This window comes from Lagenorhynchus albirostris, chromosome 6 (genome assembly GCF_949774975.1).
Source record: "Lagenorhynchus albirostris chromosome 6, mLagAlb1.1, whole genome shotgun sequence".
NCBI lineage: Eukaryota > Metazoa > Chordata > Mammalia > Artiodactyla > Delphinidae > Lagenorhynchus > Lagenorhynchus albirostris.
In genome coordinates this window covers 11,950,693-12,022,781 of record NC_083100.1, presented here as the reverse complement: position 1 = coordinate 12,022,781, position 72,089 = coordinate 11,950,693, and the positions used below count along the sequence as shown (strand labels likewise).

The 72,089-nt window shown below is 41.5% G+C and overlaps 1 protein-coding gene and 1 non-coding gene across 2 annotated transcripts; both read right to left on the bottom strand.

The window, feature by feature from the left end:
* Positions 1–47,054: 47,054 nt before the first annotated feature.
* On the bottom strand, positions 47,055–47,808 carry LOC132521621 (large ribosomal subunit protein uL22-like). Its single transcript, XM_060151255.1, has one exon. It carries the CDS (start codon positions 47,538–47,540, stop codon positions 47,100–47,102), a length of 441 nt encoding a protein of 146 aa, XP_060007238.1. The 5' UTR covers positions 47,541–47,808; the 3' UTR covers positions 47,055–47,099.
* LOC132522490 (small nucleolar RNA SNORD58) lies at positions 47,643–47,708 on the bottom strand. Its single transcript, XR_009541233.1, has one exon. It is a non-coding gene; the product is annotated as a small nucleolar RNA SNORD58 (small nucleolar RNA).
* Positions 47,809–72,089: the final 24,281 nt, after the last annotated feature.

Below are 72,089 nucleotides of genomic sequence, written 5' to 3'. Positions count from 1 at the left end.
GAGGGAAATGAAATATGCCATTGACTCTCCAGAGGTTAATCGATCATATTTCTGGTGCTACTTGGTTTGACATAACCAAATCTGCACTGAAAATCAAGTCATCTATCTTTGTTCTGGTCAACTGAAAAAATTAATTCTATTTGACCTTTCCTGAGGTGCAAAGAAAAACAGATTCCTTTTTGAGCTGGACAACCCACTTTTATCTCTATTACAGACACCTGAGCAGTCCCAGCTCTGCTCTAATTCAAGAGCACTGAATGGCCCATGACAAATCTACTCACTTGCTGTTGGGCCCCCAAAGGCAGGAAGACTGGGGAATTTTATTTGTTTTACTTTGAGATGATAAAGGAAAAACTTTTTAAGGAAGATTAAAGAGAGAGAAGACAAGAGAGAAAGAGTGATATGATACCCTGATTCACCACATATCGAGGCAGAAATAAATCTAAAGAAATCATTAGATTCCCACAATCAACCCATTTTTCTCACAGAAAAGGTTGCCAGAGTCCGATTCTCACAGTGGCCTCCAGAAAGCAGACTTGGCCCTCTGCTTCTATTTGTTTTTATTAACTTAATTTAGAACTTACTGGAGGGATGCTACTTTTTTTACATAGAGGCTTTCTTCCCAGAAACACAGTGTATTTGAAGTTGTATTTCAATGGCTGTTTACAAAGGGATTTTTCTTTCTCTTTCTCTCCCTTTCTTGCTCTCATTCTCTCTCTCACCAGTGCTCTGAACATCCTTTGTTGGATGTTTCAAACCTCTAATTTTTCACATTGTCCTGGAGTGTCCCATGTTATAGGAGAACTTCTTCCCAGGGAAGAAAACGGGCCTGCTTCTCTGAGGACAATGGGTGAATCTGATACACTGAAAGTGGGAATAAATTTTTGCAGCCACTATTCAAGAGGAAAGTAAGTCAACTTGACATCAAAGAGCATGTGTATCCACTCATTTTGGTGACCAAAATGCTAACCAAGCAGAGAATGAGTACCTGGAACGAAAAGGATTAGTCTATGGGGTAAAAAAGCCATTTGAATATGATACTATAATGTATATTTCACATACAGTCTTTGGGAATCTCAGGCTTATCACACATGTGATGTGTACTCATGGATAGCGTCAAAAAAAAGAAAAAAAATGTTTTTTTAATATTTGGCTCTCACACTTGGTTCTTCCTCTGTATGTGTGTGCAGAAACTAAATCAAGCTCTTGGTTGTGTTGACAGAGATAGAAAAAGGTGGGTAGGTGGGGTTAGAATTTTCTTCCTTTTGCCATTGTACTTTACAGGATTTTTCTTTTCCTTAAATAAAAAACGGTCTTTATTTGTGTCATTACTAATGGGAACTTTCCTAAGTTTTTACTGAGAGATAATTCAAAATGTCAGGTCAATGTTTAAAAAATAATAATAAAGCTTTAAGAAGACATGCAATTCATTCAAACCTCTGTTTTTTTAATGTGTAGAGACTTGGGTGGATGGTGATATCCCTCACATCAATATAATTGTTGTAATTATCTGAGGAAGGGAGTGACATAAATGCTGATGATTTTAAATTTAAGCAATGGTCCACTTTAGAAAGGTTGGTCCAATATGCGTTCTATTATACTTAGGGGACCATTTTCACCTTTTAAATAAGTGTTAGCAAATCTATGCTGGAACTTTAAGAATTTCTGAAACATCATCATTTTCTTGAACCTCTCAAGAACACCACAGTATAACACAGATTATAATAATAGTAATTTAATATATATTCTATAAGTAATATATTATGTATGTTACATAATGTAATATGAAAATCTTGTATTAAACGTTTATACTAGGTAAGAGTCTTCTAGAGCAGAAACAAACACTGATCAAACACTAGTAAAAATAAAGTTGATATTTGTTTACATACTTTGAGTGCTTACCATGTGCCAGGCACTGTCTGAAGCACTTTATATGTTTTAACTCATTAACCTCAGTGACAACCCTGAGAGGTAGCTACTGTTATTTCCCCATTTTCCAGATGAGGAAATGAAGGTACAGAGAGTTTCAATAAATTTTACAAAGTGTTCTGTGACGAGACACTGTTATAATAATAGCTGACATTTACTGAGTGTATATCACATGGCAAACACTATGCTAAATAGTTTAACATACATTAAGTTTCTTAGACATCACAAAAATCCTCTGGGATAGACACAGCTCTTGACCCTAATTTACACGAATATAAAGATCAAGTAGACTAAATGATCCCAACTATTAAGTTGTATGACAACGCTCAAGTTCAAAGAGGCCTACTGTGGAAACAAAACCTTGTCCTGACCTTTCCTACAGAGTCCTCTATTATTAGAAAAAGAAGAGGGAAAAGAGTGTCCATCTGCTGTGGTCCTTTCTCTAGGGCCAGAATTGGGACAGGTTCCCCTTTGTGTATGTTATCTGGCCGAATGCTCCCGACAACCTGGTATGCAGGGATTACTAGCCCCATTTTACAGATGAGGAAACAGTTTCAGAGTAATATTATTCAAGATCCACAGCTACTGAGAAGCAGAACCAGGATTCACACCAAGTCCTTCAGTACCAAACTCCCCATGTAGCCACTCCATGGTTACCTCTCTCGGCTCTTGATCTAGAAGAACATTGAAGATCCTGAAGCACTTCCTATGAGCACAGTTTCCCTTGGTGTACCTCAAAGTTGGGGGGATAGAAATTGAGGAGAGTGAAGGAGGCAGAGGGGGATTATCCACTCTTTATTTCCATCTGTATTTTAGTGGTGATGACATGAACTAAAGCTATTTCAGTACATTGTGATGAACTCTAGCAAACCAAAATAAATAAGCTTTTATATGCATTTAATATGTGACAGATAGGACAGCACTTCTGTGGGGGACAATCTTTTAAGTGCCTCCCAATATTTCTTTCTTCCTTATATTCATGCCCTTGTGCACTCCCCTCCCCTTGAGAATGGACTTCCTTCTAATCACAATGAATAAGGAACATGGCAAAAGTGATGGGAGGTCATTTCTGAGATTATGTAATAGAGGACTGTTACCTGTGTTTTGCTAGAATTCTCTCTTTCTCTTGCCTTCTTAGCTTTCTGCCCTTCCTGAAGAGAACTGTCATGTTGAAGAGACCCATGTGTCAAGGAACTGAGAGCTGCCTCCAGCCAACGGCCGGTGAGGACCTACAGCCCTCAGTCTAACAGCCCACAAAGTACTAAGTCCTCCAACAACCATGTGAGCCAACTTAGAAGTAGATCCTTCCCCAGTCGAGCCTTTGGCTGAAACCACAGTCCTGGCCAATGCCCTGATTGTGAGATACCCCAAAAGCAGAGAACCCAGCTTAGTTCTCTTAGATTCTCAACCCACCATACAAACTGTGAGATAATAAGTGTGGTTCGTTTAAAGTTATTAAGATTTAGGGTAATTAAGTCCACAATGATAGATAACATATAACCTCCTTCTCCCATAAAAAGTTCTTCCAGAGAAATATTTGCATTCATTGTTAATCTGACATGACTCATTTCCATCTACAAGGAATGAAGAATAAGGATTTCAGAAATCTCAAAGGGCAAAGATAGCCATCCTGTTTTTCTCACCTCACTATTGCTGGAAAAGTCTATAAGCAGCAGACTTAGGGCCAAAATACCTGGCTCTTCCAGGGGATCTAAATCAGTTATTCTCTCTGGAACTTGCACTGCTCTTTGATAAAGTGGGGTGAAGGTGCTTGTTAGAGATTAGAGGTGAAATTCCTTCCAGCATGAAAGGGAAATGTGGGAGGATCTGCAAGTGCACTGAGGACTGTTAAAGGTGTGACTGTTCACTAATAAACAGCAGTTAGGAATGTTGCCACCTAATCAGTATACAAGACTTGCCTTTCTCCCTTAGAGTAGATAAAAACACAAAATGTGGCCCAATGAGCCATATCATTGAGTCAACACCTTGCTAGGACCCTACTTCAGACCAGCCAGTTCCAACAGTGACCCAGTGGGCTGGCCACAAGTCGGCATTGTCTCCACCCCGTGTCTGGAGACAACCATGCCCTCATCAGGGAGTTTGTTCAATCCTCTGAGACACAACGGTACGCATATCAGATGTCCTCTGTTCATAAGTTATACGCTGTGTGACAAAATCATATCCCCAAGCTAAGTCAAGGCCACTGGAAAAGGAGCTAACTCACTAGAAAACCAGGTATGGCCTGGAAGTAAAATATCTAAACAGCCATCAAGTTTGAACAGTTTTACGCCTACAGACACAGAAGAGAGTTTTGTGAGTCCCTGGCATTGGAATGATTTCAAGAAGTCTAACTCTGAAGTTCTGAGTGACAGAAAACCCTGCCGTGAAATAGTAGCCTTCAATAAAAACATTCTTTTCAAGGTAGAGAATGATTTGGGAGAGATGTAGGAAGATCGTAAACTATTTCTAATCTGTCTAGGGAAAAATCTAATAAAAAGCTAAAATTACTTCTTATGATCTTCACAGTTTCACAGTTGGATGGACATCCAGAGATTCACTGTAAGCGAGTGGTGATCTGCCTTCGTTTCTATGTATGAACATATGCCTTTTCGATCACGAAACAGCCTGGTATATGATTTTGAGACTCAATAACTGTTAAGCATTTCATTTGTGTTATTTTGGCAGGAGTTGCTTCGATTGTCTTATTAAATCAGATTAGTTTTATAGTGTAAATGAAAGCAACACAGACACACAGGCAACTCAGGTCTCCATTGTTTCCTAAGTGAACAACATCCCTCCATCTTTCAACTGTTCAGCAATTATACAGTGAAGCCAATCACTATAGCCAACACAAATAAGTCAGACATAACTGATTTCGTATGAATTAATAAATATGTAATGGGCCTTTACCGCTTCTTAGCATGAATTCTGCAGACAATTGACTCCATCCTCCTTTTTTCCCTCTTGTGTCTGGAAGCAGCTGAAAACAGTAGCCAAAAGAAAAACGTACGGCGAGTAAGCCTTAGTTGGTGAACATTTATTTTGGAGACCATCAGAGAAATAATTTTGTCTGTGGTATTTTCCTAGCTACTGTTCAACAGCTCTATCATGCATGTCACTTCTAGTGTACAGGATACATCTCTGATATTTAAAACCTTGGAATCAATTGTTCCTGGTTCTGAAATCTTTGAGTATTCATTTGTCAGTCTTTCCTTTCTTGATGTGTGAGGGTTTCTTCTATGTAATCACTCTGTCAGACACGAGCAAGTGGTTACAGTATTAGGACAAATTCATGAGATCAAAACTGCCTGGAAATATACGGAAGTGTCTGATCTTGTTCTAGGAACTAACGCTTTGTTGAAATTCAATACAGTGTAGTTTACTAGCATATATTTAATGAACATTAACGGAAAGGGTTTGAAACAACAAATGTTAATGCTAATTTATAAGGTGCTATTTCCAGACACGGCTTACAGGATCCTCTTTAAACAATACTAAACTCCTACTACCATGAACACTACCAGAAATAGTAGCAACATCCCTTACAACACTTTTGAATTTACAAAGCACTTTTATATGAGACTTAAAAGCCCTGTGAGAGAGATAGTACAAAACATTTTTCCAATTAGCAGATGAGGGAATTGAGACCAGGAAGGGTAAAATCACTGGCTTATAGTTAGCAAAAGGCAGAAATGTAATTAGAATCCAGGCTGTATAGCAAGAAAATCCAGCATGCTTTATAACATGAGAGGACCAAACTTAATCTAAAATAGAAAAGCAAAATAGCAACAATAATAATGTTGACATTTTTCTCATAACTGGGCAAGACTAAAATAGCACATGGGTAACATTTGAATGTAGCAATTGGGAAGAGATGAGGTTCATTTGGCAATATGAGTAGAGATTTTCTATCTAAAAAAAGCACTGAGACTCATCTATGGACTTCTTGGTCCTCTCAGTTTCCATTAGCTGCAAAGGAGCCAGCTACCTGAAAAGTTACCAATAAGCATCTCTTAGTGGGACAGAGAAGGTCGATGCCTTCACTTAACTGTCTTCAGCTTTTGTGATCATAACCCCTGAAACATGTTCAGCTCCTTACAATTGACCAAGCACTGCCCTATACATGATCGCCTTCAGTTCCCACAGGAACCTTATGAACAGGCCAGAGCAGATTCCATCCTCCGCATTTATTCCTCCTCATTTATTCTATGTCACTCATCCGTGCACTCAGTTAGTAAATCACAGGTGGTGGGATTAGAATTTGAGATTGCCAATGCCCTGTCTGAAGCTGATCTGCCTATAACAGAGTCTTATTAACCACTCTATCAGTCAGGGTCTGATCAGGAGATAGTTTGCCAAGGTTACGTGAGCAGTAAGAGCTTAATTATAAAAATGAAGTAGGTAAGCAGTGACACCAGCCAAAATAAGACATCAACCAAATCTGTCTTTGCTAAGAGATGCTTATTGGGAACATTACAGGTAGCTGGCTCCTTTGCAACTGTGGAAACTGAGAGGAACAAAAGATCTATATTTGAGTCTCAGTTCTTTTCTTTTTTTTATTTTTTTTATTGGAGTATAGCTGCTTTACAGTGTTTTGTTAGTTTCTGCTGTACCGCAAGGTGAATCAGCCACACGTATACATCTATCCCCTCTTCCTTGGATTTCCTTCCCATTTAGGTCACCATGCGTTCTTTTCTTACATAGAAAATCTCTACTCATATTTCCAAAGGATCTTTATCTCCTATATACTCTTCATCTACCTATGTAACTGAAAAGCCAGAAAAAGAACAGTAAAGTATCACAGAGGTAACAACTGCAGGAAGCAGCCACCACCCCTAGGACTGGGAGAACAAAGGTTGGAATTCTGAAATAAAATTATTAAACTTCTAGAATCGTGGCAAGGAGCCCTATAGAAGGGGCATAGAACTCTGAGGAAAAGTCACCGTCCAGCAGGTACTCTTGTCCTTAAGGGGTAAATGAGGATGGTTCTAGCAAGGCTGCAAAGTTTGGAAAAGCTGCAAATTGGACTCACCAGCTGCCACAGGAAAACCTTGTCACTACTGAATTAAGAAGTATTGCTAGGGTCACCCTCACAGAAACTAGAAGCATAAAGGAAGAAGCATTCTCTTCTTTCTCCTCCAGACTTGCAGCCGGTCCCTAGTGTCCCTTGTTAGCACAGCATAACAAAGAACCAGCTGGCAAAACAAATATGGTTTGTATGGTCCCAGCTCCAGCACCACCTAACAGAGGATAAAAATGTGGGTTGAGGGCTTAGAGACAGTAGCTACAATCTGACACCATCCACACCTCTGGTTCTCTGCCACCATACATGACCTCTACAGTTATTTGAACTTCCATACAACAATAAAAACAAGTCTATGTTTCAGTCTGCCAAGATAGGATCATTTTCCTGCAAAGACACTCTCATCCCTTTCCCCAAATGAGGAGACAGAAAGTCCTGAGAGTCTTTGCATCCATTTCTGTGCTATGTCAGTTACCCGTCAATTTCAGTCAAGGTCTTTTCTGGATATACTTTTACCTAATCTCTAATTTGTAAAGTTAACCTCCAACAAACCTCGTGTAAAATAGTAAGAGGCAGGGGAGAGAGAGAAGATGAAAGTAGATAATACACATGTAACAAGTAAAAAAGAAAATACCTGTATTTTCTATGACTGTTACTGATCACGAGGTCATAACGGATATTCCTAACTGCAGCTGGGATACACCCTTTGATCAACACCATCCTGATTTTTTGTCCACATTCCCAGGTTAGCACTACTGGAGAGAGAACATTTCCAAAGGCTGCCAGAGGCTGATATCATCTGCATCTGTGGTCTAGAAGTTTTGTGGTTAATTTTTATATTTAGATATTTATTCTCTGGAATTTGCAGAGAAGCATTGAACCTCATTCTCTGATCCCCAGTTCAAATCCCAGGTCCCTATAATTCTGCAGAGAGAGAGAGTCTGGGAACAAAATATTCAGAGAAAATTATAGGGTCTTATTAGAGAGGGGGCATAGTGAGGTGGAGAGGTTTGTAGAAGCTTCTGTTCCCTCTGGGCTTCAGAGGAGAAGCTCTGGGTTCAGAATCTCCACTTCCATCCAGTGCTGGCTGCCAGAGACCAAAGGCCTCACCATTACCCACAATCTGACTTCCGGCAGCCAGCTTGCTCCTACGTGCGGAGAGCCAGCTTGCACAGCTGTGGAAGCGCCATGCCTGGCATTTGAGAAAAACATCGAAGGGAAGATATCAGAAGGATGATCCCATTCCCTGCTGCCACCTTCCTAACTCACTCTCCGTGTCTCACGCTCTTTTACCTCGGTTATCGCAATTGATTTCTGCAATGCCTGGCAAAGAGTAGATACTGATTAAATTTTTGTTGAACTGGTAGATAACTGGATGGATAAATCATTGTAATATGTCTCCTCACCTGCAATCCTTTCCTTTCTAATCCATCCTTCATGATAGCAGAGAAATTATCTTAAATACACATCATATCATATTTCATCCACCTACACACTCCACCCCACAAACAAGAGACCTTCAATGGCTCCCCTTACTTCCAGAATATTAAACTAAACTCCTTAGCACAGAATGAAAGTGTGACCCTTATACCACTGCCCACTACATGCCTTCACTCACCTTAATCTCCAGCCACACCAGTCACTAGCTAGGTTACCTTGGGAGGTTATTTCATTTCACGAGTCTCCGTTTTCTAATGCTTCAAATATAGGACCAAAAATATCAACCACACATTTCCTCTTGCCCTTCTGCTTCCTCCACACCTAAGCACTACTTCACTTCCATGATTTTTACCATTTAGAAATAGCCATTTCTTTTTTTTGGGGGGGGGGCGTGAAGGGGTTAGTTCCCTTATAGTACTTTCTATATATTTTTACCTATGATTAATTCAGCCTTACTTTATTGTTATCCATTGTCAATTCTTATCTCTTTTACTAGACTGTGAGCTCCTTGAGGCCAAGGACTCTTTTTAACCATTATATCCTCTATAGCACTTAGCCTTGTGCTTGAACATAGCAGACTTCTTTCAATAACTCCTTGAATGGATTGGCTATGAGAGGCACAGGCAGACTCTTAACAAGATGTGATTATAGAGATATTGAGGAGGCAGTGTGTTCTCTTCCCTCCCCCGCAGTTCCAAATGCTTTCACCCTGAATTTCTCACTTTTTAAAAATTCCACCATCACAGAATCATTCCTTTAGCTTAAATCCTTGTCTTCTAAGAAGTAAACTAGACATAGTGGTTAAACAATCCCTCCTGAAGAGTGGCAACACCCCTCTTTCTGGGGTCATACTTCTAAGTAAGAACATGTGTATCTGACCCTTTCTGGGAAGCAGATTTTCATAGAGATGAGAGCCTGGTGCTACTGAGACACCAGATTTGAAGACACAGAGATGGGAGGCCGGGAACACCAAGATAAACTCCAACCATATCATAATCTTGCCCAGACCAGTCCTGACTGGTGGTCCCCAAGAGCCTCCTAGGTGGTCTATAGATGGATTTCTTGAGGAATTAATGTTTATAGTATGACTGTGTCTTTGTTTTGTTTCTGGAATGAATTAATCATTTAGCTAGGATAGTGAATGAGGATCAGAGGATGACTTTCAACAAAAGCGGTTCTTTTTGTCTCATTAGTACTTGAGAAAACATTTGGCTCTGTAGAATGTAAGTAGGTGAAATGCATCAATTACAGGGTCTTTTCCCCTGACAAAATGATACAAAAGAAGGAAAAGTGTGAGATCACTGTCATCATTCCTCCTAATGTTACACAGAGCTGCTATCTAGAGTAAACCCTTGTCAGCATTAGGTTATCTGCTCCCTTGAGGATGTCCTGTTATTTTAGGCCTCCAAGTCATCTTTCAGGCAACCTGTTTCATCTAAAAGACTGTTTCTTGCTCCTCTGCCCAGAAACTCTGATTCACTCTTCAAAATTCAAGTCAAGCACCATTTCTCCTCGGAAGCCTTTTCTGACTTCTCCAGATAAGTGTTGATATCGACTTATGTTCTATTGATTATTTCTTTTAGAGCCAATATTATTGGAATTGAAATTATACATTGACTTGTCTTTCTATTTCAGTTGTTTATTATTGTGTAACACACAACCTCAAAATTAACTCGCTTAAAATAACATTTTTTAAAAATTTCTCATAATTGCATGGGTCAACTGGGTTTAGCAGGGCAGTTCTGCTGTTCCATGAGCGTGGCAGTAGCTGAGGTCACTCAGGTAGCAGCATTCAGCAGGGGCACACTTGGAACAGGAACATCTAAGGTTGGCTCTCCTTCTCCAAGGTCTCTGTCCACATGGTGGTCAGTCACTCCATAGCCTTGCTTGGGCTCCTTACAGCATGGCAGCTGTACTCCAGGAGAGGAGAAGTAGAAGCTGCTATACTTCTTAAGGGCTAAGCCTAGAACAGCATCACTTCCTTCCCTTTCATTGATGAAAGCAGATCACAAGTCTATCTCAAATTTAAAAGGAAAAAGACTCTTTCCAGGCTAGAATCATGCAACAAGTTAAAGATCTGCTTAGGGGATAGTAATCTTTCAGAAATTAGGAAGAATGTGTAGAGATGTGCTAGAAGGAATTTAAAATAAAAGGTAAGAAAAGACATTCCATAACCCACATTCTGAAGTTTCAAAAAGTTCTGGCTTTAACATGGCTCAAAAAGAACAATGAGGGGGTAGAGAGAAGCTACCCAGCAAAAGTCCAACAGATATGGGCTTCACCTAAAGTCAGGACTCAGGGCACTTGATACGTTTAACATACTTAGATACACTTTTTAAAATAGTTTTATCTAATACATGATTTCGCATGGTCCAGTAGGATCTAACAACCAGAATGTCAGGTTATTTGGTCTAAATATGAAAAAGATTTTTTTCATTTGCTGCAGGCAGAATACATGCAACTCAAGGAAAAATACACGATTTAACAATACAAGGTCAGTCATTTTCTGGTTCAGTGTTGTCAGTCTTGATATTTTAATTCTTGATTTAGTACCTTCATGTCTTCTGATCCTCTCACTGAGGTGTTTGTCTAAAGAGAAGAGAAAAAAATGGGTCTTCCTGGACCCAGGTCTCCAACTCTTGGTGAGATGTTTAGCCAATCCTCTGAAACCTCACCTTTCCCTGTCTAGCGGGCCTTCTGGATCACACGTGGATTTCGTGTGAATTAATTTTGGACATTTGCAGAGGGTACTTGTGGTGCATTCTGTGGCGTTTGCCGAGATCCCCCTGAGGGACTGAAGCACTCGGTTCAGAACATACATTTGGCGGTATATCCTAAATGTCCATGCCTACAATATCTCTGCTTTTCTCCTTTGCGTTTTTCAAGATCATCTAGGCCTGGCCTTCCAAACAATTTATCTTGCTCCCATCTAAGACTCAACCAAAAAGTCTTTACTAATAAATATCTAAAATTTCAGTACGTACCTAGTGGATGTTCAAGAGAGGACTAATGATTAATTCTTGACTTTCCTTCTGGTGTTTTAAGATTCTTCCAAGTCTGCTCTTTTGCTGCTACGTAACTCCCTAGATGGGCCGTTTCTCCTCTTTCTCCTTTTTCTTCACATTAAAATCTTTAGTAAAAACAACTCACTGAGCCACCCAGTTGGATTACTGGATCCCCTACACCCCCCAACGTACACAGCAATGCAGCTGTCTGGTCTCTCTCATGACAATACAACAATCAATCTTCCTTAAGAGGACATTTATGAAATAACTGTGTTCAGGGCTTTTCGCTTTTGTTTTTGCTTTTATAAATTCCATCCATTAGCCATCCCATAGCAACCTGAATACATAAGAAATAGTAACAGGGGCTTCCCTGGTGGCGCAGTGGTTGAGAGTCCGCCTGCCGATGCAGGGGACGCGGGTTCGTGCCCCGGTCCGGGAAGATCCCACATGCCGCGGAGCGGCTGGGCCCGTGAGCCATGGCCGCTGAGCCTGCGCGTCCGGAGCCTGTGCTCCACAACAGGAGAGGCCACAACAGTGAGAGGCCCGCGTACCGCAAAAAAAAAAAAAAAAAAAAGAAATAGTAACAAAAATTTGAAATATCATATGAACTCAGACAAAACTATTAATACCTCACCAATAATTTGCATTAAGGTTGATGACATTCAAATGTAGAGCAGAAAGTTCTTACCTAACTGGTTTAGAGCCGCCAACGTGAGTACAATAGAAATGTTATACAGTTTCCAAAGTCACAAGTCAGAGATTTTACTTGCTATTTCAGGAAGTAGCCAATATACTATATTATAGTTTCACCTGTCTTGACCCTAAGACACGGAACGATGACTGGCTGGTAAACACTCCCATCAACACAAACACACAGATGATTTTTCAACTGCAGTTACAGAAACTTTGTGCCCAGATTAACAAGGTAATTATTCCACAGTTCTTCATGCTTCTCTGATTTATCTGGATTATCAGTTAGAATTCACTTTGAGGTTCTTTGTCTTGAGAAAGATATTTATTGGTCCACGTGAGTGAAAACTCCATGGCTGTGCTGAATCGGACATGACGGGACATAGGGTCCACATTATGCTATCAAGGTCTCTTTTTTTCTATTTCTGGGCTCAGCCTTTCATCCATTCTGATAAACTCACTGAAGAGGTAGGATGGCAGCAGCATCTCCAGCCCCCCAATTCTCTCATGCTTGAGGCTCAGCAGAAAAGCTCAAACACAAGTCCCACAGTTGGATCACATTCATCCTGATAAGCATGACTGGTTGTACCCATAACAAAGCAATCTTTCGAGCAAGTGGGATGGAATGTGCTGATTGGTTTTGGCTGTGTGTGCACAGGCTTCACGATGGGAGTCCAAGGTAGCTTCTGCTCCTTGAAAATATGTGGGTAGAGAAAGGTTGGGGATTTCTCAGAAAAAAATCAGGATAGGTACCAGAAGTTGTATGAATGGCAACTCAACTGACAGAGAAGTTCCTGCCCTCATGGAGCTCACATTCTAAAAAGGAAAGGAGACAATAAACAGAACACTTATAAAAGATAATGTCAAACACTGTTAAGTGCTCTAAAGAAAATAAATAGTGTAATAAATCAGATGAGATGGTCAGGAAAAGCTTATTCCTGGAGGTAACTTCTCCATGTAGGATTATATTCCAGCCAGTGTGGCTTGGATTTATGTAATTCTTTAGTAAGTATGAATAATTTCTTAGGTTATTTAGCCCAAGTGTTTCTTAAGCATTGTTCAGTTTACTGGAGACATTTCATACAGATTTTCAACAGATGCTGGCAAATCTAAATATTTGTTCAGTTCTTACGGTTGTTTGCTGAGGGCAGTATTTTGTATTTTTAGATAATTGCGTTTGTTTGCATGTGACCTTGGTTGGTTGCAACCAATTGTTTGATGATCTCAAATTTGTCTGAGATCAGTACAGTGAGAACCTTTCTGTTGTCTTTTCCATTTTAATTCGTTCCTTCATCTGATAATTACCATTGTCTAAAGAATTACAAAAAGGGCCAAAGTAAGAAAAGACACACACGGAGATCTATTTTAATAACTAATTTGGGCAACTGATTTAATTATCCCATCAAATAAGCGTTCTCCCTGAGCTGGAGGCATCGTCTCTCCAAACCCCATCTGCGGGCACAGGGGCGCAGCTGCATCTTGGGAGAAGGCCAGCATTTCAGCGTCAGGAGGACGCCGAGTTTTCACAGGTCACCCAAGGACCATATGGAAAACGGCTCACAGTGTTTACACCTCAGTTCCAGAGAAGAGCCCTGTGCAATGATGACTGTCCGACAGCTGTAGAGACTGAGGCACAAACTAGCAAGCAAGTGGCTTCGGGCACAACTGATAAACAGGATTGAAAAAGAAATGGCCTCTACTGCTCTCTGGACCTGGGTGAACCTGTTTCCCAGTCAGCAATATGGGCAGCTCGCAGCTCGATTCCCGGGACCCAGCAGAGTTCCTGGGACAACGTAAATCCTTATATTAGTTTCCTTTGACAGGAGAACATATTCCCACAAAGTTAGCAGTGTAAAACATTCAAAGTTCTGTGGGTCCAAGGTCCAGAAACATCATGGCTCAACTGGAGCCCTGGACTTAGAGACTCCCAGGCTTAAGTAAGGGTGCCAGCAGCCTTCCTCTCAGGATGCTGAGGGGATGAAGCCGCTTCCAAGGCCGCTCAGGTTGTTGGCCAAATTCAGTGCCTTGAGATTACAAGACTGAAGCCCTGTGTGTTTGCTGGCTGTGAGCTGAGGGCCCTCCCCACCTTCCAGAAGCCATCTGCATTCCCTGCATCAGAACCCCTTTCATCTTCAAAGCCAGTAGCCGTGGGTCAGGTCCCTCTCATGCTTTGAATCTCTCCTGCCTCTTCTGCCACGTTTCTCCCTCCTTTGCCTTCTTCTTCCAGCTTTAAGGGTCCATGTGATTATATTAGGCCACCCAGGATAATCCACAACAATCTCCCTGCTTAAGGTCAGCTGATTAGCAAGCTTTCTTCCATCTATTAAATCCCTTTTGCCATGTAATGCTAATAAATTCACAGGTTCTGGCGGTTACATCGAGGACATCTTTGGGGGGCCATTATTGTACAAGCCACAACACTCAATAAGCATCTTTAAATAAATGAGGGATTCACCTAAGAGCAGACACTGATAATATTGTCTCCACCATGCAGCAATATACCTGAGGACAGACTCTGATGGATGAGGGCTCATGTGGATATATTTAGGAGGGAAGAAGGAAGCAGCATCACACACTCATTCTGTGCCAGGCCTAGAGCCAGGTGCCTTCCCACGAAAGTCTTCTTTGAACACAAGGCTTTGGGAAGCAGGCACGTTATCTCTATGCTCTAACGAGGCCATTGAGACACTCAGATTAGTTAAATGATTGTCCAGCAGCACAGCCCTATGAATCCAAGTCCACCTGGTTTTCCTATCATGCAGAGTGCACTCTTGCTTAGAATGGTGAACGCTGTGCCCCTATGAAGTCCTGATTACATACACAGACTCTGAAGCAAGACTACGTGGGCTCAAATCCAGGTCTGGGACTTACCATTCGTGTGACTAAATGGGTAACATCTCTGTGCCTTGGTTTCCTCATCTGTTAAAAATGAAGATAGTCATAGGGCTTCCCTGGTGACGCAGTGGTTAAGAATCTGCCTGCCAATGCAGGGGACACAGGTTCGAGCCCTGGTCTGGGAAGATCCCACATGCAGTGGAGCAACTAAGCCCGTGCACCCCAACTACTGAGCCTGCGCTCTAGAGCCCGCGAGTGACAACTACTGAAACCCACGCACCACAACTACTGAAGCCTGCGTGCCTAGAGCCCGTGCTCCGCAACAAGAGAAGCCACTACAATGAGAAGCCCACGCACTGCAACAAAGAGTAACCCCCGCTGGCCACAACTAGAGAAAGCCTGCACGCAGCAACAAAGACCCCTCGCAGTCAAAAATAAATAAATAAAGTAAATAAATTTATTTTAAAAAGCGAAGATAGTTATTGTATCAAGTTCATCGAATTTTTGTAGGATTAAATGATTAATGTAAGCAAAGCCCTCAAAACAGTGCCTAGCATTGCTTTATGACTGTAGCTATTATTATCATTAAGTGTTTGAGTAATTGGATTTCAACTATATTTGTTACCTTTCAATTTGCATTTTTAAAAAAATATCTTACCTCTATACCACCTCACACCGGTCAGAATGGCCATCATTAAAAAGGCTACAAATAACAAATGCTGGTGAGGATATGGAGAAAAGGGAACCCTCCTACACTGTTGGTGGGAATGTAAATTGGTACAGCCACTATGGAGAACAGTACAGAGGTTCCTCAAAAAACTGAAAATGGAGTTGCCATACGATCCTGGAATCCCACTTCTGGGCATATATATGCAGAAGACTCTAATTCGAAATAATACATGCACCCCAATGTTCATTGCAGCCAAGACATAGAAACAACTTAAATGTCCATCGACAGATGAATGGATAAAGAAAATGTGGTACACATATACAATGGAATACTACTCAGCCATAAAAAAGAATGAAATTATGACATTTGCAGCAACATGGATGGACCTAGAGATTATCACACTAAGAGAAGTAAGTCAGAAAGAGAAAGACAAATACCATATGATATCACTTACATGTGATATCTAAATATGACACAAATGAATTTATCTACGAAACAGAAACAGACTCAGACACAGACAACAGACTTCTGGTTGCCAAGGGGGAAGAGGGGTGGGGGAGGGATGGAGTGGGAGTTTGGGATTAACAGATGCAAACTATTATATATAGAATAGATAAACATGGTCCTACTGTACAGCACAGAGAACTGTATTCAACACCCTGTGATAAGCTATAATGGAAAAGAATGTAGATATAAATATATATATATAATATATATATGTATAGCTGAATCACTTTGCTGTACAATAGAAATTAACACATTGTATAAAATAGCTAGCTAGTGGGAAGCTGCCGCATAGCACAGGGAGATCATCTCGGTGCTTTGTGACCACCTAGAGGGGTGGGATAGAGAGGGTGGGAGGGAGACACAAGAGGGAGGTTATATGGGGATATATGTATGCATATAGCTGATTCACTTTGTTATAAAGCAGAAACTAACACAACATTGTAAAGCAATTACACTCCAATAAAGATGTTAAAAAAAGAAATTAACACATTGTAAATCAACTATACTTCAATAAAATAAATTATATATGTGTATGTATGTGTGTATATATATATATATATATATACATACACACATATATATATATATCTTACCTCTAACTGGGTTTATCATCTCTGAACAGACTTGCATTTGCACTGACACTTTCATTCTTATTCTTCTCCTATAAGCCGTATAGGATAATAAAGAAAAGTGATATTGGTAAGATAATACTTTTGAAATGATGATTGAAATGAAATGATTAGGAAGAGTATGTGTGTGTTTGTTGAGCAGGTGGGTGGAGAGAAAAACATTTCTACCAGAAGCCAAAAAATCTCTCTGGGCTTGGCAGAGTGAGGCACAAAGCACAGAGAGGTCAGTGGAACCCAGGCAAGGTGACTGGATACGGGAGGACCACAGACAAAAGTGTCGGTGCCCAGACACTGGCCAGCTTCCGTCCCCCAGCACACCTTTCACAGAAGCTCAGGCTGCCCTGGCTCCACTGGAACAGCAGTGTGCATGGCCTGCACTCAGGAGCCATGGTGCCATGTCCAGCGACAACCTCCTTTCAACCACAGCAGACAGTGCCCACGGATGATGGAGCGAAGTATTCTCATCCATTACACAGTCTTGGATCCTTGTTACCCAATTTCTTTCCTTTCGCTCCCTCTCTTTCCATTCTTGTGACCCACTGCTTTCTTTTCAGCACCAAGGTCCCAAGAGCAGGAAAGACCACCGTCAAGCTTATTCGGCCCAGGTGAGCATCCTGGCACTGCCTCAGCTCACCACTGTCCTCCATCATTTCACAAGTGGCACCAGACACGCATTCTTTCTTGTCTTTGGACATCAGAGAGGAAGAAATCATTACCAATCTGATCTGAATGCCAAGTAATCACCTTCAACACAAAGCAGAAACACAAACCCCAGGGGAAATACATTCCTGATTGCTATAACCTAGTGAACACCAGAACTGAATCCACACGAAGAGTTTATTCTTTCACTCACAATGAGTGAGATTTTGCTATATTGAAGGAGCACTGAGAATAGCGTTTAAAGAAGGAGATATGCAGGGAAAGGGAAATACTTCCATGTTGTCAGTAGTGCGCGAACATTCATTTGATCATTCCATTCTGTGATCTGTTCAGAGAAACTGTTGGATCATATAGCTGTCCAGCCCACAAGTCTCTCCCATGAATTCTACTCCCCTCTTGGGCCAGTTGCCAAGAATAACAGATTGAACTCTAACTCCAGGTCTGAAAAGTTTCCCTTCACTGACTAGAGTTCGACCCTAGCCTATTATCCTAAACTAACTGATAAAACAATCCTTTGATGCTATCCTTTGAACAAGCTGTGTAAGCGAAAACTTAGCGAGGAAGAAAAAAGTGGCATCTGAAGGAAGTTTTGGAGCTAGCGGCTATCCTAATCCTTAATTTCAGACACAGTGCAAACATTTCACACCTTAGGGTCGCAACAACAAGACCTACAAAACTTCAAAAGCACAGGCGGCTATTTCTGAGTTCGTTCCATCACCGCACACGAAAACCTAAACGGCCATATGTTACCTTCCTTTCTGTGAGAGCTATGATTTATATTCATACATTCCATTTTTCCCTGAATCTGGAAATAATTTCCCCTGAATATGATTGTGAAGGCAAAAAAGGAAGGGCAGGGTGGGAAGTGCTATGTTCACACAGAGCTGTGTTTATATCCCTGTCACGCTGGATACACTTCTATCGTAGAGTGTGTCTCTTTATATTGCAGCTATTTATTTAAATCCTTTTACCTGTCTGTCGCTTCCATAACCATGAGCAGTCCTGGATTATCAACCAGGAAAATGCACTACACAAAAGAGAGGCAGCCACCAGAAGAAAAAAGAAAAAATAGAAATATTTTGATAATTGATGTTTATTTTAACAATATCATTGGAGTTATCACCACAGGAAAAAATACTTCGTTGGACTTCCTTACACTTATTTTACAGTTTCGTGTTGTTTGGATTTGAATTGTATTCTGGATGTGGTGGGCCACCAAGGGATTTATCTGTACTCTCTAAGAGTTTCTGGAAGAGAAAAAGCCAACACAGTTCATCTTGGGCAAAGGTGGTCAAGGATGGGTCCCAAGCCAGAGCAGAGCCTGGCACCTAAAGCAGAAGTTCAGTTATATTATTAAACAAGTGTAGACATGGAAATTGGGATCCCTAATTCCTAGCACACACTCAACTCCTTAGGAAGTGTTTAATCAATGTTTGTTGACTTCTTCTGACCATGTGGCAAAGCTCAAGTTTTCTCCTAGAAAATGAATGGAGTGAACAACTAAATAATGGAAACATTTATAGATAAATATATCAGGGTAGTCATGTACACACACACATACACACACACACACACACACCACATTCACTCTCAGCAACATAGCTTATAACCAGATCCTTCTGGAACCATGTGACCAATACCTGCTGCTTTTTTAACACCAGTAGGATGTTTCTCCTCTGTATGTTGCTTGTATTAGTTGTCTCTGGTGACTTGGCCAGATTGAAGAAAGATAGTTGTAGGCTTGGATACTTGATGGTGCCTCCAAGTTGATCTAGCTCTGCTCCCTGAGGCAGCACATGAGCTGGGGTGGAGGTTAAGTGGAATTCAGTGGTAGCATATGGCTAAGTGGAGGGGAGGTCCTGACCAAACAGTGGCAAACAGCTGTCACTGGGCAGGTCCAGGAAGGCATGATGGTCTTTCCTGATGGGCCAAACTGCTTGAAAACAAAGACCTGGACGCAGGCAACATTTAGATCCTCAGGAAAATAGCCAAAGTTTCTGGTAGTAAAGAGTAAGGCTTCAGCACAGGCTCAGGCTCAAAGGAGCAGGAAAAGGATAGGATACAAGCGGGATGGGGAACAGGAAAGAGCCTGATGGGCTCCTGTCCTCAAGGGCCTGGAAGTACAGCTAGGTTAACACGGTGGGAATTTAGGCACAAGAGGATTAACAGCCATTTATCAAAACTAGAATCTAAGATGGAAACTCTGTGCCATGAACAGGAGAAAAGACAAATCAGAAGCAAACTGATGCTGACGCACAGCTTAATTTCTTAAATCTCCCCCACTGTCGAATGAGAGCCTGGAATGAGATTGACCGGAAGTGGAGAGATCTAGGGGCCTCAGCACACCTTCGTTCATTCACTCATTCACTTAAAAACCATTCTGGGGCTTCCCTGGTGGCGCAGTGGTTGAGAGTCCGCCTGCCGATGCGGGGGAAGCGGGTTCGTGCCCCGGTCCGGGAGGATCCCACGTGCCGCGCAGCGGCTGGGCCCGTGAGCCATGGCCGCTGGGCCTGCGCGTCTGGAGCCTGTGCTCCGCATTGGGGAGGCCACAGCAGTGAGAGGCCTGCGTACCGCAAAAAAAAGAAAAAAGAAAAACCATTCTGTGATAAACAACTCTGTGCCAGGCACTGTGCTAGGCACAGAGAAGAAGTGGAGAGTAAGGCGACATAGTGCAGCAGAGGAAGAGAAAGACATCCTTACAAGGTCTAGGCAGGCTGCCGGGAAACACAGCGCGTGGGGAAGAATCCAAAGGAGGAGCTGGGCGATGTGGGATGAAAGAAAAGAGGCAGGTCAAAACAGCATCTCAGAGTTACACCATGTTGTCTCCATAAGTTAGGTCTCTCTTTGCACATGGTATTCAGTAATTTGATCTTTAATGAGGGAGAACTTACCTCTTGCAGTAAGTTGTCCTTTCACTAATTATACTGTTGATTCATATCCAACTCTAATGAACATCACTAGGGTGTAACTAACACAGCCAAACAACATCTGTGGTTTCGATCTCCAAATGGTTTCTCCCCATCCATGCCCCACCTCCCCATATCTGTAATGGTACCCACCATCCTCTATTCGGACCAACTCAAAACCTAGGAGTCATCCATGATTTCTCCCTTTGCCTCGTCACTTCTGTTCCCAAGAGCGAACCCATCAACACGTTCTATTCAAAGTCTACTTCCAAAATATATCCTGAATCCATTTACTTCCCTCCATCTCTACAGCCATTCCCTAGCAAAGGACACTAATATCTCTTACCTCTACTACTATAGTAGCCTCCTAACCTTTTTTTTGTTCGTGACTCTCCCTAAATCCACTCTCTGCCAGAGTGATCATCTGCCTAGCAACATCCAGGGGTGACCTGTCCCGCTTCGAGACCTTGCTTAGCCATACTTGTTCTTAGGTTCTGGTCCCTAATCCCCATAAAGGACAGTGACCTAATAGAAATCTTTTATCTCAGCAGCTACTAAGTTCAGTGGCCAAAATGAAGGCATTTTAACTTCAGATGTCTTCAGTAGCTTAATCTTGCAAATCTCTATCTGCTAGTTATTGTGAGGAGTAAGTTTACTGGGAACTCTGGTAAGTTCCAACAGAACCTATCTGGTAGACCTAACCATTTATTTTTTTAAGATTGGGGCATCTGAAGCATCATATTGGAGCGAAATAGAGTCCTGGAGTTTGACTTTGCCTAACACTGCATGTGGAGCTATGACTAGCAGTTTTCTGATTAGTACACGATAGCAAATGTAACATTTCAGTGCTTAGAGAAAATCACTGGGCTGAATATGCTCTTCCTACAACCAGGGCCACAGTATCATCAGAGAATACAGGTTAAATTCTATGGTACTATTAAAGGCCTTTGGTAAAGAATGTTTCTTTCCTCTTGGTGCTAATTCCTGCCTCCTTAAGGAGAATAAACTTCTGGCTAACAAATCTAATCTTGGGTGTCCAAGATAGTAAGAGGCACTATTTTGGGGGCCAGAAATCACACTACGGGCTTCCTATCCAAAATCTCTAACTCTCACAATCACGGCAAAGGTTAGCCTCATTTTATATGCAAGGAAACTAAGGCTGCAGGACCACACAGTTGGGTGAAAGTACAGCCCATTTTCGAAGAACAGTCTGTCCAGGTCTAAGCCCTGTGCTATTTTTATTGTCAACACACTGTCTCCAATTTCCTTGACCAATTAGGCAAGAAGAATGTCAGCTCACCTGACATCTTTAGAGAATAAAATAAGCCTTATAATATGACGGAAGTGAAACAAAAAAGAGAATAAAAAGGGAAAGGGCAGAGAGCGTAATAAAGGAGAAAATTGGCACAAACCCTTATTATTGTTTGAGGTAGAGAGAGTTTATTGGATTTCTAGCAAAATCCACTTTATCTTCTCAATTCAATCAGATTGATAAACGCTCTGAAGATTTATACCATGCTGTCATTGTTTTTCTGACCCATCTGGTGACTGTGATCATGTTCAAACATTAAATGGGAGGAAAATAAATGTGCATTCTTTCTGGAACAGCACACACATATGTTCTCAGCCTAACAAGTCAGATTCAGCTGAAGAAGACACACACACAAAAATGGATCCGCTTAAACAGGAATGGGCTCAAATCAGTTCCCAGGCAGCTGCTTTATTTTGAGCAAAGCTGCATGTAATACTAGATGGGATTAAATATCTCTTTTTCTGATGAGGGGCCAGCCAAATGTCTCCTAGTTTCTAACTTTGTCCCCTTGGTTGGATCTCCAAGAGGAACTAAGAAGGCCTTCCAAGAGATCTTCTGTTGAATATGTCACTCAAGATTCTTCCTCACCAGACCTTTAGTGATTGGAGAAAAATGTCTCTAGGTGAATTGTCTGAGAATAAATCATTTTAATCTGCAGAGAACCTGATTTCTTATTTAAGCACTCTGGGACCTCTGGGAAATACTTTTTTAGTTATTTATTCTTTTAAGTAAGGTGTTGATATTTACTGTCATTTTTAATGGCATGCTAAAAAAAAGGATATTCTCTCTCTCTCTGACTGAAGGTACAAATTAGCTGAAGGTAAATTCTCTTGTTTGCACAAAAGGATCGCAAGAATATCTTGTTTTGAAAAGCATAGATTTGCCTAAGAATTTCATGAGGAATTCCCTTGTGTCACTTAAGGACCAAACAGCTTTTGTGTCCCATTTCACAGATAAGAAACTCAGCCAGACAGGTATAAAATGACTTTATTGGATGGTAAATTCCAGATCTCCAAGCCTAAGTCAGACTATGAGACGCCAAGTTCTTAAAAACCACATTTCCTTCCTTTAGGTATGTTTTGCAACTGTACTCTTTTTAAGATCACTCTTTTGTTTAAATTCCCTTTCTGACTTGAAATGACCTAGTATTTCATTCTATTTTTGTATCTGTCTTTGCTTTCACGAGGTAAAATTCGCTTTCTACTTGTGATCTTGGGTTTTAATTTGTGATATTCTCTGGATCTTCCTGAGGATAAAAAAATTCTTGTGACGGAGCAGGTGGGCACTCTGACTGTATGGGGGCAGGTGCTAACATACACGCTGCTCGGGAGGGTGTCAGCATGCCAGGTATGCTTCTCAGCCTCTGCTGTCACTCTCTTCTCTGCTAATTCATATATTCCCACAGCCTGTTCTGCTTCTGGAACTTGGAGGTCTTGCTCCAAGCCAGCCTGCCTGAGTTTGAGAAGAATCACATATGAAGTTCTGGAAATTGAGCATTCACTGAGTGAGAGAAGAAATATGAAAAACAACTTTATCATTCCATCAAATGTCAGGTCCCTGACATGTGCATCTGTGGAAGAGGCTCAGTGACCCCTTGAAATAAACTATTTCATCTCCTGACAATGTTTTTAAAGTGTGGCCTTTGTGAACTAGCAGGGTCTGGGTTCCCTAGGTGATTCTTCTGCATGGTGATCTCTGAAAAACACCTGTTTTAAGAGGTAAATCATCCTATTTAAGAAAATTCCATCTTGGATGGAAAATAGAAGGGTGGTGGGAAATGAAGGGTACATTTTAGACATTTCTTGGCCACTATGACAGTGTGTTTTCCAGCCTTACAGAAGTATAATAGACATACAACATTGTGTAAGTTTAAGATGTACAATGTGGTGATTTGTTACATGCATATGTTATGAAATGATTACTACAGTAAGGTTAACTAACATTTCATCTTCTCACATGATTATCTTTTCGTGTGTGTGGTAAGAAGATGTAAGATCTACCCTGTTTGCAACCTTCAAGCATATAATACAGTATTGTTAACTATAGTCACCAGGCTGAATATCAGATCCCCAGAACTTACTTATCTTATAATTGGAAGGTGCTACACTTTAACCAACATCTCCCATTTCCCCCAGCCTCCAGCCCCTGACAACTACCATTCTACTCTTTGTTTCTATGATATTGCCTTTTTTTTTTAATTCCATGTATAAGTGAGATCACGTTGCATTTGTCTTTCTCTGTCTGATTTATTTAACTTAGCATAACGTCATCAAGGTACACTCATGTTGTCACAAATGGCAAGTTTTCCATCTTTTTATGGCTGAATGATATTTTATATGTGTGTGTATATATATATATATATATATATATATATATATATATATCTCACATTTTCTTTATCCATTCATCCATCAATGATACTTAGGCTGTTTTCGTGTCTTGGCTGTTGTGAATAATGTTGCAATGAACATTGTGGGTGTAGATCTCTTCAACACAGTGGTTTCATTTCCTGTGGCTACTTACCCAGAAATAAGATTGCTGGATCATATGGTAGTTCATTTTTAATTTTTTAATGAACGCCCATACTTTTTCCCACAGTGGCTACACAAATGACAGTATTCTTTAAAGCATTAAAATATTAGAAAATACCTTTGAGCAGAGATTGATTTGGTGGCCTGGAAATAGAAGTTCTTTGTTTCAGATAGCTTACCCTTTGTTTTATTACTGTGAGAAACACACAAGCTTGCCTCTTTACTTTTTATTTTTCATGGATGGAAAGGCATTTTATTTTAAATATAGCATTTTTTAAAAATATTTATTTAAATATATTTAAATAAATTTATTTAAATTTATTTTAAATATAGTGTGTACATGTCAACCTTAAACTCTCAATCTAACCCTCCCCCCTGGTAACCGTAAGTTCATTCTCTAAGTCTGTGAGTCTGTTTTGTCAATAAGTTCACTTGTATCATTTTTTTTTAGATTCCACATATAAGCAATATCATATGATATTTTTTTTCTCTGTCTGACTTACTTCACTATGATAATCTCCAGATCCATTCATGTTGCTGCAGATGGCATTATTTCATTATTTTTAACAGCTGAGTAATATTCCATTGTATATATATATACCACATCTTCTATATCTGTTCATCTGTCAATGGGCATTTAGGTTGCTTCCTTGACTTGGCTATTGCAAACAGTGCTGCAATGAACATTGGGGTGCATGTATCCTTTTGAACCATGTTTTTCTCCAGATATATGCCCAAGAGTGGGATTGCTGGGTCATATGGCGGTTCTATTTTGAATTTTTTAATGAACGTGCATACTGTTTTCCACAGTGGATATACAAGTGACAATATTCTTTAAAGCATTAAAATATTAGAAAACGTCTTTGGGCAGAGATCGATTTGGTGGCCTGGAAATAGACATCTTTGTTTCAGACAGATTCCCCTTCATTTTACTGCTGTGAGAAACACACAAGTTTCCTCTTTAAAATGTGGCTCATTAACATGTCATCTATTCTGGTTCTGTTTGTAAATGGCTTTAACTAAGCCATGTTTCTTCAAAAACTTGGGTTGATGAGAATTTCGTCTGCTTGGTTGGTTGACTGATTGGTTAACATCCATCTTTTCTACATTACAGTTGCTACAGACAGCAGCAAAGATTCATTATTGAACAGGACCATGGTTTTATTTCTCACACTAGTATGGTTTTGTTTGCTTATCAGCTGGAATTTATCAGCAGTTATTTTAATTTATTTACCTATTATTTCTAACACAAATAAAAGCTTCTAAAAAATTGTCATCCAGACATTTAACTTAGAAGAGAAATTAAACAAAGGAGAAAGGAAGATAAAGCTGGTTTTCAGCTAGAGGAATTAGGTTGATAGACCATATAAAGGAAAACAGGATTAGAAGACATGACTTACTTTTTTGTCTGGGTCCAACCTCAGGGGTGGAGGAAGGAGGGTTAGCCTAACTGAGAGGGTTCCCAAAGCCAGACCTGGAGGAGAAAGTCTCTTCTCGAAGGTTGCTAAGTATGTCAGAAGAGGTCAAAACCAAAACTTGTGCAAGGCGTGGGGGTCCAATAAGCCCAGGAGTCCTGTAATGGAGGATTCTAACCCAGGAAGTGGTGCTCCAGAAAGTAATAGTGCAGGTACAGCTTGGCTTCTTAACTGGAAGTGACTTTATATTCTGCACCTGGGGGCTTCCCTGGTGGCGCAGTGGTTGGGAGTCCGCCTGCCGATGCAGGGGACACGGGTTCGTGCCCCGGTCCGGGAAGATCCCACATGCCACGGAGCGGCTGGGCTCGTGAGCCACGGCCGCTGAGCCTGCGCGTCCGGAGCCTGTGCTCCGCAACAGGAAAGGCCACAACAGCGAGAGGCCCGCGTACCACAAAAAAATAAATAAACAATAAATAAATAAATAAAATATTCTGCAGCTGGTTGTGATGCGCTAGCTGCTGCCCTGGGGACAGGAGGGCCAGCTGTAGGTCGAGGCTACGCATGGCACAGGTTGCAAGTTCTGAGTGAATGTTTTTGAACTGCAGTTCTGTGCCCATTTGTGGGTCAAAAATTATTGGATAGCAAAAGGGTTTTTCTAATTTTCATGAAACAATAAAATATGATAGAATAGATAGTACAAAACAGAATAGAAGACACTGCACGGTGTGTGTGTGTGTACCATTTTATAATGTATTTCGTATTTCTTAGTATATGTCAAGGTCAAACAAAGTTTGAGAAATAAAATAGTTTTGCAGATAGGCCTTGCCTGCCCTAATTCCAGTCATGACATGCACATGCATAGATAGGTCTGCATCCTCTGTCTTGTCTCAGTGTTCACTCAGCACCAGCCTCCCTCATGCACTGGGGCTAGAATTGGCCCTGTTGGTTCACCTCGTCAAGGGAAGTTTCTTGGGAATCCACACAGCCTCCAGCTTCAGCCTTTCCTATGACCCCATCACATGCACCAGGCTCTTCAACTAGATTTCTATCCTAACTGGCACTCAAATTCCTAGGTAGTCCTGGAACTCTGCTTTTAAAATCCAGAGTGCTTCATGAGAGCCCTAACAACCTGCCTAATTATTGCTTGGTACATCTTCCCAAGAATGAAAACCCTGCTACTTTACCCCACACATGAACCTGAGTCCTGTGTTCACCCAAAGCTTCCCTCCTGGAACTATGCCTATGTCATAATTCAGACCATCACCACTGCTAGAAACTCTGGTTAATGATGCCCCCAGAGCAACTTCAACCCACCTCTCAGCTGGAACTATGAATCATGATGACTCAGGCAGAGCAGAGCCTTGAGATTCATCTAGAGGAGTGGCTCTCCAAGTGTGGTCCCAGATAAGCAGCATCAGGAATACATAGGAACTTGCTAGAAAGGCACATTTTGGGCCCCACGTCAGACCTACTGAATCAGAAACTCTGGGGGTGAGGCCAAGCACCGTGGGTTTTAATGAACTTTCCAAGTGACTGTGGTACACAGTACAGTCTGAAGACCACTGCTCTGGGGCAGAGGGAAAGGTACTCAGAAAACTATTGACACCTGAAAGCAAAGACAGACCATCTTCTCTCTTCTGTTGCCTCACATAGATTGCGATGGTGCCACATTCAAACGAAATGTGTTCGTGTATTAACTCTTTAATACATTAGAACAGAAATAGTTCCACTGCAATCTTTACTCTTTGTTCTTTGTTTTTACTCAAAGTATGAGGACATTTAAGAAGACCTGATTGAATAAAAACTGAGAAATAATAACATAACTGTTTTGAAGTTTGCAGGTTTCCAGAATACTAAAAAAGTTTCCGCTTGCTAAATTTCCTTTTTCCAGCTGGGACTGTCAGCAAAGGAGATACGAATCTCAGGAGGCATCTTTTATTCTCATGAAAACACAAACCAGTGTTTGGTGTTTGTTTTGTCTTGTTTTATGAGTTTCTTTCTTTACACTCAAAAGTTTCAGATAAAACTCCAGACATTAGGTTCCTTATCCCAACTGTGCATTTTTTGGTTTGCCCATCAGACAGTGCCTTAAAGCCCAGATCACTGCTGAATTGTACAGTAATTTACATGTAACCATCTTGAGAAGACAGCATGCCTTAGTGATAAACAAAGTTTCTCAGTATTTTTTGGTCTACGATCCATTTATAAACCTCTTAGTAAAGAGATGTCTCCTTCTGGTCATAAGCCTACTCCTCTGTTAACGCTTAGCCTTCCAAGCACAGATGTGCGCAATGATTTTTGCACATTTACACACATATTCACCACCTCTAGACTAGAAACACTGATTTAGACAGACAACAGAAACTAAAAATTAATCAATACAAATAAACATGGAGTTGGGATTCATGTACCTCATGTTCTACTTAAACCTGTCAATGACAGGTAGTGGGCATATATTTTTCTGGCCTGGTCACCATGCCTTCCTTGGGGGAGTGACCCCTCCACCATCCTATAGAAGCCTCCTTAAACTACATAGTGTAGGTGGAATTGATACCACCTTCCTGTTGAAGAGATGGCCATAACCCACACTAGGTCCCCCACAGGACTGAGCCCATGTCTCTGGGCACAGTGATTAGATCAGGAATGTGTCTCAAACTAAGCCAATCATAATGTTCCCAGGACTCTTGTCATGAGAGGCAGCCACTCCTTCTCTGTAACCATGAGCATTGAAAGCCGCAGGCATCTGGAACATCTGGGGGCCATTGCACCACCTCCTGGGGAGAGAACTAGAGGAAGGCCAGGCAGAGGGAAGTATATCTAAGAGCATAGGAGCCATTTATGCCCAAGGTCAAGGGCACCTCCTCTGACTCTCTAGTTAGCTGTGTCAACCGATTATTCTTTTTACAAAATCTAGTTTGAGCTGGGTTTTCATCATTTGCAGTCAAGAGCCTTGTACAGTTGGCTGAATATTCCTGTAAATGGGCTTTGTAATTTATTCAATAAATGGGAAAATCATTCTCAATGGCCTTTTTCCAGATCTATGACGCTAAAACATAGTCTATTCCCTAACTTGGGCAGATTATTTTCTAATATAGCATGCCAGTTTATCTATTCCTCGACCAGTTTTAGTTAAATGAAATCAGATTTATCCTGCCTAGGTTTTCTGTGAAGATTAATTAAGCCAAAATTTATGGATACCGTGAAGAGAAACTCTTCCCTTCTGGCCTGATGCGAAACTATTCCCTGGTGCTCAGACCCTGGAGTCGGTAAGTATGGGCTGTGTAAGGTCCTCTGTCTTCTTGCCATTGACCTTGTTTTATAATGAGTACATCAGCCCCTTATTTGGTTCTGGTGAGAATCCAAACAAAGAACAAAAGCAAAATGCCTCGATAATATTTGCTGACGTATTGTGAACAGTTATATCGTAAGAACCGAAGCATTGGCGGCCCTGATAAACCCTAATGAACACAAGAAAAGGTTGTGCTGCACTATAAACAGTTTTTTTTTTTTTTTGTATATAAATGTCACATGAAAGGCAGTGGGATTAAAGATTTATGCTGTGGGGTTGCCTGGAAAATATCACCCAAGCACTATTGTTCCTTTGGCAGTAGATGTAGCGGCACTCACTGTTTGTTTAATCTGGGCCTCTCTTTCTGAGAACTCTCTGCACTGTCAAAATAGTTCTTTGTTCTTAGTGTATACGTGTAGAATTTTATTGAAAAGAACTGGGACCATTTTACTTCTTTTATTAAAAAAAAAAAAAAAAAGACCAGAGGCAAATACAAGAAAATGTTGACAAAGTACACCTCTACGTATGGGGAACACAAGTGTTCTTTTATATATTAAAAAGAAAGTACTTGGATTCTACTGGTTATACCAAGTCATTACCCATAAATAATAAGACTCCAGAAGGATTTGTATATTTATTTTCTGTCCTAATACTAACCCTTAGTGATTAAAAAAGAAAAAAAGTTCTTATCAAGTATCATTACTTTGACCCAAGAGATGAAAAATAAGCCGCTTTTTATTTTAACGTCTTTACTGGAGTATAATTGCTTTACAATGGTGTGTTAGTTTCTGCTGTATAACAAAGTGAATCAGCTATATGTATACCTATATCCCCATATCTTCTCCCTCTTGCGTCTCCCTCCCACTCTCCCTATCCCACCCCTATAGGTGGTCACAAAGCGCGGAGCTGATCTCCCTGTGCTATGAGGCTGCTTCCCACTACTATCTCTTTTACATCTGGTAGTGTATATATATCCATGCCACTCTCTCACTTTATCCCAGCTTGCCCTCCCCCCTCCTCGTGTCCTCAAGTCCATTCTCTATATCTGCGTCTTTATTCCTGTCCTGCCCCTAGGTTCATCAGAACCTTTTTTTTCTTAGATTCCATATATATGTGTTAGCATACGGTACTTTTCTCTTTCTGCCTTACTCGTATGACAGACTCTAGGTCCATCCACCTCACTACAAATAACTCAGTTTCGAAGAGAATACTTGAAAACAACTCAGAACATCAAAGTTACCAAACTTGGAATCTGTTTGAGTAGCACAGAGCAGAAACCCAATTCACCCTTTCTTAAAGCAGTTTCTTCACCTGTCAGATGGGAATTCTGGAGGAAGGGGGACTTAAACTCCCACAGAGAATGCTGTGGAAGGCCAATAAAGAAATTTTACATGCAGAGGAAGGTGCCATGTACATATAAACTAAACAATTATTTTGCGGATAATTTGGATTTTTATTTCTTTAGTATTATTTGATATTTTCATTATTGCTTTGCCCCTGAATAATGTCAAGAAATGGCAGGGGGGCAGGGATTTGTAGCATAAAAGCAACAGGTCTGTTCACATATGCATGAACATTTCTTTAATCAACTCTAATGTTATTAACACAATGCCTACTCTAGGAATGTAATAATTATACACCAAAAGGAATTTTTCAGACAAACTTTCTTTTCGTGCCATTTAATAGGTCAATTATTGGGCAATATTATTCATTCATGGAGTGTGGCATTACAGTGACCCAAAATGTATTGTTCCAAGCAGAGCTTGCTTCCAAGAGATATTAGGATTCAAATACTACAAATCTCTTAGAGTGATTGGTAGACATTCTCAGAGAAAATGTCCTGATCTTACATTGGAATATGAACAAATAAACACATTTAAATATTTAAATGTTTTATGTTAAAATATAATATTTAAGATAAGTTCCATTTTTTAAAAAAATTATTTAATTGAAGTATAGTTGATTTACAATGTTGTGTTAGTTTCTGCGGTATAGCAAAGTGATTCAGTTATACATATATTTCTTCTTTTTCATGTTGTTTTCCATTATGGTTTATTACAGCATATTCAATACAGTTCCCTGTGCTATACAGTAATACCTTGTTATTTATCCATTCTATATATAATAGTTTGCATCTGCTAATCCCAAACTCCCAGTCCATCCCTCCCCAACCCCCTTCCCCCTTGGCAACCACAAGTCTGTTCTCTATATCTGTGAGTCTGTTTCTGTTTTGTGGATAAGTTCATTTATGTCATATTTTAGATGCCACATATAAGCGATATCATATGACATTTTTCTTTCTCTGTCTGACTTAATTCACTTAGGGTGATAATCTCTAGGTCCATCCATGCTGCTGCAAATGACATTATTTCATTCTTTTTTATGGCTGAGTAATATTCCATTGTATATATATACCACATCTTCTTTATCCATTCATCTGTTGATGGACACTTAGGTAGTTTCCATGTCTTGGCTATTGTAAAAACTGCTGCAATGAACATTGGGGTGCATGTATCTTTTCGAATTATAGTTCGGAGCTCCTTAGCCCTCTTTCTACCATGTGAGGATACAAGAAGTCAGCAGTCTGCCACCCAGAAGAGGGACTTTACCAGAACTCAACCATGCTGGTACCCTAATCTTGGACTTACCAGCATCCAGAACTATGAGAAATAAACTTCTGTTGTTTATAAGCCACCCAGTCTGTGCTATTTTGTTATAGCAGCCTGAATGGGCTAAGACAACATATAAGCACAGCGCATAGAGTTACATAGGTTAGTATGAACTAAATACTATAATGTAACCTATAAAGGACGGGTTTTTTAAAAGTGGATATAGGTAAGACACATCTTTCAATTCTAAGAGCAGAGATCAATACTGACATATGTGATGAAAAAAGAGAATTGTAAATATATCATTTTGTGTTGCCAGGAAACTATCAGAAAAATAAAGCCAGAAATGGTTAATTCCCAGCCCTCATCTTACTAATCTATGAACAACACTTGACCAGTGGGGAACTCCCTCCTTGATATCTTGCCTCACTTGGCTGCCAGGTCTTGGGGTGCAGCGGAGGCAGGGGCGATTCTCCTACTTCACCAGCTCCTCTCTGTCCCCCTCGCCGCTTCCTCCTCTGCAAACTTGTAGTGTCAGGGTGTCCCAAGACTGTACTCATTCCCTGGGAAATGACAGTCCCTTAGCATAAGATCACCTGCATACTTTTCTAAGATTTTGAAAATTGCAATTAATTTTGATAATTTTAACTGACAAATATTTATTAAGTACCTATGACATGCAAGGTACTATATTATATCCTTGGGCTGCATTTTTCCTTCAAGAACTTTCTGTGTTGATGGAAACGTTATCTGCACTGTCTAATATGGGAGGCATTAGTCCATGTGGTTATTGAGTAGCTGAAATGTGGCTAGAGTGTAACCGAAGAATTAAACATTTTATTTTATTTTATTTTATTCTAACTTTAATAGCCCCATGTGGCTAGTGGCTACCATATTCAACAACGTATTTCGAGGGACTCAGCTATGAAAAGGATATTTATGGTGGTGCTTGATTCTTGGATCTTACCTTTTAACAAGGAAAGGATCCCACAAAAACAAAACAAAACAAGAAAGTTTTAGAATATAGAGGATAAAAAAGTCTTTATCACTACTAAAAATGGGTCAACGTCATTGAACTATAGCATATAAAGCTTTCAGAAAGCTGATTTTAATTTTTACTGGTAAAAGATAAAGAAGGTCAAATCAACTTCTTTCATTGTTAAAATGTTTGGCTTCTTTTTAAAAAGCATTGGCACATTCATTCCATTTTTAACTTTGTAAATTTTGGTGACTTGAGAAGAGAAAGCTCTGAAATGCACTAAAGAAAGCCCATTTTAGCCAACTTTAATTTTGGTCTTCCTTGTTTTTCAATGGTGTGTCTTAAGTTTCAAAGATCTCACTAGAAGTGTTATTTCATCTGTCTCTAATTCTGAACTTCCTGCTTTGAATTTGTTTCCTGATATTCATCATATGCCTTGTGAATGTCTCCCTGAATCACTGATACATGCTTTTTATTATTGTAAACCTTTGTGTGTTCACAGTCCACTAATGGAAATAATAATCTCAACTCGTTTCTGGCAGAGAAGGGAAATATCTGACATTTCATTCTAATTTACATTCCATTTTATTAGAATTTCTATTCTTTATGGTGCATTGTCTCAGAGCAAATTTTCACATCACAGATATCTAGGTTTTAGTTGCTTAGACATTTTGAGTATTTAAAAGGAAAATTTCTTTATTTATAATTTTAAACTATTTTTGAAATGAATAAACATCTACTATACTTGTATATTATTAACTATTGTGATCTATTTCATATTCCAAAAGCCACACCCACCATTATTTTCAAGGCATGCCTCTCTCTCTCTCTAGACTTAATTACTGGTCTCGTATTAGCAAACTGCTGGGAGACACACCCTTAAGCTTTCTAAAATCCAGCTGAAAGGATGTTCTAGATGCCATTTGATTTTTTTCAAGCGTTTTTTAAAAGGTGTTACAGCTCAAGACTTGCTTTTGGTCTTAAAGCCTTGGAGTAAAGGCTGGAGTAGAAGGCCGTATCTTGCTGGAGGACCTGAACTCCACGCTCTCAGGCTATATCTTCACTTAAGAATTACTTACCAAATGACACCACAGAAATGCAAAGGATCGTAAGAGACTACTAGGAACAACTCTATGCCAATAAAATGGACAACCTAGAAACAATGGACAAATTCTTAGAAAGGTACAATCTCCCAAGACTGAACCAGAAAGAAATAGAAAATATGAACAGACCAATTACCAGTGACGAAATTGAATCAGTAATTTTAAAATACCCAAGAAACAAAAGCCCAGGACCAGATGGCTTCCCAGGTGAATTCTACCAAATATTTAGAGAGGAGTTAACACCTGTACTTATCAAACTGTTCCAAAAAATTGCAGAGGAAGGAACACTTTCGAACTCATTCTATGAGGCCACCATCACCCTGATACCAAAACCAGACAAAACTATCACAGAAAAAGAAAATTACTGAATGGAAAGATAGCATGAGGAACTTTTTTTTTTTCATAAACCAGCACGTTCTAGGTCTCTACGGTCCCTCAAAATTCTATTTCAAACCTGCTAGTTATTTTCTGAGTTCATCATATGTAGCTAAAAGAAGGCTGCCAATACCTCAACAATAGAAACCATGTTGCCTAAGTCCACAGTTCACTGGTTACATTGCTATCTTCTAGTTTATCACAGAAGATTGTTATACCAAATGCTTCATGGTTATATAACATGAGCCATCATTTCTTCAGGCTTTTATGATAGTTTCTTCAACATTTTTCCAACATATACCCACCATCCAGTTCCATATCTTTTAGGTTTTTTTTGCAGCCAATACCAGACAATACAAATTCCTATATAGGTTTGTTATTGCTACAAAAATGTTGTATAACAAACAGCAAAAGATCTCAGAGGTATGCAACGATAAATATTTATTTGGTTCACTTATCTGTGGATTGGCTAGGGATCTGCTGATCTAGGCTGGGGCAGTTCAACAGGTTGACTCTTTTCCTTGAGATTCTCATCTTCCTCCTGGAACCTGTGGACTAATCTAGGAATGTTCTTTTCATGGCAACAGCAGAAGGCAAGAGCATTTCCAGCCTCTGTTGGGTCACACCCACTAATATCACATTTGCCAGAGCAAATCGCATTCTAAAACCAAATGAAGCCAAAGACAGTCACATGGCCAAGTCCAACATTAAAAGAGTGGGAAAGTTTACTTCTTCTATGGAAGAGAAAAGGAAGGGACTATATCTGACAGTTGTTAAATCTGCCACAAGAAAAAATCTTGTTTCTCTTTTTGATTTCTTTCATAATTCCTATATAAGTTAGGGAAACTTTGGGTGTAAGCAACAAAAATCAATCTGGTTAACCTAATCACAAAGGGGATTCATTGGAAGGGTTTGAAGAAATTCATAAAAATCAGAGAAAAATCTGATCATATAGGCCTCAGAAAGGATTAGGGCCAGGAAGTCTTCAAAGATGTAGGTGATAGAAACTCTTGGTCTCTGGGGGATTCTGCATAGAATGGGGGAACTTTTCCCATCAAGTCACCCGCTGAAGATTCAACTTGCCAAGACAGATCTAAGCCAACCTGTTCAGCCTTAGGCCAGTAAAGAGCCAGGGTACTGTCCCACCAAATCTACACATAACAGGGCAGATTTGGCCCTTAAAGGAAAAGCAATGTTTTGTTATCAGAAATAAGGGAACTGCATGCTAAGAAGGCAAAATCAACAGGTGTGCACCCCAGTTACCAATCTATTGGAATTTTAAGGATGTTAAACCTGTCAAAAGCAGTATATTGTGCTAACCCACTTACACAAATTTATCCAGTAAAGACTTGAATGAAGAAATAAATCTGTGTCACTCTAGTCAACAATGTGCATCAGAGGCCTTGGAATCAGAAGATCTGGGAAAAAAGTTCCAGGTCTACCATGGACTAATTATATGACCTTAGGCAAATCACTTAATGGAAACTTGTGTGGATTTTCCTTAATGAATGACTTTCTCATTCATGTACTACTACACAGTCAGGCCCCAGTTTATGTCTTACTCTGTAGTTAATCTCTCTTTATTTTTCCATTCTATTATTCTTAGCGAAATAATATTGATGAGATATTATTTTATTTGAATTGACCTCATGGAAATCTCCCCCTCTTCCTTCATACAAGGGAAGAGGAGGCCCAGTGCCCCTTGCCTCAGGGAATTGTTGTGTGTGGCAGAACCTCCTGGCATTTGTGGTTCCAAGAACTTAAACCCATTAAGAGATCATGCTGGTGCCTCTGAGGAAAATATAAGAAATCAAGAGAGGGAACGATTTCCCCGAGGGTTGAAAGAGCTTTCCTGAGCTAAGAGTAAGAGAAAGAATAATAAGAGCAAAGTTTCAAGTGGGGCTCAGAAGAAACACACACACTCATACACTCTCTTCACCTGTTCTACCTCTTGGGCAGAGGTTCATGGGCTCATGTCCAAGCCTACAGGGCCCTGGGAAGCCCCCCTGAAATCTTCGTGTCCCCTCATGGCATCAAGCTTAGGGACATTCAGCCACTAGGCTCTAAGGGGTCCATAAGAAAAATAAATAAATAAATAAGACTATCACATCTGTAGGAAAACAAGGACCAATGCAGCCCATGGAATCTCAGAGAACACCTCAGTGAACAGATGACTAATGAACTGATCATCTCTCATCCCTAAAACTTGCTATTGCACCAGGAGGGAGTGAGCAAAGCTCTGCATTGTTTGAGACGAAGTTTCCACCATGCCAACATATGGAGCTGGAAACAGAAATTAAACTGAGTTACAGGAAAAATAAAGTCATATTTTGTGCACACCAAGGGATGCAGTCTGAGATCCATACTAGCTATCTATGTACATGCTTGCCTTCCCAATTAAATTGTGAGCTTCTAGAAGACACCAAACAGACTCCTTCATTCTTACAGCAGGGCCTCCCAGATGTTAATGTTCACTTGTATCATCTGGATCTCATTAAAACACAGATTCTGATTCAGTAAAGCTGCGGTGAGGCCCAAGATTCTTTATCCCTAACAAATTTTCAGATGATGCTGGTCATGAGTAGCAAGGCCACAGAGATTCTTAATGATCTACACATGTAATAGATGCCAGGGTGAAGGGAAGAACAAACAAGTGAAAAATGATGATTGAATAACTTGAAGAATTGTGAAATGTGCTGATTCTATTCACCTTTCACATTTTTACTTTCAGGCCCAGAATAGGAGAGATGGAAGGTACAACATATGTACAACACTATGCTAAATGAATTCATGGGGACATGTTAAAATGATCAATTATTCTTCTAGTCAGTACTATTTATCCATTCCACTACTATTTATTAAGTGTTCAAGCATCCATGCTAGGGAGGTAAACAAAAGGCCCACACCTCATGCTACTATATCCTAATTAGGTTTATTAACTTTTTGACTCTAGGCTAGACAGAGTGTTGGACATATGTTATCTCATTTGATCTGTAAAAGAACTAGACAAATGAGAATACTGAGGGCCGTAGTGATAAAGTAACTGGCTTAAAGCCATTTAGCTAATAAAAGGTAAGGTATGGATTTGAACTTGATTTTCTTCATGTTCAGTCCTCTTTACAATATGCTAGTGAACAAAATGTACCATTAAACACATTGTTAGAAGTGATCATTAGGCTCTTCATACAGGCCATAAAACCCCATTGCTAGGTGAGAAACAGCAAAAAAAAGTCTTACCTTCTTAGTCAAAAAGATTTTTATTTACAAAAAAATATGCTCATTGGGTAACTGCACATCAGGAGGCATCTGATTCCCATCTGGCTAATAGGCAGTAATCTCATATGTGAAACCGTTTAAATATACATCTTTATTTTAAATACTTTGTGGATTTATTGGTCTTCCATGAAAGACAAAGTTATGGTCTCAGTGGTTATTACCATATCACTGAAGACATTACAAGTCCTCGGAGAGCCAACTTCTAACAAAATGAGGACAAATGTAAAGAATTAATAACTCTAGCAGTTTAGGCATTTTTTTGTTTGCAAAGAAATTTCTCTCCCAGCTCTACAAGAACTCACTCTACAAGAGTAAGTTCTCTTGGAGCAAAACTGATTATTACCTTACAGAGAAAATTCTTACAGCTGGCATTATGCTGCCCAGGGGCTGCAGAGAGACCAGGTAGCTTGGGAAAGAAACACAGGTAATATGGGTAGCAGCACCACAGCTGAGGCTCTCATTCAATTGTGAGTTGCATGTTAAAAGACACCATGGGAAAAAAAAGACACTATGGACTTCTGCTATACTTGGACTCTTCTCTTACTTAGATAGTTCTCTTCAACAGAATATGCTTCATTTAGCAACATAGTACCCCAATCAGTTACTAATAGACAGTGGTCAAGAAATGCATGTGTTAAATACATGCTGCAGAGTGCATACAAAATTCAATTAATATTATAATTGTCTCAATATTCTAATATCAATGGGGTTAGTGAGGGGTGGCTGTCACAAAGCAGAGATAACCTTGGTACCCAACACTACAGCCAGAGTGACCATGGTTTGCCCTGTACAGCCCTGGTTTACCACCATTGCTAATAGCAACACTTTTCACTTTCACATGTGTTCCCATTTGAACAACAAATTATAGAGTCACTTTATTTCTGACTCTCTTGTCTGCACAAACTTCGCTGCTTGCCAATTTGCAGATTGAGCTGGGAATCCTGCCACACAGAGAGAAATGAGTGATGAGTATAGATCCCAGTGTCCTCTGATTAGGGAAATCGTAGGGTAAATCAACAGTCAACAGCAACACCACCTCAGATCTCCACCATGAATATCTGAGATTTATATGTTTTTTTCCATTTCTTATTAATTTCTTATACAGGGGCAAATACAGTCATTATCACCACATGACAAATGATGAAGCTGAAATAAAGAAAAGCTAGTTAAAAAGTGTATGATCACCTACTTGATGATGAGCATATCGTAGGTGGGGATAAAAACACTTAAAAAATAAAATACATTATTCTATCCTCAGGGGGGTTAGAATTTATTGTGGGAAAGCATAGGCTAATGGAAAAAAAAGTAAGAATAAATGTAGACTGATATTATGCCTAAGTGTTGAAAGAGCTCTCTCAAGGTTACATAATATACCTCAGAGTTAAAAATAGAGGAAGTGGATGGAAAATAAAGATTTATCGAGCACATGGTATGGGTCCATATGAGCTAGCTTTAGGTCTGATTTCACTTAATTCTCATTACAAGTCCTATACAGGCAATAAGGATTTCTTTACAGACAAGGCAACACACCTTGAGAGATTAAGTAAGTTGCCTGAGGTCACACAGTACACACACTGGACGCCCTGAAAAAATGTTCTCTCTCCCCTGTACTGTAGGGATTGACCTCATTTCTCATAGCCCAAGGCAGAAATTGGCCAATATCAGGAATCTTATGAGTGTCTAAACTCAGAGGAAATAAATTCAAAATTGTATAAAATATAATATAGAAAAAAACAAGCAAAATAGGAAAATTATACGTGTATACATTTTAACTCTAAATAAATGAAAGAAGACTGCTTCTCCACATTTCCAAAAGCAAATTCCCATGCAGTGGTGTATGATTAGGGAAAGAAAACAAAAAGGGATTGTGTAAAACTACATACTGATCCAAAAAGTCTTTGTTGAACTGGTCATGATGAATTCTCTATGAAGACCCCCCTACAGAACACAGTACTAATCTCTTCTTGCTGTTCTAACACTGATACAGCAAAACCCCTATTAGGTGCCACCACCACTGTGTGGTAGAGGGCAGCATTGCTGGGTGGTAGATGAAAGCTTCAAAGCATTCAAAACTGAATGTTTGGTCCTGCTACTGATTCCATTCACTCCCAATTTATCAAATACTTTGAAGTCACAAAGTAAGGTACTGGATGTGGAAGCAGAGCCTGGGGAGACAGTAAAACACAATTCAGGACCTCAAGTACATTACAATCCGGTGGGAAAGTGGACAAATATATTTACAAGATTACAAATCATACATGATGAGCCAAAGTGAAGTAAAAATAAAGAGCTAGGAAGACACTAGTGTCAAGTGATGATTAATCCTAATCGCCCTTTCCCTCCCACAGGTGAACTTCAACTTCTTTATCGTTAAAAAGGAGTCTGTACAAATACCTTTTGGTATCGCTTATATGTGGAATCATCGAACTCCTAAAGTGGTTGCCAGGTGCTGGGGGTGGGGGTGGAGGGGGAAATAGGGAGAGGTTGATAAAATAAACAAACTAGCCTTACAAGATGAGTAAGAGTTGGGGATCTCATGCATAACACGGTAAATACCGTTGACAACACTGTATAGTGTCACTGAAATTTGCTAAGAGAGAACTTGTTCTCACAAGATAAAAGGGTAACTATGGGAGGCAATGGATGTGTTCATTAACTTGATGGGGAAAGTTCTTTCACATTGTGTGTGACATATATATATATATATATGGATTATATATACAATCAATATGTTGCACACTTTAAATATCTTACAATTTCATTTGTCAATCATACTTCAATAAGACTAGGAAAAAAGGGGGGGCGGCAGTTTCTTAATACCTTCTAGAACTTCCTCGCTGGATCGCCATAAGAATGTAATTTTTTAAACGTAAAATTGTCGAAAAAGTGCTTTGAAAACTGCGTGGTTGGATGTTGTTCATTTCTGCTTTAGATATTCTGCTGATCTCTTTTGTCCCCGAAAAGAGAATAAAGAAAGTTGGAATTTATATAGATGAACATGTTCCTAACTGTTCCATGAAATGTTATTTCCAAGAGGTATTAATAGGAGATGTTTCTTTAAAAAAAAAAAAAGGCAGAGGTGGTTCCAACGTTAGCAACATTGTGTACTGATTGTGGTCTCCAGACAGCCCCCCTTTGCCCCTGGCCCCTGGAGTTTAGGCTTCTAAATACTGCTCTGTAATGAGGTTTTCACTCTGGCCCCAATGAATGAGCATGATGGTTCCATCCGGTTAAAACATGCTGACAGTATGTTTTATAAACATTAGGTGTATACTAACGTGATGTTTGAATTTAAGGGTGTGGTTTGGTTTTTGTTGTCGTTGGGATTTTGCTTGCTTGTTTTTTGATGTCCCTTAGAGAACTGTGGGCCATGCGAGCATACGCACCCTAGCTTGCGTAAGCTTGGCTGTTTCCACTAGGAGCCCTGACTCTACCGGTTAGTTCTCCCAAAAGGATGAATCTTCCGGCCCTTTGTCAGGGGCAGCCTGAGGTCCCATGCTGCTCTCCCACTCCGACCCCTGGAACATGACATCACAATCGCTGTCCCCACTCTGCTCCCAATGAAGTGCATTAAATGTACACGATGATGTGTACCCGGCACCCTGCTCAGAGCTCTGAAAGCCCTAAGCTTTCCCTCTCCCGAGCCCAGACCCTCCCCCTCCCCTCAGTGGATTCAGAGGGGCTAGAGGCAGCCACAAAGCTGCCTGGAGTGTTATTCCTGTCCAGTGAGCCCGAATTCTCTAAGAAAGTCCCACTCAGTTGACAGAAAAGCCCCTGTGCATGGTTCCCACTTCGGAACTAGAGATTAGTACTTAAGCAGACAAGTTAACCGACACATCTGAGCCTCTTTGCAAAGTCACAGCTCGCAGCCACACGGCTCTGTCCCTGAGAAGTCCTACAGCAAAGCACCTGTTTGCTTTTCCTTACTCTAGTTGCCCAAACTATTTGGAGCCCAGGAAACTTTTTGGCAACCTGCCTTTCTGGGTATGTATTGCTATAAACTGACAAAATCCCTGGAGGATGTGGAATAAGCGCACTAGGCGGGATCTTCTGGGTGAGCTCTGATTTCAGCTTTCAGTTGTGTCAGAACAGATGGGCCAAGAAACCCTTCGCCTGTGTCTGCGAGCCAGTCCGGGAATAAGAAGTGGATGGAGCAGGTGCAGAAGAATCTGGAAGAAGGCAGAAGCCAGGGTGTGAGGCCAGAAATGAAACCAAGCAGGGGACCCCGTGGGGTTCCCGGGCATGGAAGCCTTTTCATCCCCCGTTTCTCGTAGGCAAGACTCCAGCCTCCATGACCTTCCCTGAGTTCCAAAGGGCAGATTCAAACAGTTGCTAATCCACGGAGGAGCAGCTAAGAATCCACCTGAGGCGAGATTAAAGGGACCAGAGAAGCTCATCAAGATTGAGAGACCAAGCACCTGAGACCCTGCACACACCCTAATTCTCTCAGCAGCCCCACCCTTGAAGTATTGCTATAAAACTCCTCGTCACATCCTCCCGGCTTGGGACACTTAGCTTGAGGCAGGAGCCCTCTGTGTCCCCCTTTGCCTGGCAAACTAATAAGGCTGTGCTTTTGCACCTCACCCCAAACTCTCCCCACAATTCAGTTCTTGGCGCCGGTGTCCAGAGAAGCTGAGCTTTTGGCCTCAGAAGGAACGGCGTGCAATCTGCCCTCCTGGCGCCACCCCGCCCTCCTGAGCCCCCCTCCAGCCTCCAGCTTGAGCCTCTGAGGAGGGAGAGCGGAGTCCAGCTCAGGAAGCCGAGGCCTGGAGGCTGCTCCACACTGGGCACAGTGAGGGCTGCTCGGGGCGCAGAGCGATCCTGCGTCAAGGAGAGAACTATTCTTTCCACCTCATCCCCCGACCCTATTTTCTACCACAAACTGCAGCACAAGTCTGGGCCCTGAGCCCAGGGGAGCTGCCTTCTCAGGAGTGGGCAGCAGAGGGACAGGCAAGGGCCCGGGCAGGGGGTCCAAGGGAGAAGAATGACCTGGCTTGTCCCCAGGAGGGACACCACAACCCCTGACAATGATGCGCAGACTCTCCGGGGTGGGGAGTGGTGTTAAGGTCTTCTGGGCGCTCTGACGATAGGAGCGCTATCCTTGGGGCCTTACCGTGCCCGTAATCCCACCCAGAGACTAAAGCTCTCCAGGCCTCTTTTGCATATCAACGAACCTTCTAGTTTCCTCCTCCTCTTTTTCCCCAGGCCACACTTCCCCACCCGCCCCGTCCCTCTGGAGCGATCAGCTCCAAGAAGGGTGTAGCTGGACTGCGGGGCCTTTCGTGTATTTTATTCAAGCGATGCAGTGGAGGGTGGTGTCGAGGCCCCCCATGGGGTTACTGGATGGTGAAATGGGCCTGTAAAACAAACGGTCAGACTTGGGTTGGGGGTTTTGCTAGTAAAGGGAGTTCCCGTTGTCTTAAATCATCCGGGATTGTTTACCGCAGAAGGCAGCCGTTTAATCTGAAACACAGACAGAAAGAACTGCAGCCGTGCATCTCGGCAGGTTTTCGCTGAACCCAACTTTTACATTCTGAGCACTGTAAGTACGGAGTAGCCTGGATGGCTCGAAGCCAAAGGGTAATGTTTCCTTTCGCTCTTGTTGAGAAAGGCATTCAGGAAAACAATTGAGCACAATAAGGGCCTTCCTGTTCCGTTGGGCAGGCAGGCGTGTGACCCACCCAGCAAATGTGGAGTGAGTCATCCTAGCTTCTTCCTCCCTTGTCAAAGGCTCTCTGAGGCCGGCTACACGAGATGAGCATCTTCGAATCCACTTCTCCTACCTCTCCAGGCACCGGGGATTTCCTCGATAACCAGGGTGGATGTCTATGCAGGGAAATGTCACCAACATATTTTGGTTGGGAAAGGCCTTGGCCCTGCGTTTCCCTGCAGCCAGAAGTCAGTTCTGCAAGCTCCCTTGCAGAATCCCACTGGGGTTGCTCCAAGAAGATTCAAAATGCCTAAATTGCATGGGCCTTTCATGACGTGGGTACACAAACTCTACCTCATGTGCTAACTAACACGTACTTGGCTAGCTGCGTGCCAGCCAATTGTAGCCGCCCACGGAGGGCAAAGAGCTGACAGAGCTCAAATAAAAGCAGCTGTATACAGAATTAATTAAAATAAGACCACACTTTACAATGTATTATGACCTTTAATTTTCCAAGCAATGCAACTGAAATACAAAGAGTTGCACTGACATGTCCTGGATGTATGAAAAGAAGCCTGGAGAGATATGGGATGGTCAACAGTCAGTTGGTAGTGGGAAAGGCAGCTCGCTCTCTCTCTCTCTTTTCTCTCATTCTTTCTCCACCTTCTTTCTTCCTCTCTTTCCCCTGCCTCTAGAATTATGGTAAAATATTCTTCCATGAATGGAATCTAAAGTCTAAAAGATCTTTCAGAGTATAATCCAATAGAGATGGTAAACTTGACATCATTTCCCATACTCTATCCTACGAGTCAACACTCAGTGTGCCTCAACCAAAAGTTAAACCAATTGATATTGCTTTAAAGGCTCACAGGACACGCCACCCCAAAATATGCCACTTTGGTATACTGATTATTTTGTAGGCACTTGAAAACAGCAAATGCAGGAAGGGACTTTCTCTGAACTTCCCTTATCTGACTAAAGACAGATCCTCCAAAAGGAACTGAATTGTTGTAAATTCCTTCCCTTGGAGTTTCATCAACCACGGAAGATTGATTTATCACAGGAGGGGAGACTAGCAGTTGACACCACACCCAGACAAACTTTGTCACAAACTATCATATCTCCCATCTATTCTTCTAGGACCTCCAATTTTGCCGAAAAATCATTGAGATGGTATTGAAGCCTGAATTCTAAGCCACCTCTTTGACTCATTTTTTTCCTGGGCACCTCCCATGTCTACATGAGGTCTACATGTTAATAAATATATTTGTTTTTCTCTTATTAATCTGTCTTTTACTACAGAGGTCTCAACTAAGAACCCAGAAGTGTAGAGGGAAAATTGTTTTTCCTCCCCTACTGTTATAAGCATCCACCTTGCCTTTGCAAAAGGAGCTGCCACTCGTTGCTCATGTTTTGATAAAATAAGATACAGAAAAGAAATTCTTTAGTACTTTATTTAATACTATATAGTATTTTGAAATGGCTATGAGTTTCAAGTCTAACAAAACCATACTTGGGCCCCATCTCTTCCATTTCCTAGCTACGCTACCTGGACATTTGACTTCTCTGTGCCTCAATTTCCTCATCTGAAAATAGGGATAATAATAGTGCCTACCTCACAGGGTTGTTGTGAGGATTAAATAAGATGATTAATATGGATTATTTAGTGTCTTGCCCAGCACTCAGTAAATGTAATTACTACTAATCATCGTCATCGTCATCATCTAATCAAATTGTCACTGGATTAACTTTTTTCATTGGAAGTCTAATAAGCTGGGCTTGGCTAAGCTGAAAGCATAATGTCACCCCTTAGGAAGGTACAGCCTCTCTCTTGTGCCAAAATATAGTTAGCCTCTTAAAAGGAAGATGTTTTTGATGAAGGATAGGAATGATTTGTCAGTTGAAAAGTAGTATCTTTTTTCAATCAAATAGAAGATATTTTTTAAATGTGCACATGGCAGGGCGGCAAAGCCACTAGATTTCTCCAAAAATTTGGTGATCCGTTTAATTGAGACATAGTTCCTAGAAATTTACACATGTGGTCCACCAGAACCTTCAACTAAACAAATCAGGTAAGTGAAAATATTCATTTGTGTTACACTAAAACATCTGCCAGATTGGTACACTAACTGGATTACGTTTATAATTAGAGGACTATCTGGAATACACCTTCTCTTCACTAAGTATGAAGGAATCTAAAAAAAAAGTTGTTCCCCCAAACACATTCAAAAATCCATTCTTGTAGGTCGTTTGTACATCTCGACCAGTCAATAAGAAAACTTATGTTAAACCGAGCTGTTCTGAAGAACCTCAGGAGGACATTAAGCTGGAGCAGATCTCATTTCCGAATCACAATCTACATCCCTAAGAGAGACTCAGCTCTGATCTCAAGAGTTTCATGAAAGAAAACATTGCTACAAAGCCAATGAACTCCAAACTTGAGCAAGATTTTGGCCGTGTGGCCAGAAAATTCAGTACAATTCTGGTTAACATACCCAACATTTTTACCAATGGTCTTCTTGGTGGGAACAGTTGATTTTCAGCTCAGTCAGGTCTTTTGGAAACTGAACCACAGGAACAGCACAGCTGCTGAGTAAATCAGATACATCCTGTGGTTTGCACTTCAAAGGTAGCCACAGATTCTTAAGGTATGATTCATAGTCATCAAAATCTATGAATCTCCTCTGAAATTGTTCTTTCACTACCACTAAATAGCTGTGTAATTCTTCAAATCTGTGACCCCATTGAAGTCAAGGAAATTTGGCAGGAGACTATGAATGCAATAGGAAATGAGTAGAGTTGTCACCTACTTAGGCCACTTGGCCTGTTAAAACCTGCATTTACTTGAACAAGAATAAGAAGGAAGCCAGGGCCCATGCTTTCTTAAACCCTTAGGGGGTCCATGGAATACCTAATTAAACAAATATTCAAAGCCTAGTGTCTTATGTCATTCAGGAGTCTAGGTTAAAATTTGAAGGTTCTACCAAACTACTAAACTCTATTCTATATACATATGTCAGCTTTGAGAGTGTAGGAGCTAAGCTATATCAGAAAAATGCTAGGCAGAAGAAACCTATTAACTTCAGCAGCAGAAATATCCTATTAATTCTTTGTTCCAAAACAGGGAGTTACAAAATGCTCAGAGAGTCCATATCAGTAATTGTACTCCAGGTATAAAGTGATAACTGTATCCATTAGTTTCTACTATATAACAAACCACTCCAGAACTTAGCAGCTTAAAACAATGGCCATTTATTTAGGTCACATTTCTGCAGGTCGGTAACTGGGGCTGTGATCAGCGATCCACTCGGTGGCTCTTCTGGTCTCAGTTGGGATCATTAATGCATTTATGGTTGGCTACTAGGCCAGTCGAGCTAGACTAGTCTAGAATGGTCTCAATGGAAATGACTTATCTCTATTCCACATAATCTCTTGTCCTCCAACAGGCTAGCCTGGGCTTGTTCATAAATGATCTGGCCAGGGTTCTGAGAGTATGGAAATACGCAAGACCTCCTGGAGCCTGAGTTCAGAACTATCACTGATACCTGCACTGCATTTCGTTGCCAAAGCAAATTACTAGCCCACCCTAGACTCAAGTAGTGGGGAAATAAACCCCACTTATCGATGAGAAGAGTTTCAAAGTCAAATCACAAGCATGAAAAACTGGCCATTTTTGCAATCTACCCACAACCTCTCACACGTGTGTTCCTTAATTCCAGAGCCACTAAACCCAACAGGAGAGGGGTAAGTGACAGCATGGGCTGAGGAAAGCATCCCTACGTGGCATCCGTCAGAGCTCAGCAGCAAGGATGCCTGATGCTCCTCCATGGCAACCCCTCCCACCTTTTGGTACTCCTGAGACAGGGGACAGTCACTTTAACACGAGTAGCAGACAACAAGGCAGCTGCCCCAAGTAATTATGTACACAGTACAGCTCAACTTTGTGTTTCTGGCCAAAAAAGAATGGAAGTGGAGGTTTGAAGGAAAGCACAGGTGGAATGCCCAGCACTGCGAAAGCCAGAGGAAAAGCCCAGGAATCCTGAGAAATGAGGATTAGAGGCCCTCCAGGGAACCGGGATTTTCTTTCATGCTTGGTATCACCTAAAACTACTGTGACAGTTAATTTTATATGTCAAATTAACTGGACCACAGGGTACCCAGATATGTGAGCAAACATTGTTCTGGGTGTTTCTATGAGGGTGGTTTTGGATACGTTTAACATTTTTTTTTTTTTTTACTTTTATTTGCATTTATTTTTTGCAGCATTTATTCCCGGGCCATAAGTTTTTGTTTCTTCAATTTCTTCTGGGATATCTTTTTCTTCTGGGCAACCTCCTCTTCTGGTTTAGGAACAATCTGTTCTTTTTCAGTAAGGATCATCTCAATGTGGCACAGAGAGCTCATGTATGGGTTGATCCGACCATGAGCTCTGTAAGTCCTGCGCTGCATCTTGGGGGTTTTGTTCACCTGGATATGCTCAATGACCAGAGAATCTACATCTAAGCCCTTAAGTTCAGCATTACTCTCTGCATTTTTGAGCATGTGCAGTAAAAATTCAGCACTCTTTTTGGGCCACCGACCCTGCGTCCAGCCCCACTGTTTGGCCTGGGCACACGTACCAACTCCACCATTGTAGCGACGGAATGGCACACACGGCTTCTTTAAAGTGACATCCTTCAGATACTTGGTGGCTTTTCGGATGTGCATACCCTTAATGGCCTGGGCAGTTTCACGAGTGTTCTTAAAGTGAACACGAAGATTTGAACCTCTCGACTTGCATGACGGTTTATGTACTAAACGCTGCCCGCAGCTGCTCAGAGAGTAGTTGTTTTCCTGATTAATCCAAAGGTGTCCTAAGAAATGCCATCATCGCAGCCATCCTTCTATCCACTGTTTCTTCCCGTGTGGAACTACCAGTGACTACAGCAGTGCTGACACTAGACTAGTGACACGGACATCATTCCTGTTACCCTCTCAGGCCCTTAACATTTAAACCGATAGGCTGAGTATAGTAGATTGCCCTCCCTAATGTGGGCTGCATCTAATAAGTTGAAGGCCTAAATAGAGCAAAAGGCTGACCCTTCCCCAAATTCCTCCTTTGAGTCGGCACATGTATTTTTCTCCCGCCTTGGAATTCAAACTAAAACACCAGCTCTCCCTGGCTCTCAAGCCTGCTGGCCTTTGGCACTAGACTATGTCTCTCCTGGGTATCCAGCTTGCTAACTGCAGATCTTGGGACTCCATAATCATATGAACCAATTCCTTAAAATATATCATATATTATATGATATGATTATATGAAATATATACGTAGGGTTTTTTTCTATTTCTGTGAAGACCCTGACTAATGCACTACTTAATGGGATACTGTGCCAGGCACAAGGACAAAGTACTCGATGCATGGCAGAGGTAAACGGTTCATCCCCAGGCATGCCATCCCTTGATTTTTGTTTCAGCATCACCAAACAATTCTAGTCATCGAGGGAAGAATAGAAACCTTAAAACCCTAGTGTCATCAGTGTCATAGTCTCATTACCGTTGATTGTTGCTGCAGTTGTCACTTTTTATTTGGTTTGGCTGCTTTTGCTTTGTTTTGTTTTTGCCTGAGATGATGAAGCAGCTCACATTCTAGCGTGAATCATGTGCCCACTCCATCTATCAGCAAACATGCCCTATGTGGGCAATATCTCTGGGAATCTTCCAGAAATCCAATCCACAAGAGCTAGTGTGCAGAGAAGCTCTATCCTTGGAACCCGACAGCAGATATGCTAGTAGAAATCCGTGTTGACCAATCTCTTTCCTAGTTTGCTCAAGCTTCCCTCACAGTGACCAGAAGGTATGCACAGATGCCAGAGAAACACATTAGTGGAGAAATACACTTCAGTGGTGGACTTCGGCTTTTTATGGGGACGGCTTCGCGATTTTTCAGCTTCGCTCGGCTGAACTACAGACCGCAGAATTCCCTTTCTGGTCTGTTCTGGTTAGCGTGGACTACAAAGGCTACCCTCTCTCCTGGGAGTTAGAGAAGGGAGGGAAGCAGAAGCCGAGTGGTAGCACATGCACACCTTCTCCCAGTGAGTCAGTCAGGCACCGGTATTACTTACTAGGTCCTGCTGTGAAAGAAGTTTGCAGATGAAATTAAGGTCCCTAATCAGCTGACTGTAAGTTAAACAATAGGGAGACCATCCTAGCAGGCCTGACTTAAACATCTGGAAGCCCTTTAAAAGAGGGATGAGCCTTTCCCTTCCCCCGTCCCCACCCTCTGAGTCCAGAGACTCCAAGTTTCAGTTCATGCTTCTGGGATTCTGAACACTCATCATCTTCCCTTCTTGACTGCCTACCCCACAGACTCCTGGCTTCCGTGGTCCATCCCCGTAATTGCATAAACCAATCCCTTGTGATAACCTCTGATTGAACCCTGACACACAGTTATCATCAGAAAACAAGAAGAATATATTCAAGTTTACCATTTGGATTTTCCACAAAGAGATGAGGGGCTACAGAGTATCCTGTGGGGAAAGCACAGACTCAGGTACCAAAGGACCTGGACCTTCTCCCTGCATCTCCCGTCACCAGCCAAGCAAGAGGGGCAGCTAATTCTCCTAAGCTCGTTGAGCACTGTTTCTGTATCTGCAAAACAGTGTTAATACTAAGTCAAGCCTACCTATTTCACAGGGCTGTTTTGAAACATCAAAGGAGAAAATGTATATGGAAACACTTTGTAGCCTGCCAAACAAATGAGAGATGTTTAGTTTTAAAACCACCTAGCCTAACATTTTTAATTAAGGGAGGCAGAGAGTGAAAGACTAAAGATTTACTACATGCCTTCTGTGTACAGGAAATGTGACTACTGCCCCGTGCTATCCTCTTGACCTTCCTGTGAGGCAGGCAGTATGTGCCCCACATCAGAGATGAGGAAATGCAGGTGCAGAGAGGTTGACCAGCTTGCCTGGACCACAAGATAGATCTGGAGTCCAGTGTGAAACTGGTTTTATGACACCAAAGTGCAGGCTCTGTCTGTAACACCAGGATCGCCTCCTTTACAAAACAAAAGATGATCGTTTCCTGTGATACTGTGAAATACATTCTACCTGAAGGAAGACTTTTCGAGACATACTTTCAGTATATCCACTATTCTTTGGGACGTCCTAACTTTAACTGAGGAGCAAACAGAATCCATTTTCATTAGTGTAGACGTTGTTTCATCTGATAGGCTCTGTGTCACAACACTGGAGACATCAATAAAAGAGAAAACCTCTTCTGCTTCTTTGCCAACCAGCAAATGTTCTTTCCTTAATTTACAATAAAACAATGACTGCAGAATAATGAAAATAAAACTTCACCATTTACTTATTTTGATGGCTCCAGTCTTTTCACTGTTGTGGCCCCTCGCGTTGCGGGGCACAGGCTCCGGACGCGCAGGCTCAGCGGCCATGGCTCACGGGCCCAGCCGCTCCGCGGCATGTGGGATCTTCCCGGACCGGGGCACAAACCCGCGTCCCCTGCATCGGCAGGCGGACTCTCAACCACTGCACCACCAGGGAAGCCCCCAGTCTTTACTAAATACTCAGAAAGAACATTTCCCTCTGTTTGCGCCCACAGGGAAATGACTGTGGTTGGAGGTTAAAGTTATTCAACAAAGAAAAAGACAATTTTGTAAATGTACCTTTTCCTCAAAAATGTAAAGCAGCTAGGGTAATTTGCGCGTTAGGCATTTTCTGAGAGTTAATGATCAATTATGTGAAAAGTCCTTGAGACTGTTAGTAAAATGGTGAGGAAGGGCCTTCCACGGGGCACTCGCGATTTGGAGACATTTGATACGCACTGATGGAACCCAAAATAAGCCAAATATATATTCATAGTAGATCAAGCTTATTTCAGATCAGTGCATTACATGTAAAGTTAATTCCACTCAAATTAACTTTCAAAATATAGGAAGGAGAAAAAAACCACAGCATTTATTAAATACTCACCAAATATTATGCTTGGCATTTTGAATCATTTTGCTCTTAATTCTCACAAGATTTTCCCTTAGTATTTATTAAGTGAGCTTTAATGATGAGAAACTGACAGTCTGAGGGGTGACAGCCACAGCTGGTGAGAGCAGAGCTAGGGTTCATCTCCAGTTCAAGCCAAGGGACTCGCAATTTCTATTTTTTGCAATTCCGTAGCCTCTAGTTTAAATGAGCACAGTTTATTTTTATAATTTTAAAAAGAGTTCTATTTCTATAAATAAATTAAAGGCGTCAACCTTACCACCTTGACTCAAAACCAAAATAGAACCCCATGTACAAAAATTCAATCAATGCTCTTTAAGTCTTTGTGAAGCTAATTAATCACTTTAAGTCTTTGTGAAGCTAATTAATTAATGGTTTAAATTCTCATTACTTCTTAGATAGGGGCTGGAGAGTGTTAGTTCTTTCTTATTTCAGGGGCTTCTCCTAGTGCAATCCCCGAGGGCGGGGATCATGTCTTACCTGTTTATTCTATACTGGATATTACACTTGGAGCTTAGCACACGGAGGGTGACAGCAGATTAGTGAACGCTCGACAATTATTTGTGACGGAATGCAATCTCATATAAGTCCAGTGCTTTAAAATTCACCACCACTTTCACTAATCCCATTGCTTGTGATTACCATGACAACCCTGCATGTGAGTTAGGGTTTATTAGCCCCACTTTATGGATAAGGAAACTGAAACTCAAAATAAGTTGAGTAATCTGCTCAGTCACAGAGCTACTAATGTCACCTGTTGGGTTTGACCACAGCCAGATTTCTTGAGTACAGTGACCAAAGTTTTTGTACCACTAAAAATACTCCATCGTTAAGAAATATCAATTTTTGTTAAAGTTTGAAAAATTATGTCTCTTATTTAAATAAAACACGGAAATGAACAGACCCAGATGATTCCAATCTACCAGTTACAGCTTGAGGTCACAAGTTTATTTGAAGTGTTTATATGTGGTCTTATCACACTGACCATCTTATAAACCAGACCAGCGGTTACCAACCATGATATTGGGTCACCACGGTACTGAGGGGTCTAAGAGCAATACCTGAGGACAGACAGCTCCCAAGGGAGCTGCCATTACCTACAGGAAGGTGAGTCCTGAGCAGTGTCAGTGGCAAAACAACAGTGGGGAAACAATGACCTACAATGAATATCAAAGGGCCAAAGCAAACAAAGGCCAGAACTATAAAGATCGGGTCTATTTGGTTAGCTATGTATTGACACAGTCACTTTTGAGATTTTTATATTTAGGTTATAAATTGGATAATTTTTAAGAAAAACTGTTATGTGCTTGTATAACATTAGGTTTGGAGAACTACATCCACAGCAGAAGTAAAGCAAGCCAAAAAGTAAATGTGTGACTCTGTGTGTGTGTGTGTGTGTGTGTGTGTGTGTCTGTGTGTGTTATGATATGAAGTTAATTGAAATTAAAATGTTTTAAGGGATTTATTTGCAGTTGAGCTCTCCCAATGTGTGAAAAGCAACACATTTTATTCTCAATTATCCACGGTCTTATTTACTCTCCACAAATACTTGAGGGGCATGACTAAGCCGAGTTATGCATTAGTCAACACTCTTCAGCAGTATCTCTTGAACTTTTTTACCTCAGTCTAATCCCTGGTCATAGCCTCCGGGAAATTCAACACTATGTAGAAAGGGCCTTTTGCTTTATGGTCATATATAGAAGAACCTATCACCCAAAAGTCATGGGATATGTTGCTGACTCAACCTAAAGAAGGATTTCAGGTTGGGTCAGCAACATAGCCCAGGAGCAGAGGCCGCCAAAGCTTCCCCTTACGGCCGGGTCACAGCAAGTTTACAGAGGAGACTAGATGGATACCTGTGATGCCTGCTGGAACGCACTCCAAAACCAACATCTATAAAAAGAAACATCTCTTCAATCTCCCCTTCCAATCAGCAAACCCGTGTGTTTTCCTAGCAGGAAATAGAGAAGAAACCACGTTTCCTCCTCCCTCTGGCTTCTCTTGGGAAAAAATCCAACTTCCAAATATTCAGGGAGATTCTTAAGAGTCAAGTATGTTCACTTGGCAACGTAAACACCTCTTTAAGTGCTCCTACAAGTGGGAAATGGGGGTATAATTGTCCCTGGTTTCCAGGAACTGGTGTTGTTACCTCTGAATCAGGTTGCAAACAGATAGTCTGTTCTTAACCTGAGCACCATTTTGAGACCACCAGGTAATGTTACACCTAAATGGAGGTATTTTGCATATATCTACATCCCCAGCTCCCCTACACCAGCCTGGGGGTTAAAATATCATCACAAGACAGCAGTGGTTGTGTTTCCTTGACTGTCACCTCCTCTGATGTTACCTTCAACCCCCCTCAAAGTCCTGCCCCCCCATTAGTATGAGCACCCCAGGGATGACCTCCTGTGTACCATGGAAAAGCTTCTCTGCCCACCTCAGAGTGACCATCTTTTACCAGGTCTCCATGAGGCCTCTGTTACCACATCACTCGCCTGCTCTGGCCTCACTACAAAAATCTGCCCTCTCTGACGAAGCATATGTTCTCTGCATTATTCTCAAAGCTGTTGGTTAGTCCCCAGCTACCCGTTGTTTCTCCCAGCCCCCAGCCCCACCTCCCCAGGCAGTGGCACTGGTCAGTTTAGGAGTCCATGGGTATATGAGATCATGTAGGCTGGCAGGTCCAAAATCGGCAGGGCAAGCCCATCAGCTTATAGACCCAGGGAAGAGTTTATGTTGCAGGTCAAGTCCAAAGGTAGTGTGCTGCCAGGATACCCTCTTTGGGGAAAAGGTCAGTCTTTCTTCTCTTAAGATCTTCAGCTGATTGGGTGAGGCCCACCCACATTATGGAAGGTAATGTGCTTTACTCAAAAGCTACTGATTTAAATATTAACCTCATCTAAAAAATGCCTTCACAGAAACATCTAGGATAAAATTTGACCAGCTATCTGGGTACCATGGCCCAGCCAGTAGACACATAAAATCATAATGCCCTCTTCCTCTTTTGTTTCATACCCTGGTGGCTCTCCTTGGTGTTCCACCTTCCTTTTTGTTCTCAAACTCCCAGGATACATGTAGCAACGTCTAGAGACATTTTTGGCTGTCACAACTGAGGGGGAGGTGAGGGGCGGACTAATGGCATCTAGTGGGTGGAGGCCAGGGATGCTGCAAAACATCTTACAATGCATGGGACAGCCTCCAACAACAAAGAATTTTCCGGTCCCGAATGACAATAATAGCACTGCGGTTGAGAAACTCTGCTCTAAATGACCAGTTCACTTCCTGTCTCGCTAACCCTGTTCATTATGCTTCAGTCACTCTGGCCTCCTTTCAGGTTACAGAACAAGCCAATTCCTTCCCTCCTCGGGGCCTTTGCAACTGTTCTTCCCACTGTCAGAAACACCCTGCTCCTCGCATGGCTGCCTCCTTGCCATCTTTCGGGTTTAACCAAAACACCCTGCCCCCACAAGCCCCTACTGCCCCTCCATTCCATTAATCTGATGATGTCCTCATCACCAGCTGGCACCGTTTGGTTTACCTGGTTCAGCGATGGTCTTAGCACCTTGAGTCCAGCTGGGATGGGTACCTATCGCTATATCCCAGGGACACGTGACCCGACTGGCACAAAATAAGCGCTCAACAAATACTTGTTGGATCAAGGAAGGAAGGAATGTCTTAGACATTTTTAATGAGTGCAATTCTCTCCCCATGTTTTTGGTTTCACGTCCACCACCAGGTCAGATGTGTTATAAGATGCGTCTCCATGGCAATTGCTTCCGTAGACTGACCCTGCCCCCAGGACACACAGTCACTTTCCATCGAATCTAGAATGTGAGCCCAGATCTTTTCTCAAGGGCATCCCTCTCCCTGGACACAACTTAGTCCCTCATGACAAGATGTCTGAGTGCTGCACTATTAGTTTTCCTAATATGCAAAGACATCCACTTAGATTCAGAGTAGGATCCCTGTAGGTGGAATCTAAAAAAAATGATACAGATGAACCTATTTACAAAACAGAAATAGACTCACAGACGTAGAAAACAAATTTATGGTTACCGAGGGGGAAGGAGGGGAGAGATAAATTAGAAATGTGGGATTAATAGATACACACTACTATATATAAAATAGATAATTAACAAGGACCTACTGTTTAGCACAGGGAACTATTTTCAATATCTTGTAATAACCTATAATGGAAAAGAATCTGAAAAAGAATATATATATATTTGTATAACTGAATCACTTTGCTACACACCTGAAACACTGTAAATCAACTATACATCAACAGAAATAAATAAATAAATACAAAGACAGACACCTAATATAGAAAAAATACCTGATCAGGGTGCTTAAGAAGGACTTGCCCCTAGAAGGGATTAGCATGAGAAAAATTAGCAGGCATAATTAACAATTCCCTTTAAAACACAACCAACTGTACTATTTGTGACCACAGATCCCTCCTCATAGAAATAAAGATCACCTAGCCAGGACCAGCTAGGTCTGCACCTCAAACCTACTTAGCCTGGTACTTCTTTTCCCCTTTCCCCCTTCTGTCACAGTCTGACATGTTCTTATGGAGGCAACTAAGACCTTATGGATGCCTCCAAAATGACTCAGCATGTGGTTATTACTGTTTATCTTTGTCCTTTGCCATTTTTCCTGTAAATCCTTATAAATGCCATTTCTCACTGCCTTGCCCCCTTGCGGGAATTCTACATGCTCCTGGAAATGCTTGCTTTGCTTCTGCATTTTCTTACTAGATCCCTCTGTTCTCAGTTCCACCCATGTGGCCTCTGCACGTGGCTGCCAGCCACTGAACTGACCTAACTCTGCCATTTCTTAATCTGCACTCAATGCCCTTCCTGATTAAATATCTATCAAGTGGGCAGGGTAATTATTTCCCTCATCATACCCACTGTTTAGGAAGAGAGCTCCAGATCTATAAGACAGGACAACCAGGGGGACCATCAACAAGGGAAATAGCTGTGGTCCTGGGACTTCCTTGCTTGCTTCTTTCAAAACAACCCTGCCCAAGTGTGGGACGGATTGGGAAGTAGTCTGCCTCTTCAGGTGCAGAATCAGTGGAAGAGCTGCCTGCGTCTCCCTTCTTCACTGCATGGAGGTGACCCATCCCCTCTGGCTCCACCACATCCCAGCTCTCGTTTAGAACACCAGCACAGTTGGAGGCAGTGCCAAGGGTGAGTGCCAGCAGCCCACGGTCCCCACGATGCTTGCAAAGATGAGGGAGCAGAAGGGCCCTCTGCAGTGTCACTCAATCCACATGGGAAAGAATAGGAACTGTCCAGCTTACTCTCTTATCATCTTATTACCAAATTATCTCAGAGTTGAGAAAAAGCAGTAGAAATCACCTAACCCAACTCTCACATTGTCCCGAGGAGGCAACCAAGGCCTGGAATAGGTGAGTGGCATGCCCGGGGCTGCACACTTCAGTTATGGTAAAGCCAAGCCTAGAATCCGATGCTGGTGTATCATCCCGTAACAACGGCCATGCCATCTTTTTTTTTTTTTCTGTCCCATATCCCTTCACTTTATAAACTATTTGGTTCCTTTCCATGTGTTTCTGGTGGAGATCAAGCATCTCCGCCTTGCCCCCCACCCTGTCCCCTGGAAATTCTCATTAGTCCAGTGTGTTTGCCAAATAACTCGAGTAGAGATAATGAGAATTCTTTTCAAGGATTGATGGGGGCGGGGAGGGTAAGCTGTGACAAAGTGAGAGAGTGGCATGAACATATATACACTACCAGACGTAAAATAGACAGCTAGTGGGAAGCAGCCACATAGCACAGGGAGATCAGGTCGGTGCTTTGTGACCACCTAGTGGGGTGGGATAGGGAGGGTGGGAGGGATATGGGAACATATGTGTGTGTGTGACTGACTCACTTTGTTATGAAGCAGAAACTAGCACACCATTGTAAAGCAATTATACTCCAATAAAGATGTAAAAAAAAAAAAGAATTGATGGGGACATGTGGATCATGAGAGGGTATTAGGGGAGGCTAAGTGCTATAGTAAACAATACCAAAATCGCAGGGGCTTAAACCACTACGGCGGTGTTTTTCTTACCTAACAACACTCCAATATGGGCGATTGGCAGGTGACCTTCCATGCAGTGACTCGGGAACCCAGGTTTCCTCCATCCCAGGGCCATGGTGTCCTCACTGAATCCTCTGCAGCCTACTGGCAGCTGGGGAAAGAGAGTAAGAGAGAGAGTGAAAGTTCACAAGGGACGATGGCGTGTACCACTCTGCCCACCTTCCATGAGCCAGAGCCCATCACATGGTCACACCTAACTGCAGGTGAGGCTGGGATAAATAGTCCAGTTGTGTGCCGAGGAGCAAAAGGAAGAGTGGGACAGGTGAACTAGTGCAAGTTACCAGAGGTCATCTTTCCTACCACGTGGCAAAGAAGCCCGTTGGCAAATGAATTCAAAACACAGCAAAGACGGGCAAAAGTTGAGAAAAAGAGAGATTTAAGAAAAATTATTTGGGCCTCTGGATAGAGCCCTGTCTGAAATTGGACCAACTCCTATCCAAGAAAGTATTCCCATGTTTACCAATATTCAGAAGAAGAATAATTCCACGGGATGGCAGATAACAAGAATTTTTAAAGCTTCCACAGGTGTCTGGATGGGCCAGCACTCGTGCACCATCCCGAATCTTCTTGGGTCCGCCACTTCCTCCATCCACTGCTCGTAGAGTCCAAGTCCGTGAGGCTTTAACCAGGCTGACATACATGCCAGTTGGCAACGCCTCACTTTGGTCAACAGCCTGGAGCCTCTCACTTCCCACCGCAGAGCATCTCTGACCCCGCAGCACTATTCTCCCATGGGGACTGCCCAGCAATCCTGTAAGTGCAACCCAGAGGAGCAGGGAGTCAATCCATGTGGGTGTCGTCCTTGACCAAGGCATTTCAGAAGCCAGTGGATCAATGTTCCCTTTTTCGTCTTCTAGGTGGACAATTCTGAGACACATTTGACAGGGCTCCAGTCCCAGGCTGAAATGATGCCTCTCGAGATTCCATCCTCTCTTTCTCAACTTCTCACCCTAGTTTCCCATGATTTGGTTTCATTTGCCAGCAGAAAAGGCCCACAGGGTCGAGCACCAGGTGGCCTACATGGTGGCGACTCAGACTCAGTAACTGACACTTGTGTTGGCTTCGTCTCCTTCCTTCCATCCTCACTCCCCTTTGCTGTCTGGGTTCACAGTCCCTAATAAACTCCCTGCACACAGCCTAGGCAGCCTCTGCCCTTGAGGAAACCTGGGCTAAGACAGTTCCTTTACTGTAGGAGGGAAAAGTAATACAGTAATACAGTGATCCTCCTAGTAGCGGCAGGTTGCAGAACTTCCCAAAGGTATTTAGCTCGTCCACTCTTTTTTTGGTTGTTCTTTCTAGAAGCCTGTGGAATTAAAACAAACTGCCTTTCTATCAATTTTGCTTCTTGATTATAGGCTATCTAATTTTCTAATTGTTTTAAATCCCCAACCAGACCACAGGCTCTGAGGGAGCAGATATTGATCCATCGGTAAGCCCAGCCTGTCACCTCAGCACCTGGCAAAGTTAGACACACAGTAAATACTCAAAACACACTTGCAGTTAGCTTAATAAAATGCTTACAGATTGAAAAAACACTCAAATTTTGAACCAATATTTTCAATAATACTTAAATAATCAGAGAAGATTTTCGACTTTTATTCAGTTGGAAGAAAGTGAAATATTATGTTTTAACTCTAACCCTCTGTAAAGGCACACTGATTTCTTTCCCCTCCTTCCTTTGCTCTACTTTCCCCTCCTCTCCATTTCCTCTTCTCTCCTTTTCTTTCCCCATTGTTTTTCTTCCTGACCTTGCATTTCTTCCACCATTCTTTATCTCTTCTTCTTTTTTCTCTTGGTTTAAAATTCAGAGGAAAACACTCCAGAGACGGTGAGTCAGTAAATCCAAACTGTGTTGACTCCCATGGTAGAGAAAGTAGTAAGCTACTAAGAATTCCAAAATAGATGTATTTCTTATGGGAAAATCATCACCACGCCTTCTGCTCCCATAGATTACGATGCTAATTTGCCTGCAGCATTCTCCAGTGTTTACAATTATCCTGGGCAAAGGATTTTTTAAAGGGTGTCCTTCCTGCCTCCCAGCCTCCACCTCCCATGAACTCTGCTGTTTATGGATGGTATTTGCACAACTCAAAGACTGAAACCTCAGTAAGAAAGTAAAAAAGTGTTTAGAAGCAACAATTGATGCTGTGCGCATCTTAGATTTGGGGATGTAGTTCAGGGCAGAGTCCTTGGAAGTTCCTCTATCTTCTCATTTACTGACGGTTAGCAAATTGTGATGATCAACCAAAATCCAAACGTTTGTGCTGTCTCCTGGAGTCCTGAGCGGCAGGAGTTTTCCATATTCGTTCAACTCCTCTTTGACTGTTCACACAGATAAGGAGCTTTGCTATGTGTAACATACGATTTATGTATATCATTATTAGGAGCCGTCGTTTTTTAAGAGATGACTATTTGACTTCATGCCCAGGCCTTTATTTACACCACTGCATTTAACTTTAGTTTCACAAAGATCCTGTGAGATAGGAATTGCTATCCCCACTTTACAGAGACGTTAAGTAACTAGCCGGATATCACACAGCCAGTTCAGTGGCAGAGGTGGAATTCAGACCCATATTCACTTGACTTTATTAAAGCCTGCACTCCCTAAATGAACCTCGTGAGAAGAATCAGGGATTTGAAAGCTTAAAGGACAGAATAGCACTGTCTACTGCACACGAGAAATTTTCAGAAATGATTGTTTCTAGGTTTATTATGATTGTTATTATTATTATTACTGCTGCTGCTGTTGCTACTATTGTTATCATTATCCAAGCACTTCTGACCCTTCAAACCTAATTTCCAGGACTTAGAAATACCTGTGGTAGGGACTTCCCTGGAGGTCCAGTGGTAAAGAATCCACCTTCCAATGCAGGGGTCATGGGTTCGATAGCAGGTCAGGGAAATAAGATCCCACATGCCGCGGGGCAAATAAGCCCACGCGCCACAACAAACGATCCTACAACTAGACCCGACACAGCCAAGAATAAAATAAATAAATAAATAAAATTTTAAAAGAGAAATACCCTATGGTATTAAAATTATAAGTAAAATGTTAAATGGCTTAAACTAATAACAGTACGTAAGATGACAAACCAATAAACACATTAGCAAAATGCAGAATAAATTTATGAATTTAAATAACAACTATCTCTAAAGAGCTCACAGTTATTCATGGAATTTCACCTCCTTAATTAATTTTTACATGAGTTATCTATAGATAAGAAATATAGATTGACATATATACACTAATATGTATAAAATGGATAACTAATAAGAATCTGCTGTAGAAAAAAATAAATAAAATAAAATTCAGAAAAAAGAAAAAAGAAATATATTTACTCCCACTGAACAGAAAGTGTTGAAGATGAATAATTGAGTGATTAAGCCATGGTAAAGGCACGCTGGTAAAAGCTGGGGACGAGTGTTTCTTCTTGTGCAAATCAAAGACCATATTCCAGCTTCATGACCGACATCCCAAGTTAATGTTTACATCAAATTGGCAGGAGGATTGGTAAGGAAGGAAGTCCATCTCAGCAAACTATTAAATGTTGAGTCACTTTACCTAGAAAGGCTGTGTAATTTTCCTTCCCTAAAAGTGCAGACAACTTCCAACTTACAAATAATCTGCTTTCCAAAAATGGGCCAGTTGCTTGGTATCTGTCGCTCAGAATGCTCTTTCCCACATTTGCACAGTGCGGTCAGGTCCTGGGGCCAGCCCACAGGGGCCCGTCACAGGCTCCATGCAACTGAAGTGCACTGCAGTCACAGAGACCTGCACATCACAGGCGACAGTGGAAAAGTGCCGTTGGGAGGCCAACCAGCGTGGCAGCCCTGACGCCAGGCAGAAGCTACCTTTCACCTCTTCCCTGCTAATCAGGAAATAGCAGCCGAGGCCCACGGGGCCTCTGAGACCTGGGATGGCGGTTCTGGTGGAGAAAAGACCAGAGGGATGGTGAAGGGCTCAATCCGGGATTCCAGATGCCAACAGTTAGGGAAGGCTGGGGATTCTTTAATCCCTGGGGATGCTTCCTATTCTGTGTGGGTTCATCACCCCAGATGCCCAGGACTTATTTCGTCCAAAGGCTTCAGATGGGCTTTCCTCTTCCCCTTGCACATGGAGGAGAGACTCAATTTCCCCATCTTTCTTTAGATTCTCAAAGGACTTTCCTAATGTGTTTTACTGCATCTTATGTTTCTCAAAATGTGAGCCACAGACACTGAGATGGAAGCTCTAGAATAAGGTACCAGGATGGGCACAGTTAGCTTGAGCCCAGCATAAAAGACCACTCTCTGGTATTGGGTTTCCTGTCACCCATTCCCCCTTCTTTAGGTTACACCCAGGAATCTCCCCTCCGCATTGGAGGGACCATGAATAAAAGTATCTTGCTCTGCCCTGGCCAAGGAGTGGAAATGAGATCCAAGCCAGGCTTAATCCCTCCTGAGACTTGGTTCTTCAGCAGAATGATACAGTACGAGAAAAAAAAAAAAAAGTGGCTCCCTGTTAAAATGATCAGAAATTATTTCATTTATGTTGATATTTATTCAATCAATATTACTGAGCACCAATCCAGGAACTAGGGATTCAGGAGTGAACAAATCAGACAAAAATCCCTACCCTCGTGAAGCTTACATTCTAGTTGGGGGTGGGAGGGTTGTCAACCAGTAAAAAGTAAAATAAATAAAATATGTAGCAGTGCAATAAGTACTGTAAAAAAATTTTTTTAAATCACTGTAAGAAAAATAGTCCAAGGAACAGAGGCAGGGAAAGAAGATGGATGAGGTTGTAATTGCAAACAGCTCTCAATGAGATGACATTTGAGCGAAAACCCGAAGGCAGTGGAGGGCAAACCAGGAGACTCAAAGGAAACAAATGCGAAGTCCTGAGCGGAAGTGAGCAAGGTCAAGGATAAGCAAAGAGGCCAGTGCAGCTGGAGCACAGCAACTGAGCAGAGAGTGGTAGGGAAGAGGTTAGGGCTATTGTGGGGATAGAATTCACAGAGCCTCTTGGCTCTGTAGACTGTTGGAAATACTTTGGCTTCTCTTCTGAACCTGTCTCAGTCAGCTATTGCTTGGAAAGAAACATGCGCAGACTCTCTGGGACATGTATAAACATTTCTTTTGCTCACATGCCTACTGGGCAGCTTAGAACCAGCCAAGTCTAGGCTGGGCTCAGCTGGACAGCATGAAGTGGCAGCTTGGGCCTGTGTCTGCTCCACATGTCTCTCATCCTCCTTGAACAATTGGGCTAGCCACGTCATGTCCTCACAGCCAGGGCAGGGTACAGAGGGCAAGTGGAAACACAAGTTGGGCTTTTTAAGGACCGAGACACTGCACACCTCTCCCCACTTCTATCTACTTGCCCAAAGCAAGTCCATGGCCAGGCCCGAGTCAGAGAATAGGGCAGCATACTTCCCCTCTAATGAGTGGGATTGCAAAGTCATATGGCCAAGGAAGAGATGGAGAATCGGGACCAGTAACTCAGTCTACCAGAGAGCCACTGAAGGTTCTAAGCAGATGAGCGACCTGATCTTTCATTTAACAACATCACTTTGGTTGGTGCGTTAAAAATAGACTGTAGGAAAGCCAGGATGAAATCTGGGAGTCCAGTGAGAAACTACGGCACTATTCCATGTGAAACACATTGGGGACATAGCTCAAGGTGATAGCAAAGGCATTACTGAGAAGTGGTTAATCCTGGAGATATTTTGAAACTAGAGTCAAAGTTTCAAACTGATGGACTGACCATGAAACATGATTCAAAGTTTCTGAGTTAAGCAACTGTAAGTACAGCGTTGTTATTTTTCACACAAAAGGGCTGCAGGAGAAGTGAGCTAGGAGAAAGGGAAGCTGGGGAGCCCAGTTGGGGACATGTTAAGTTTGCAATGTCTGGTTAGACATCCAAGTAGAGATGTTAGGTAGGTGGTTGGATATCAGACTGAAGTTCAGGAGAGAAGGCTGGGCTGGAAATACAAATTTTAGAGTCATCAGCATGTGGATGGTATATATTTATTTTCTATTGCTCTGTAACAAAGTACTACTAACTGAGTAGCTTAAAACAATATCCATTTATTACCTCAGCCATTCTGCAGGTCAGAAGTCCAGACACAGTGTGGCTGAATTCCCTTTTTGGGCTCTCATAGGCTGAAGTCAAGATTTTGGCTGGGGCTGCAGTGAGGCTTTGGTCCTCTTCCAAGCTGGCTTGAGGGCAGAATTCAGCTTCCTGCAACCATAAGACTGAGGTCCCACCTTCTGACTGGCTGGTGCCCAGAGTCACTCTCAGCTCCTGGAGACCCCCACAGCTCCCTGCCATGTGGCCAGTCCTTGCCAGATTTCAGCTTCAAGGTCAGCAAGAGAATCTCTTTCTCATAGAATCCCTCACCCCAGGAAGGGCTCAGCTCTCTTTTAAGAGCTTGGCTGATTAGATCAGACAAACCTAGGATAATCCTCTCTTTTGATGAATTCAAAGTCAACTGATTAGTAACCTGATCCTGGCAGTAATATCCCATCATATTCATAATCTCACCCATACTCAAGGGGAGGGGATTATACAGGACGTGTATACCAGGGTGTGATGGTAAATTTTATGTGTCAACTTGACAGTGCCAAGGGGTACCCAGATAGCTGGTGAAACATTATCTGTGGTGTATCTGTGAGAGTGTTTCCAGAAGAGATTAGCACCCGAATGGTAGACTGAGTGAAGATCACCCTCATGGGTGCGAGCAGGCATTATCCAACTTGTAGAGGGCCTGAATAGAACGAAAAGGCTGAGGAAGGGTGAGTTTGCTCTCTCTTGAGCTGGAACATGGGCGCTCCTTGTTTTCCAGCCTTCAGGTTTGGACTAGAAGTGCACCACCGGATTTCCTGGGCCTCCAACTCGCAAACAGCAGATTGTATGACTTCTCAGTTTCCTAATCACGTGAACCAATGTCTCATAATAAATCTCTTTGTGTGTGTGTGTGTGTGTGTGTGTATACAAAGGTACTTGTACACTTTGTACAAAGGCACAAAGTACAAAGGTACTTTTGCCATAAGCATTTTTGCCACAAGCATTTTCATCACAAACATTTTCACCACATAACTAACTGGCTGTAAGACAATTATGTGATAAAAGATAAAATAACAACAACAAAAAAAGAGGGACATTAAAAAGGACATAATGAAACATGAAAAATAAATAACAAAGTTAAGAAGACTTTACATTTTCACTGCAAAACTAATTGGCCATAAGGCAATTTTGCCAAAAAAAATAAAACCACGCAGAATTCTAAAAGGGATATGCAAAAGGACATAAACATGAAGCATGAGAAATGAATAACATTTTATTGCAAAATATAAAATACATGAATACATTTAAATGCATGTAGATTCATGGCAGTAGTACACAAATAACTAATTTTATCTCGTGGTTGTACCTAAACATTTGTCTTCCAAGTCTTTCATTCATAGTATTTTACACTTTTTTTTTTTTTACTTGTTGATTTGTCTCCTCATTTAGCATCACACTTCTCTTTTTTGCCAAAATTTCTTCCTTCATCAAGAGAGGTATCAGTTTCTAGATACTAGGCTGCATAACTGTACATGAAGCTTTGTATTGTCTTGTAAAAGCCTCTGCACTGTTGTTTGTTCTTGGCACACTGTCCCATGTTCATCGATAGACATTCCAAAGTTCTATGGGAAATGTGCGCCTTCAACTCTGGGCCTTCAAATCACCAAAGGATTTGTAAATTGATAAGTTATCATTTTCTAATGGTATATAATCTGACTTTACAGTCTCTTATTTCACATTTCCAGTAAGTTTTATCACTGTATTTTCTATCAAGTCCATATACATCATTGCTATCATCCACTATTTTAAGACTGTCATGTCCACTCATCACTGTATAGACCGTTATGAGGGCTAAGATGTATGTGATATAAAAATGGGAGTATCGTGTCAATGGAGAAAGGAAACCAAACTGTCAACCAGTTATTTTATCTTGCATGGCAATATTGTTTTACAACCAATTAATTACGCAATGTAGATGCCTGTGGCAAAGATGCTTATGGCAAAAATACTGGACACAATATATATTATATATATATGTATATATATCTCACATATATATTATTTATATATATATGTCCTATCGATTCTATTTCTCCAGAGAACACTAACTAATACATAGAGGGTGGGAATCTTAAGGGCCATCTTAGAATTCTGACTACTATAGATAGTTATTTTTAAATCCTGGAATTTGATGAAATCACAATGTTGAGTGTAGAGAGAAAAAAAAATTAGTTCCTCCTATTTATACCCTTAGAGCTGCCTGTCTCTCTCCTTTTTCTGTCCCTGTTCTCCAGGCTTCCCTCTAGTTCTGAGAGCTGCCTGAACCCTTGCTGCTTACAGTAACCGGAGAAGATTTCTGTTACTTGCAACTGAAGAACGCCAACTGATTCACCCTTGGATGAGTCTTATTCATACCAAGGCTTGAGAACCACTGACTCAGACTAACAGAGCCGACAGAGTAAGACTGAGATGCAAATAAATGATAATGGATCTTTTGTACCCAAATTTTGAAATAAAACGTATCTACATTTCACGGGGAATCTCCTCTAAATGATTTCTTGATAATTTGCTCAATGCAAAGAGCTGAGCCTCTGGTATAGAACGTGGAAACATGGCAGAACAGCATTCTGAAGTTGGCTTTACAAGACTAGCTTCTTTTACTTGTGAACCAGTGACAACTAATGTCCCCATTGTTCTTGCTTGGGCGTGGTGGATGGAGAAGCCAGAGGAAAATGTAACCAAGACAGAATGTGACAAATGTAGAAAGACTGGTATAACCAGTGGTCCCCATCTCATCCCCTACCTTCTCAAAACCTTGCTTTCCAAAAAGCAGCCAAGTAGAGTAACAAAAGCACAGGCTTTCGCAGAAGACAAAGCTGGGTTTAAACTCTAACACTTTCATTCACCAGCTGTGCAAATTTGAGCTCATTACCTGACTTTTCTGCATCTCCTTTTCTTCATCTATCAAATGTAGTAACACTGCCTTTCTCCCAGGTTATTGAAAGGATTAAATGAGATTAGGGATATAAAAGCATTTCTATTGTGTGCTAAATAACGGTGACTATTTGCTGCCACTGTCTGCCTGTTATTCTCTCTGAAATAGGAACTGGAAAGATGACCTCCTTTGACTCTCACCATTGCCAAACACATACAGATCAGAAACCTTAAGAGAGAAAAGCTGTAAGCAGCGTGAAGCTGCAGCACGGCTTGCTCATACTCCCTGACCTATTCATGACTCGCTAATATTATCCGGCCCTCATCCCTCATCTCAACTCCGCTTTGGATTGGATAGAAAGTGGAAAAACAAAGAAAAGAAAAAAAAGTCCTGGACAACTGAGCTATGCTGTGTAAATGCATACCAAGGCAGTGAGATAAGAATCGTGAAGTCCAGAGAAAGTAAAAGCAAATTAAAGCATTAAAAATCTTTCATTAAGTGAATGCAAATTCAGAATGATTGCACAACTCATATGCCTTTTCTCCAGTTACCAAGCTCCCCTCTATCAATTCAGAGAAACACTAGCTAGGATGAGCATGGCATGGTGTCTGTTCCCTTGGACAGTTTTTACTACACTGGCATGACAGCTTAAAAAATGTTATGTGGATAAACCTTGCAGATGTTTTCCCACATTTACCTATACTATAACTAACCCTTTCATCTGATATATCTAAAAGCTTTCCTTCTATTAACTTCTTCATATTAACATTTAAGACCTGTAACAAATCCAATTTTTAATTATTCTCAATAAATCTCACAGTTCTATTAATGAAGCTAATCAGAGGACCCCACCATTACATGGCTTATTTTCATGTTCCTTGACTCCAAGGATTATCGTCATCCTCAAAGTAAAGATAAGGATGAGTCAAATGTTCCCTTTCAGAGCTCCTCTTATTCATCTGTGCTTTAAATAAATTGGCTGCCACCCGACTATAAAAGATGAAGTCGAAGTATATATGAAATTCATCCTATCATTTTCTTGAGTGTAGACACCCCAGCACCCAAATCTCCCACCTCAGGAGATTCAAAGACAGCACAAGCCACACAGCAGGACTGGAAGTCTAGGACGATATGACTGAAAGTTCTCTTGACCTAATAATCCCTGGTTAGCATGTTCTGGCCCTCTTCCAAGTTTCACCTTAGCTAAATCATGGTATATTTATAAGACAGAATGAAACAATAGCATGCCTCACTAAAGCAGGAAGGGAGGGATTTCGGCCATCAGAAATGCAAATGAGCACTGGGGAAAATGATTAAAACAAAATTTGACCCATTAATTCCTAACCTTTACTTCTCATTTTAATTTGTAAGAGCTTACTGGGAGAAGGAAAAGTAAACAGCTATAGGAAATGATCAACACCATTTCGTAAGTTCTCTATATTCTGTACATGAGATTAACAAGTAAACATAATAGACGTTTGGGGGCCAGATCAACTGGTTTGTGAGTCAGTAAGGTTCTGGATTCTATCTGCCATTTTGTCAGCTGCTAACTCCATCAGCCCATCCCACAAATTACTGAGTTAATGCATTCAGCGGTACCCAAGAGCCCCTGTGGGACGGCTAATTGTGCTTAGCAGGCAATACCTAATTTAACTCAAAAATGAGAGAAAAACTTTAGAGGCTAGAAAATTATTGCATATACATCCTCTTTGATTCCCAGTGTTTGTATAGCTATTTATTTCTGCCTCTCTCCTGCCTTTTCATGCCTTTTCATTTTTTTTCTTCTTTTTTTTCTTCCATATTTATGGTAAGACATCAGTCACCTCATGGGTATTATTAAAAACCCAAGCGCTTACTCACTCTCAGCTCATATGAAGGATAATTTTTCTATTGTTTCATCACATTTCCTGGGGCTTACTTAGGATGTAATGATCCACTACGTTCACCACTGTGTAGAATTCATTCAATTGCTTTGCCTTTGGATCAAATGCAGAAATTGACTCCAGTTGTCCACAGAGGGTGTTCCTAATTCAAAACCAACAGGAAGCCCGGTGAAGTCATGGAGAAGAGGGAGTGGTTAAGGAAGGGGATTAGATACCACGAAATATAGCCCTTTTCATGGTAAGAGAACTCTAGCAACCACAAACCGATAAGGAAAGCCTTGGGGCTGCCTTTCCAAAGGGATGCCAACAAGGAAAGCTGATTCTGAATTCAGAGGAAGGAGCTGCCTGCCAGGGAACAGAGAGGCCACGTGGAACAGCAGAGGAGCAGTGCGAGGTGGTTGAGGCGTTGAAGCCCCTGAGTCGGGACTCTAGCGTTTAGTCCTGGATTCTCTACACCAGCCGGGCAGTCCTGTACCATTCAGTTCATCTCCCTGAGTCTTGGTTGCCTCATCTGTACAATGTAGATGATACAAATTTACTCCAGGGAGTTGTTCTCAGGCTCAAATGGAGTTACGTAGTGGCAGCCCTTTGTAAAGTGGAATGTGGTTCGTAAATATTAATGTTAGCCCTTATTATTGTTTGCTGGACTTGTGGCCCAAACTTATGCTCTTTATCTGGAAACACTGGGCAGGTCTTTCCTTCAGTGTAGCGTGATTTAGAGGGTTTCAAGGAAAATTACAGAAAAGGAGCCGTTATCCCTGAGTAATAGGAAAAAGTAATCATATCTTCAGACTACTTGGAGAGAGTGTACCCTCCAGCACATTGCAAAGCATGAAACGTTTCTTTTCTGGTGTTCCATGCTCCTTCTCTGTGTTCCATCCTATTCAGTCCTCCTCTGGAAAATATTTTCCTTTTACCTCTTTCCCTGCTGTATTTATTCTCCTGGACTCAAAACCTGAGCCCAGAAAAGAACACTAACAAACTCATTGTATTGGTTACATTAGCTTTTTGAAAACTAAAGGTTTTAACGCAGAACATATGACTTACTTATCTGGAAGTCTTGATAAGGTTTGGATGATCGGGGGACTGGATAGTGTCATGAAACACTCAGGTTCTTTCTATCTCTCTCTGTTCTGCTAAACACAATGTCAGCTCCATCCTGAGGTTGTTTGCCCTATGGTTATAGGATGATTACATGAATCAATTAGGGCTCTGTGCTTCTATGTTCATGTCCACAGAGGGACAAGTGAATGGGGACAGGGAGGGAGGAAGAGAAAGATTCTTTCCCCAGGCATTGAACCAAAGCCTTGTTTCTCTCTGTTCGGAAGGAACTCTGTCATTTACCCCTGAGCTGTAAAACACGGAATGCTGTGCTTGAGTTCCTAAACCAATTGCCCATCTAGCTTGGCTTCATTCTTCAACCTGTGTCTCTCCAAGGTGACCTACGGTGGCTGCCAGCTGCATCCTCTCCTTTTAGCCACTCCAGCAGAAAATGGTTAACTCCAGCTGAGACATTTTAGGGGAGGCAGTCAGTGATTGGCTTAAACTGGTCCACGTACCAATCTCCGAACCAATCACTGTAGCTGTGCCAAAGGGATAGTCTGAGGCATGTGCCTCGCTCCCATGGTGAGGAGAGGACAGGCCACTGTGACCACCAGCCCCACCAGGTTCATGTGGAATGTGCAGGGTTAGCACTAAAAGGAAAACAGAGGGCTGTTATCAGAAGGGCACTGGAGCAGCCTGCGGGACAGCTAGAGGACACAGTCACCACAGCCTTACACACTCTCTGGGTCTTAATCTTTACTTGTTTCTTCCTGAAAGGTAATTTAAATATGTTCAGTCTCCTACCTTGAATATAAAATCATGGTAATTCCCATCCACCCAAATCAGACTGATATGCAAAAATCACCTAATTACATTAAGAGTCCAGCAGAGTGAATATCACAAAATGTTTAATAATAAACATCATAAAGCAGACCAAGAATGTGGTCTGCTGTGATGAAAGTGTTTACTAACCTCAAGTGAAGTTTACCCTAATTAGATGGTAATCACACTGGTCCAGCACACAGTGTTCATACATAAGAAACAGGCGCAGCCAACATTTGATCTGAGCTCTGATATTACTGGCTGCATTCTCCTTTTATTTTATTTATTTATTTTTTTTTAAATTAATTAATTTTTTTTTTTTTTTGGCTGCGTTGGGTCTTCGTTGCTGTGCGCTGGCTTTCTCTAGTTGCGGCAAGCAAGGGCTACTCTTTGTTGCAGTGTGTGGGTTTCTCATTGGGGTGGCTTCTCTTGTTGTGGAGCACGGGCTCTAGGGCGCAGCCTCAGTAGTTGTGGCACATGGGCTTCAGTAGTTGTGGCACGCAGGCTCAGTAGTTGTGGCGCACCAGCTTAGTTGCTTCGCGGCATGTGGGATCTTCCCGGACCAGGGCTCGAACCCGTGTCCCCTGAATTGACAGGCAGATTCTTAACCACTGTGCCACCAGGGAAGCCCTGCATTCTCCTTTTAGACACACGTGTCCTCAAAGGAGGAAACTTTTTACCTAATATTTTTGTATGTGTTTTGCTCCTTTATGATTAGCTTTGAAGGATAAAAAATTCACCAAATCATATCATACAAGCTGGGATGTGTTCCAGCATGCCTAAATGTCTTTTAAATAATTCTCCAGTAAAATTCTGCTTTCAGCACTCAAACAAGTGAGCAGAGCTGGTGAGGCAGAACAATATTGGTTTTATTGACAGGTTTTATTGCTATCTGTTATCCAGCTGTGTGTTTCACTGATAGTTTATCACAGGGCAATTAAAGACGTTGCTCCTTAGACGCATAGCTAGATTGTTTGTTTCAAAGTCATTTTGCTAACTAGAAAATACTATTGATATGCACAACTCTTTGTAAAAATTCTCATCCAAAGACGAACTTCACACTAGCATCTCAGAGGAACTTCCCCAATCAGAAATATGTTTAGACACAAAAATGTACAGAATACTTCATCTGTAGTATCTTCACCTGGTCACATATAGCAGTTACATTACTCTCATTAAAAAAAGGAACTGCTCACTGAAATAGAGACACAGACATAAAGAACAGATGTATGGATACTGGGGGGGAGGGGGGGTGGGATGAATTTGGAGATTGGGATTGACATATATACACTACTATGTATGAAACAGATAACTAATGAGAACCTATTGTATAGCACAGGGAACTCTACTCAATGCTCTGTGGTGACCTAAATGGGAAGTAAATTAAAAGAACGGGGGATATATGTATACATATGGCTGATTCACTTTGCTGTACAACAGAAACTAACACAACATTGTAAAGCAACTATACTCCAATAAGAGTTCATTTAAAAAATAAAAAAGAACTGCTCAGTATGCAACAGTGACTCACGAATAAAAAATAGACTTCACAAAATGGTTGCAAAAATAAGCAAAATGCAAACAATTTTTTTAAAACCCACTTACCTTAAAAGTGAAAAATTAGGCCCCAGAACCATAAAATTCAAAACATTTTGATTAATAAGACTATTTGTTGTACTTACAAAAAAATAAGCACCGGCTCTTTTTTTTTGGCAAATGAATATTACAATATAATTCTCCCTGAAAAACATTGGCCCTGAGCCCAAAGGAAAGCAAGAAGCAAATGACAACCTATTTGTTGGGCTGCAATGAGCTGCCTTTTCTGTAATTGCCTCCGCCCCGGGGATGTCTGACCTTGCTTATCTGAGCATGAGCTCGCTGCTGAGTTTAGTCTGGCCTCTCAGTATCTGCCATGCTGGCTGGTAAATTAAGCAGGCTTCTCCACGCAGGTGGCCTGGCTTGTATATGCACCGCCTTTGTAGCCCGGTGACAAACGCGTGGTGTTATCGTGGGTGTTACACACCAAAATCCACAGAGGCATGGGAAGAGTCCATTGGTTTTCAGTCACAAGGGAAAAGAGGCACATTTACCCCAGGCTCTTTTCTTTCGGTTTATTTCTGTGGCCCTTCTACTTTATACTAGACTATCTAGGGGTCGAGGTGGAGGGGTAGTGATTACAATTCTTTATTTGGAGAAGGAAAGGATTTGACAGCGAAGCAAATATCTCTAGTTCTCATTCCATATGTATTTGTGCTTTCGTGTGATCTTACAAAAAGAGACAGAGATTAGCAAACAACCTCACTAAAAGCCGTGCCTCGTGAATGGAAAGAAAGATCTAGATTTGAAGGGTAGCTTAGGAACAGTGTCTCTTTGAGAGTAGAGACTGTGTCTTTCTTCTCATTCTATCTCCAGTGC

Excerpts from the sequence above, each read along its gene's own strand:
- LOC132521621 (XM_060151255.1), bottom strand. The coding sequence starts at position 47,540 with ATGCACATCCGAAAAGCCACCAAGTATCTGAAGGATGTCACTTTAAAG.